General features: G+C 47.5%; 23 non-coding genes across 23 annotated transcripts; all 23 read right to left on the reverse strand.

The window, feature by feature from the left end:
- Positions 1-38,646: 38,646 nt before the first annotated feature.
- On the reverse strand, positions 38,647-38,717 carry Trnag-gcc (transfer RNA glycine (anticodon GCC)). Its single transcript has one exon. It is a non-coding gene; the product is annotated as a tRNA-Gly (tRNA).
- Positions 38,718-38,790: 73 nt separating this feature from the next.
- On the reverse strand, positions 38,791-38,861 carry Trnag-ccc (transfer RNA glycine (anticodon CCC)). The gene has a single exon. It is a non-coding gene; the product is annotated as a tRNA-Gly (tRNA).
- Positions 38,862-38,934: 73 nt separating this feature from the next.
- Positions 38,935-39,005, reverse strand: Trnag-gcc (transfer RNA glycine (anticodon GCC)). Its single transcript has one exon. It is a non-coding gene; the product is annotated as a tRNA-Gly (tRNA).
- A 73-nt stretch (positions 39,006-39,078) lies between these two features.
- Positions 39,079-39,149, reverse strand: Trnag-ccc (transfer RNA glycine (anticodon CCC)). Its single transcript has one exon. It is a non-coding gene; the product is annotated as a tRNA-Gly (tRNA).
- Positions 39,150-39,222: 73 nt separating this feature from the next.
- Trnag-gcc (transfer RNA glycine (anticodon GCC)) lies at positions 39,223-39,293 on the reverse strand. Its single transcript has one exon. It is a non-coding gene; the product is annotated as a tRNA-Gly (tRNA).
- Positions 39,294-39,366: 73 nt separating this feature from the next.
- On the reverse strand, positions 39,367-39,437 carry Trnag-gcc (transfer RNA glycine (anticodon GCC)). The gene has a single exon. It is a non-coding gene; the product is annotated as a tRNA-Gly (tRNA).
- A 73-nt stretch (positions 39,438-39,510) lies between these two features.
- Positions 39,511-39,581, reverse strand: Trnag-ccc (transfer RNA glycine (anticodon CCC)). The gene has a single exon. It is a non-coding gene; the product is annotated as a tRNA-Gly (tRNA).
- Positions 39,582-39,654: 73 nt separating this feature from the next.
- On the reverse strand, positions 39,655-39,725 carry Trnag-gcc (transfer RNA glycine (anticodon GCC)). Its single transcript has one exon. It is a non-coding gene; the product is annotated as a tRNA-Gly (tRNA).
- A 4,920-nt stretch (positions 39,726-44,645) lies between these two features.
- Trnag-ccc (transfer RNA glycine (anticodon CCC)) lies at positions 44,646-44,716 on the reverse strand. Its single transcript has one exon. It is a non-coding gene; the product is annotated as a tRNA-Gly (tRNA).
- A 73-nt stretch (positions 44,717-44,789) lies between these two features.
- On the reverse strand, positions 44,790-44,860 carry Trnag-ccc (transfer RNA glycine (anticodon CCC)). Its single transcript has one exon. It is a non-coding gene; the product is annotated as a tRNA-Gly (tRNA).
- Positions 44,861-44,933: 73 nt separating this feature from the next.
- On the reverse strand, positions 44,934-45,004 carry Trnag-ccc (transfer RNA glycine (anticodon CCC)). The gene has a single exon. It is a non-coding gene; the product is annotated as a tRNA-Gly (tRNA).
- A 73-nt stretch (positions 45,005-45,077) lies between these two features.
- Positions 45,078-45,148, reverse strand: Trnag-ccc (transfer RNA glycine (anticodon CCC)). Its single transcript has one exon. It is a non-coding gene; the product is annotated as a tRNA-Gly (tRNA).
- Positions 45,149-45,221: 73 nt separating this feature from the next.
- Positions 45,222-45,292, reverse strand: Trnag-ccc (transfer RNA glycine (anticodon CCC)). Its single transcript has one exon. It is a non-coding gene; the product is annotated as a tRNA-Gly (tRNA).
- A 73-nt stretch (positions 45,293-45,365) lies between these two features.
- Positions 45,366-45,436, reverse strand: Trnag-ccc (transfer RNA glycine (anticodon CCC)). The gene has a single exon. It is a non-coding gene; the product is annotated as a tRNA-Gly (tRNA).
- A 73-nt stretch (positions 45,437-45,509) lies between these two features.
- Trnag-gcc (transfer RNA glycine (anticodon GCC)) lies at positions 45,510-45,580 on the reverse strand. The gene has a single exon. It is a non-coding gene; the product is annotated as a tRNA-Gly (tRNA).
- Positions 45,581-45,653: 73 nt separating this feature from the next.
- Positions 45,654-45,724, reverse strand: Trnag-ccc (transfer RNA glycine (anticodon CCC)). Its single transcript has one exon. It is a non-coding gene; the product is annotated as a tRNA-Gly (tRNA).
- A 73-nt stretch (positions 45,725-45,797) lies between these two features.
- Trnag-gcc (transfer RNA glycine (anticodon GCC)) lies at positions 45,798-45,868 on the reverse strand. The gene has a single exon. It is a non-coding gene; the product is annotated as a tRNA-Gly (tRNA).
- Positions 45,869-45,941: 73 nt separating this feature from the next.
- On the reverse strand, positions 45,942-46,012 carry Trnag-gcc (transfer RNA glycine (anticodon GCC)). The gene has a single exon. It is a non-coding gene; the product is annotated as a tRNA-Gly (tRNA).
- A 73-nt stretch (positions 46,013-46,085) lies between these two features.
- Positions 46,086-46,156, reverse strand: Trnag-gcc (transfer RNA glycine (anticodon GCC)). Its single transcript has one exon. It is a non-coding gene; the product is annotated as a tRNA-Gly (tRNA).
- A 73-nt stretch (positions 46,157-46,229) lies between these two features.
- On the reverse strand, positions 46,230-46,300 carry Trnag-ccc (transfer RNA glycine (anticodon CCC)). Its single transcript has one exon. It is a non-coding gene; the product is annotated as a tRNA-Gly (tRNA).
- Positions 46,301-46,373: 73 nt separating this feature from the next.
- Trnag-gcc (transfer RNA glycine (anticodon GCC)) lies at positions 46,374-46,444 on the reverse strand. The gene has a single exon. It is a non-coding gene; the product is annotated as a tRNA-Gly (tRNA).
- A 73-nt stretch (positions 46,445-46,517) lies between these two features.
- Positions 46,518-46,588, reverse strand: Trnag-gcc (transfer RNA glycine (anticodon GCC)). The gene has a single exon. It is a non-coding gene; the product is annotated as a tRNA-Gly (tRNA).
- Positions 46,589-52,728: 6,140 nt separating this feature from the next.
- On the reverse strand, positions 52,729-52,799 carry Trnag-gcc (transfer RNA glycine (anticodon GCC)). The gene has a single exon. It is a non-coding gene; the product is annotated as a tRNA-Gly (tRNA).
- Between the last annotated feature and the right edge of the window lie 18,189 nt (positions 52,800-70,988).

A 70,988-nucleotide genomic window follows, 5' to 3' on the forward strand; every position in this document is an offset into this window, starting at 1 on the left:
ATCCGTCCTTCAATCGCGTCAAACGAATCGCTATTGTGAAAGAATTTACAAAACAACAGACCTTCTTGGTGCAGCTTGGTTTCAATCCTATACCTCACGCTCAGAAGTCGAATGTCTTGCCCACTGGGCTAAGCACCAAGACACATGGAACTGTGAATATTACTGAACCAAAGTTGACAGTAATGGAAGCACAGTAATGACATTACATTCATAAAATTATTTTTTGTGTCTACCGAGTCACTTAGGAAAGTGCCTTGGTGGCTTGGCATTTTTTTTATGGGAGAATTACTTCAGGGAAGTAATTTCAACACATTACTCAATTTCATTCGCCAATTACTTTTCGCATAGCATGCTGGCTTCCCTTATAGCATCGAAATATGACCGACAAGGAAAGAAAAGTACAAGAAGACAATCCAATCTGTGCGCAAATCTTCAAGCGTGGAGAATCTGAACAAAGAACGCTGTGTTTTTAATGTATATGTGTCGTGAGGAATGTGTAAATGAGTTGTGCTGGAACGGTAACCTTTTGTATAATGTAATATTGGATGGAACCTGCACATGCGCAACTGTCAAGCACTATCTGAAGATCCACGTTTCAATCTTGGATAGACTCCACTACGGGTTAAAGTAATTCGCCCACCTTTGCTGCACGGTGCGGGGTAGCATGAGGGTGGGACGAGAAGTATCTCGGAGTATCAAAATGTACGCTCCCTTGTCCATGACCTAGTGATGTTCCCAGAGCACTGCCATTGAATCAGAGTTGGTCGTTTGCAGGGCCTGGTGCATGGTTTGGTACTTGTTTCGGAGGCTTTCGATGTGTTTCTTTTGCACAGCGATGGCTAAAATGTACAGCAGGTAGAGTAGAGCCTTGTATAAATTGCACACACCCACGCTGGCCAAGAACCGGGTAGTTTTCAAGAAAAGTCCTAAATTATGTCAGAGCGCCTTCGACCAACGCACGTATTCTTCTTGAATGCACAATTCCTGTGGCACAGACTTCGTTTTCGTTGGACGTGGTAGTGGCGCTTGCCCGATTGCTGTGGCACGTACTCGCTCGTGCGGTAACGCTACCGACGGCGACGCCACTCAACGCTGGGACGGGCGCCTAAGAGCTGCAATCTAAAAGTAATGGTGATGTAATTTTATTATGTTCCGCCAGCTGTAATTCTCGATGTAGTGTCGTTACTCTTTAGGAGTAATTTTACATTCTCAGAAAGGAGGCCATTTTATGTCACGCCGTCGTTGAATTTCGGGATAGTGGAATAAAAGTTCTCCCTAGGGCAAGATGTTAAGGTGGCATGGTGTTCCGTTTTACAAGGAAAACGAGAAAATTCCATGCCAGCACGAATTTTGAAGATCGCGCTATCGGCCTCGATTCGACAAATTGCACGGAACGGGAAACGCTCAAATCGAGTAGGAAGCCGCCGCGCAGAGGCAGCTCGAAATCAAATTTCCAGGCAAGGGCGCCATCGTGGACTTTCCTAGAATAAATATCGACGCTTACGGCTCCCAAGACAAAATTCTGCGCCGATATAAAAAAAATACGTTTCCCACTCTCTCCCGCCTTCAAAGGTGGATGAGAAGGTAATTGAAGCCCCTGAAAGGTAATGCTAACGCATTTTTTGCGCATTTTACACTAGACCACGAGAAAATATTCATTATTTAGCTTGTGTTTTCGTATAATTCCATTATGTTCGAACTGAGTCTCTACTATCTATCTATCTATCTATCTATCTATCTATCTATCTATCTATCTATCTATCTATCTATCTATCTATCTATCTATCTATCTATCTATCTATCTATCTATCTATCTATCTATCTATCTAAAGTAAAATTCCGACTTTGAGACAATTTGATGCCAGACGCGTGTTGCTGTGGTCGCGGGATGCGCCAGCCATGACGCAGCTCCGCATATTGACGAACGCTACAGAGAAGATGAAAGACGCCATGCCGATGCCGCCCAAAAGCATCATTCCAGGGTAAGAAAACACCCACAATGAAAGTGTATCCTGGCGCATTACTTAGACAACGAAGGTCTCAAAGAATAGAGGCCAAAGGCGAATCTGCGCGAATTTCTTTTCATAGGTTCTAAATGACAATATAGTACTGTGTAATCTAGTATCAAAGGTCGGTAATTAATTGTAGGATATGCGTAGTACTACGCACCGTGAGCTACAAGCAGCTGTCCGTAGCATGCAGGAAAACCAAGGAGGATTAAAAAGAAAATTCGGTGGAGCCACGCCTTGTGAGAATAGCTTTTATGCGAAGCAGGCAGCCATTAGTTCTATGTGGCATTTTCTTGGCTTTGAGCTAAGCGTTACGAGTTGGATCGACGTGTTTTTGTCAATGGAAGAGTTTGTGCACATCGTGGGCTTACAAGGCAGGCCGACCACACAGACGTTTAACTGGTAAGTTCCTGTCTCACGTAGTATCAGCGCTCATATTTGAGCAGAGCCGTCTGTATTATCGAAACGAAGTTAACTTTGCGGCACTATATTGTGATCACCTAACTTTCCTTAGGATATTCCTCCGGTGTTGGGCAACGCTTGAATATAGCTTGTTGTATCATAGGGGTACAACTGTAATATTTATTAGGCTGCTATAAAACGGAGCCAACACTGGAACCCCCAATCGACCTTAACCCAATATGACACCTACATCAGAGGAATACATATGCAGTGTTTATTACTTTGCTATGAAGTTAGAAAGCCAGTACTACAACCAGAATTTACGTTGCATCGACATTACGCCTGCATAGGGTCTTTTTTCCAAAAGTTTCTAGGCCTGGCATTGCTCTGTGGTGGAATACCTGACTGCTACGGAGAATGATTGGGTCCGATTCCTGATGGGGTCGTAGTTTTTAGTCTTTGCAATCATCGGGTCAGCAATGCCGGTGGAGCTTTTTTTAACTATCTCGCATTTAAATTACCTAAATGTCTGTTTTCGCAGTTCCTGGGTAGATATGAAACATTCAATCGTCTGTGGCGCATACCCGTATACCACCGCCCGTTGGTATACGGTATGTGCTACACATGTCTGGAGTAAAGGGTTTGACGACGTACGCGACAGGATTTTCAAGTTATTCATGCCATGACCAGACAGTCATATTCGTCGAACCACCTTACTCTCTCATGCCAATTTTGGCCTACACCAATTAGGGCGGCGATCGCGAGAGCATCCAGATGTAGGCGGATAGATAGATAGATAGATAGATAGATAGATAGATAGATAGATAGATAGACAGATAGATAGATAGATAGATAGATAGATAGATAGATAGATAGATAGATAGATAGATAGATAGATAGATAGATAGATAGATAGATAGATAGATAGATAGATAGATAGATATAGATAGATGTCTCGGAAACATGCTCTTTTCGGGTTTTGCCCACATAGAAATCAAGTTGTCATCCTGTGTTAAAATAAACGTTACATTAAATATAAATAGATCGTTGTTCCCGACGCAAGCAACCTAAAGAGATGAGCATTGATGACTTGATATTTAATAAAATCTTTAAGGACATTGAGGCTTCCCAAGGAAACTTCACACACAAGGGCACTTGTCGAGCACTATCTGTCCCAAAATATTACCTACACTAAACTGGTAGGGCCTGTGAGGAAAATGGCTGCTCTTCCCTACATGCTAACGTTTATCTTGCCACTGGCGAAATCGCGGATTCTTGTCTTCACTTCGGAGGCATAAGTTCCACTCCAGCTATTCTTTAATAATCTTCCTCGAGACACTGACCTCCGCACTGTCGATGGACCCAGATGTGTGTACGCGTTGGTAACATAAGCTGTCTTTATCTCCAGCATTATTTCTCTGGGAATAGCGTCGTCTTTCTTTACAGTAGCTAATTAACTTTGCTGGTTCACATAGCGCCAGACAAATTCATCAATACCAGCCTAAGTGAACGCTCACAGCAAACGCGGGTCACAGTGTACGCTGTGAGGCGTTTTTCTGTTCGAGTGTACCCGCCGCCCGTTATATCTGTCGTGCGTCTCTACCGCGTTCCTGCGTGTGTCTTCTGCGCACTGAGCGTCCAACGCTCAACGTGGCTCAGCATGGGACCGAGCGTCTCCCGCTCGGCGATGGTCTCTCTGCTTCTTCCCGGGCGTGATGGGCTAAGAAAAGCGCAAAAAGCGCGTTTCATATGAATAAACAAAATTTGTCTGATGGCCTGCACTGAAGCAAAACTGCTAGCCGGCCTAGTTGGAACGAATTCATTGTAGTACTTGCGCGAGAACAAACGGGGACGAAGAAAGGAGACACACGGACAAGCGCAAATCCGTGTGTCTCCTTTCTTCGTCCCCGTTTGTTCTCGCGCAAGTACTACAATGAATGGCCTGCACGTTGGTTGTGTTCGTCGACTACCTGCGGTCGTTCGGCTGCCAATACGCACACCATGCGGCAATCTTCGCCACTAATCTGCAACCAAAACGCGCTTCTTCGTCTTGACTTTATTTAGCTTTAGGATACTTCGCCCCACCGAGAGCGCGGAAAGGCATGTGAAAGCAATTACAGAATGTATGCGAAAGCTCCGTGTATGCGGAATCTCCGCGGTGCTGCATCAGGGCACTTGAAACTATAAACATAGCGCCACGTGCAGCGTAACGTCGAAAATTCTCACGTTTGCGCACGCATAGCATCCACGTACGTGAAACAAAACTGTCTATTACTCACGGAACACTCATGTAATATGTACACAACAGTAAATTCCGACTTTGATGGCCTGATACTACACCGCGTTTCGGTGGTCGCGAGACGCGCCTCAACGGGGCCCTTCCGCACGCTGACGAACGTTTGGGAGAAATGAATCACTCGTTTCCCGGGAAAACAACGTCTCAGGGAAGGATACAAGCCAGAATAATATACGCTCAAAATTACATAGGGAACTAAACTACCAACGCATAGGTGGCAAGTCAGTTCTGCGTTCATTCGTTTCTGTTAGGTTGTAACCAGGGTGTACGAAAAATATTTGAATGTTTGACACTCCGCTCCACGGCGCGTCCAGATAATGTTCGGCGTTTTCGGTCCCTTCGTCGCAGCGCCCTCCATGAAACTGCGGCCGGCGCATGTACTATGACGACGAGCTGCGTATTAGAGAACGCAGCGTTCGAACCACGGTGTAAAAGCTGACACCATGCCGTGCAGGCAGCTGCGGCGTTCGCCGCACGTGACGTTTTTCGGTTGCGAAAAACGCGCCATGCGTTCTAGCTCTATACTCGGGGACAACATTCTGTGGCAATAAAGGAAAGCTACGAGCCACAATGCACGTATCCTACCGCTAATGAATGTAGTCCCACAATTGCGTCCGTATGTTCTACGTGATAGATATAAAATACTCCTTCCTTTTCTACATGTCGCTTTTTGAGACGGAACGCAGCGCACACAAGCGAGATATTTGTATTTCTTTTACTTTATACGTTGTCACTTCGCGTTTTTTGCGTGCTTGAAAAAGTCCCGCCTTTTACCCTTGCCTTAGAAGCTAGCAGCGTTTGCGTCGAGATGGAACGCTAGCCATCACTTTCCACGACGCGACGCGCGCCAAACCGGACTACTTCGCGTAGCATACATGTGCAGACGCTCCGCCCCCGTAGCTTTGCCTTCATTGCCACAGAAAGTTGTCCCCGAGTATGGACTATTTTACGGACTTTCGGTTCGCCGCCATGCTGGCTGTTAACCTTGCCATGTTTTATCTTGAACAACGAAGCGAACAGTGTTACGGCGGGCGTTACACATGAAAACTGTTGGGTGGGCGCATTAGGCGTTTCCTAACTTTATCAGTTCGCGTCAGGGATACAAAAATAGGAAAACATTCGTTTAACAGCCCATGATGGCGGCGCCCATATGCCTTACGTAACATAGTCTATAGTTTAGCGTGCACGGCGCTTTAAGAAAAAGGAAGGGGAAAACGAAAAGAAAAACAAGCGTCCGCCTCGTCGCGCTCCAATGGATGGATGGATGCTATGAGCGCCCCCTTTATAACGGGGCAGTGACAAGTGTGCCACCTGGCTCGACAAAAAAAATCTCTTTCCTTTTTGTTATGCTGGCCTAATGCCCCTACTCCGATAAATCTATGTTATTACAGGAAAAAAAACATAAATTCTCAGCCCAGTTCTTTACCCTTTACGACAGACTGTCCTTATTTCTTCCCAATATTTATTTTTGTCCTTTCTCTCTAATTTTCTGCCACCAATCTCTAACCGTATCTTACTTATTTCAATCGCGGGTGTGTTCAGCTTTCCATTGTTGTCCTTAAAACCCAAGGCTTCATGTAGGGTCGTGCCCAAACGTACACCTGGGTGGATATCCGACATTCAATCAGAACATGCTCCGCCGTTTCCTTATCTTCTCCGCAGCATGTGCATTGTTCTAAGGCAACACAATCTCGCTTCGAACAGTAAAGCGCTTTCCCTCGAATTATCGTGAATGCCTCCCTCATTTCATTTTTGCCCTTTCGGTAGTTACTCAAAGCCGGTTTTCTCTCCATAGCTGCCGTCCAGTAAATCGTCTCCGCCTCTCTGACTTTTCGCTTAACGCTCTTTGTTGACATATTGCTTACACTACCACCGTATATTTACTAGTGAGCCTCCTAGTTCTTTTTTCTCCACTGTGTGTCTCCACTATACAAATAACGGAACACCTTCTATGCCCATCGAATCTCCTTCATATTTATAGCCTTTCTTCGAATCTTATTTTGCTCTGAGCTTCCCTCGTCTCAAAACCTGCCCATCACATATCTCCCTTTACAGCCTCATTGTCGTCTTCCCGTGAGCACCCAACGCGAGGGGTCCCACAGTCCTTTGTTTTACATTCATTCCCGATTGCACCTCTGCCCTCATGCACACGAAGTTCCCAAAAGTAAGCCCCGGAACGATTACACCTTTCCACAGACCTCGAAGCACCTCGTACCTATTGTATCCCTACAGCGTTTTGTGCTTCATTATTGCAGCATTCCTCTTTCCTTTTGCTGCCGAGGCTTTTCCCTGTACCTCCATGTACCTGTCACCCTCATTTATCCATACTCTCGAGGTACTTGTATTCGCTTACCCTCGGTATTTGTTGGCGTTGTATTGACACCGTCGATCACAGGGATCATTGAATACCATCAGTCCACACTTCGTTACACTAAATCCTAGTCCAAGAGCTTCACCTTCCCTTCCGCATATATCCGCCAGCTGCTGTATATCATCTCGACTGTCGGCAAAATAACGATATCGTCCGCATAAAATAAACCTGGAAGCTTCTGCTCAGTCATCACGCCGCCCTGCTTGTGTGACAGATTAAACCCAATGTTGTTACCTTCTAGCGCTTTTTCCATACTCATCATGTACAGCATGAATAAAACGGGGACAAAGGACATCCCTGTCTCAGCCCCTTGCTAATCTCAACGTTCTCTTTGCTACCCATTCCTTCCCATTCTATGCACACTGTATTTTCTCGGTATATCTCCCTCAAAAGCTGTATACAGTGGTCCCCTATGTCCATTACTTACATATATCCAACAAAAGTTCCTGATTAACGTTGTCGTGTGCCCCTAATGTCTAGAAAAGCCACGTACTAGGGCCTATTTTTATTTTAGATATTTCTATACACTGAGTGAGAACAAACAGGTTATCCTCTAACCGCCTGTCGACTCGAAATCCGTTCTGAAGTTGTCCCAAAATTCTTTATGTTCTGCTTATATTTCTATTTTCATTTTTACTGCTTGCATCGCCAACCTGTATAGTACAGATGCAATGGTTAGTGGTTATACACTCTTAATCTTGTTCCACATAGGTTTCACTTAACACAGTGTTCGAGATGAGTTAACCGTAACAGACCTGGGTCTTATGTGGAACTGGGTTGATTCACGCGCTTTATCCGGAACATTAGCTGTTTTTTCTTTTATTTTTTGCTTAGTTAAGTGGAACAGGTCATATTTACCCTAAAGCAATGATTCATTTCAGTTACCGAATGCCGTGCTTTGCCACTTGTTTCACTTAAGACGCTGAGGCAACGTCGTATCTGGATCGTGTGTTTCATTCATATACTTAATGCGCGTATGTAGCTTTAATCAAGGACGTGACGAGTCGGCGAGTGTGGTGTGCCCCGAGACCGCATGCGCAATTCCTCATGTTACACCTAACGTATACTTCAGGTATAACCAGATAATACGAATATGTATACGTGTGGTAAATCCCCACCCAAGCACTCAGCACCGATGAATAACCACCGAACCGTACACGTGCGGCCCGATGTTTATTACGGGGTTAATCCCGTCGACTCGTTAAAGCCTTTCTTTATTATTAGTTACGTCTGTCCATAAAATTTAATTGGCGTTTGACACCCGTGTGTTCCCTTTTTTTGTATTCAGTGGACCAGTAGTGACTATAGCTTGCCCGCTTCTTTGTGGCACAGGGGTACGTTAGTAGTTCTTGCGTGCATATATACACAGGAAGGAACTACCCTTGCTTTCACCTAGCCTATTCAACTTCGAGCAAAACTCACAACTTTAAAAAAAAATATCATTTAAGAACATTGAATAGCTTATAATTCAGCGCTTGGCAGCATCTCCCATGCATAGATGGCAGCTTAGTTTTGAGCGAGCTGAATTTCCATTTCATGAAGGCTACATACGAAGAGCACACGCGGAGACTTACTGCATTGCGAATGCATGCCGGAGCGAACATCTATGGTCATGATCCAAACAGTTTGCTAGCCAACGCGATGACGTATTTAAATTTTCACAATTTCATACTGCCTTTTAGCTGGTAATGCTGATCACATCTACTTCATTAAGATTACAGTTTCCCGTTCTGTAGAATTGTGCAATAATGTGCGCTCACGCTATTTTTTCTTCGTGATTATATCGAAGAAAGAGATTATCTACGCCTTTCGCTTTTTTAAGCTAGACGACTTGTACCCATAAATTAGTGTACAAAAATAAAAAAAACCGCCGTGGATTTCTCATCTCCGCCGACGTAAGTAAATTGTTATACCAGTTCTCACTTTTTTTTTCTCTTTCCTTCATATTACATAGAAGACCGAGGCGCTAAATGCAAAAGCCAGTAAGACACACAGTTTCCAGGTTAATGGGGTCATGAACTACACTTTTGATAATGGCTTATGTCGTATCTGCCTCAAACGGTCCTTCGTGCACGTATTTATACTCAGTTTGAATGTTTAGCCGCGTGGCAATGCAAGCGAATAAAGATGAGAATAAAAAACTGAATTAAACCATGATAGGGTAACCTGCCTTTCGCAGTCGGGCCTTCTACAGAAATGAAACGTGCGCGTCCGTACGAAGATTAAACTATATTCAGCGCACGCGCAAACGTAAGGTAGACGCCTCCATGCTGCGGATCACGTGCCGTCACCTTTGGAGAAGAGATGGATGACAGCGTTATAAAAAAATCCTCAGGAGAAACAGGCGACATCAATGTTCACAAAATTGTGTTATAAGCACTGAAGCAGCACCCAAAACCACTAGTCACCGCCTTCGCGTCTAGCGGAATAAGGCGCCGGGCTACGGCGGTTCCACTGCGCTGCCTCGCCTGGAAATCGTCCTGATTACCACCAGGCAGCGACCAAACTTGAGCGCGAACTTGAGTTAACGCTCCCCGCCTCACTCACTGCAATTCGCGAAGTGCCGGCTCCGCCAGACAGACGGGAGCAAGACTAACAAGACCTTGCTGTTCCTTCTCACTTCCTTTGTTCACTCACTGACCTACTCTGCCTTTGTCAGACGCCCAAGAACACGCCAAGAACCCCTTCTCTGATTACGAAACCACTACAGTGCTGCAACGAAACAAAGCACACCAAGGGCTGGACTGACGCTCGAAAAGAAACTACTGCAGCGCCGCCGTGTCTCTCTGCAGCGCGTTTTGTGAGAAAAGAGCGCGCTATAGCCGACAAGCGTTTACTAGCGGAGCGTTGTGGAGGCTACGGAGTTACGGTGGCAAATGCTTCGCTAGTTCCACTTACTGTGGCACAGAACTATAGAAGCAATAGAAGCTTGCCCGAGCCTGCCGCCCCGCCGTTTTCTGTGCCGGTGAACGTGAGCGCTTCGTCGAAGATTTGATCACGCTTGTCTACATACTTCCGGATATTCTTGGACCATCGTTCACAAGTTTTCTGTTTACGCTCCTGGCGCTTCATTCAGCGGTCACTTCAGGTGAGTGGTGAACGTTTATACTGCTTCTAAATTAGTGACGAGTCGGGGAATAAATGGGGATCCCGGCATGCTTTCCGCCATCCTGCCCGCTGGCTTTCACCTCGTAATGTTTTGTGTGGCTTGAACTTTTCAACGACCGCAGCATGATGAAAGAAGTTTATGCGTGTTGTAGAAGGGGCGTGACACAACAGACAATTGTAAATAGCGTATTTGTAGCCCCATGTAGCTCTTTATGTGCAAAATCAGCTGAGAAATTGCGATCTTTAGAACGCCATTGACGGCAGGGACAATGTTCCGGTTAGGTGTGCGCAGCTGTGAACTCTGGTCACTGAGAGGTTTGCTACATTAAACAGTTCTTTTAGGGAAGTTTCAATGAATGACATCGTTTTGCTTTTATAATAGCGCTCGTAAGCGAGCTAGTAGAACTCGCGCTGGCCTTTCTTGCATTCCTGGCTGACCTCTGCAGTCTTTCCAGCGAAATGGTACGCATCGCGCTCAGAGACTTCATGACTACATTTTATGGTAATGTCTGCTACAAAGTAGTGCTCAGCGTTGTGTTTGATGCGAGGTTCGACTTTTTTATTTGGCGCGATATCGTTTGGTGCAACTGCTGCTGTAATCTCTCCGAAAAGCGCTCGAGCCTAGCGCGAACTTATCTGAGGACAATCACCAAAAATCATTTTTGTAGCGCTACTTCCCACACAACCAAGATACATTTTTAAAGCATTCAGTTTTTTTATGTGAACATGGTATGTGGCCCACTACAGCTAACGTAATAACGAACTTGCTGTGGTGGTACCGACTGGAGCAGGGGTCGGCGAACTTTTGAGGCGAAGGGCCGAGTTGCACGAAGTCGACACGGCGGGGCCGAACGGCATGTCTGAGGCGGGGAGGGAGGGAGGGGGGGTGCCAGAAAAATGGTGCTTTTACAATGATGACACAAAACTGAAGCAAAAATCATGTTTACTTTCAGCACGCATGTCACGAGGTTGCAATTTACAAACATACGCTAACAGCAAAAACCTCATTTGAGGCAAACACTACCATGTCGGCCTCCATAAGAGATGCGACGATGGAGGAGAGGGGGGGTCCTCGCGTCGAGTTGGGGGGTCGTCGCGTCGTACCGGGGGCCGCATTATACTGTCCCGTGTAGACCTTTGTTCGCGCAGGCTTGCCAGTTTCTTCACAAGATTCTGTTGGCCAATCAGTGCAAAAAATAATCTGCGACAATGTTGTTCTTAAAGTGAACGACATCACGATGACTGAGGCAGCTTCTGGAGATGCCGGGTTTTTGAAAACAGTCAATATTGTTCAGTTTTTGAAGCAGGTATTCTTTGTTTGCCGTGTTATGGTCATGGATTTTTTTTACTCTAACACAGGAACAGTCCTTCGGTACGTGGCAAGGGAGTTGTGTGTCAGGTGCCTTTCACGTGCGGTAAATGCTATATAGGACGGACAGGCCGCTGTCTGAATACCCGCCTGCAAGATCACCGTCGATCTTTGAATAGTCAGCCTTCGTCAAATTTGGCCGTGCACTGCCGTGAGTGTAGGTGTACTCCTGGCTTGTCTGATGCCAAAGTGCTCGTACGTCATAGAGACCAGACGGCACGTGAGCTCGTTGAAGCTTTTTTCATTTTGAAAGCTGGAGATGACTGTGTGGCAAAGTTTTCCCATGCGTTAAATAAGGCAAAGATAACGTACCTGGTGCGCGCATCTGAGGGTTTTGGTTCTGTTCGTGGTGAACATGTGGTTTGGGCTTCCTATATATTTTAGTCTTTCTAATAAAGTTCAGTTGTTAGTATGAGCTTGTGTTGTAGCCTTCTTTGTCTTGTCTTACGTTTATTCGCGCTATTTCAATTCATCATGAATTACCAACTCGCCGAACAGTCTATTCTTCTAAGTTCATGATTTATGTGGCCTGTCATAATGTATAAAGTTGCCCTGAATAACAATAAATAAAAACGTAACCCGCTATAAGCTTTTTCTTTCCACATTTCTGTTGTTATTCAGTGTAGATTGCCACATGTGACTGAATATCTTTTATTATTTGAGGAGGTTAATGTTTATCTGCAGCCTTTAAGTGTGGCTCAAAACAGTGCGATGTTATATTTGGTGGAAATGTTATAAACCTGCTATATGATAAGACTTTACATGGGGATGCAATAAACTTTTTTTAGGACCAGCGCGATACCAGCGAGCTTCTTCCAGGGCCGTGTGTTATCATGGAACCTGGATCAGAAAGAATTGTATGCAAGAAAGAAACTGTGCGCCTTGTGGGATGTTCCGTTGAACGTGGACTGATTCTGGTTTGACTTTTTATTTCATACTTGATCTCGTATCCGCATGCGTTTGGACATACATTAGGGTTGTTGCAAACCATGCTAGTGAAGAAAACACAATTGAGCAATGCTTTCTGTCACATCGGCTGAGAGCTTTGTTGAAGCAGCTGAATAGCTGCCTCACGAGGACAAGCCACAAGGCTGACCTGGCTGAAAACTGAATATGCAGGTTTCGTGTTCATTCCAAGTGTGCTGATGTTCATCATACTGACTTGTGTACTATAGTTTACTCATGAGTTTCTAGTCTGTCCTTGCATTGCCTGTATGTGCTGTACTTGTCTCCATCTCACCATGCTGCAGAAGGTTTTCTGCAAAATAAAGGAGTCAAAAGTGTTTTCCACACGTCTTACTGATGTTGTACTGCCAGCCGGAATAGCAGGCCTTGTCAGCGTTACTGGTGCGCTGCGAGTAGTATTTCATAGGGTTGAGTGCCTTCAGCAATAGGCTTCAGCTTTCAGAGCGTGCCCATGTGAAGCATGGGCGAAAGCTATCACAATTGTAGCCTCACATAGATTTTGTAACATTGCGATTTCTTTTAATATATATAATATATATATATATATATATAGAAAGTTCATTTGTCAGTATGCGCTTGTGCTGTAGCCTTCTCGTCTTGTCTTACGTTTATTCGCGCTATTTTTCATCATACACTATAAAACTTAACGGACTGCAAAGGACCATTTATTTAAGTTGTTTTTATGTATGTTTAAGCTGTTCTGAATATCAAACTTATCTGTAGCAAAGCCCCGTTGGTGTGCTCTCTGGCATTATTTTTATTAGTCATTGTTCCTAGAAAGGATTAAGCGCCTCAGTGCAATGAATTAATGCTACCTTATTTATGTTTCCTCCCAGGTGGTCACCATAGATATTAAAGCAAATTCTGATTTTTTTAGGACGTAGATAGCTGTCAATATGAACAGAGCTGCTCAAGCTGACCTTTTCCAGCATTCTACGAAGTTCACTTTCCATAGTGTGCAATGATGCCCCAAACCTAATCGCAACCTCCATGCCAACTGAAAAGACAGTACACACACCACTCATATGCCACATTCATTAGGCACATAGCTTTTCGTAAAATAAATGTCTTAAGAAACACTCAGTGTATAAGTAAAGTTTGAGTTGAAGTGGTTTCTTCTTGGGCACATTGAAAACTTCCATGAGCTCTTTTTAAATTGGTGAAGCTTACATATTTTTAACAGAAGCCCCATTTTTCCACAATCTATATTTCGCGAAAAACGGTTACATTCAATCTATGTTTTTTTGCTCTCTTGCTTACAGGATAACTGTACGAATCTCTGGGATTTGGCCTGTTCTAGTGATGTTTCCCGCCTTTTGCTTTTCATGCACCGTGCTTTGCAAAAGTACTATGCACTAAGCACGTATACTCAGGAGCCTGTGCATTGAAAAAAGCATGCGGACAAAGGTGTGAACGCTACTGTTTTTCGGTAGTGAAATGAAAATTTAATGGAAGAACATTTCGTTCAGTATCAGCTTAAGAAAAAGACAATTCACAATGTGAAGCCATACATGCATAATGATACATGTTTATGGAGATATGCTTACCATAGCTCCATTCAAAAGGTGTACAGGGAGCTCCTCAACTGGATTTTGCTGCCGTACTTGAATGGTTGCACGCAGCAACATGTTCATTCTTGAAAAATCAATTCGATCTGAGTCTGTGACAGTTTCTGAAATTGCCTGTGAATCAGTAGAAATATTACGTAAGTGCTATGCCACAAATACCCGTGAATTAGGTCACAATATTATTCAAACAATGGCATCTAAGATGCATGCCATTAATGCATCTGCGAAACAATGGTATACGTGCAGTGCTGACTTAATATGAAACCAAAAATTTTTTCTCAGAGAAAATGAAAATGACCGGCAGGACTGGCTAAAATTGTTGCCCTCACCCTTAGCTCACGCTGTGCTTCAGCGCACGAGATATCAGTTGTTAGTTCAGAAGTGTTAGAGTTCAGTGCAAAACGTGGTTTAATTCGCAATTTCCGGGTTTTTCTTGAGCTACTGACTGAACGCATGAAACTCAACTGCAAAAGAACATATATTAAATACTAACATAAAAAAAACCTGCTATTTTACAACTTTTGAAACCAATAACCAAAATACTCATCGTTACATGCCAGATAGCACTTTCAAATATATTCGGTGTTCACTATATATTGAAGCTGTGGCCAATTTTCGGCAGCAGAACACCCCGTTGAACAAGATATAGCTGCAACATTAAATTGATTTTCACTGTGCTTCATGACAGCTGTTGTGATCACGCAGCCACTTCATTAAAAAAAAACGAAGCAACTAACGGTTTTTGATAACAACGGCCAGGAATGCTTCAAACAAGCTCACCCACCCAAGCTGCCGAAGTTCCTTTTCTTTCCATACCATTCGTGGATAAGCTTCATGTAGAGTTTCTGCAAAGCCACGTACAGTAGTTCCACCTTCTGGCGGCAGGGTTAGAGCTTTCAGTCAAGTTGTTCTACCTGAAACAGAATTGTGTAATGCTCAAGAAGTGCCTAACTATGACTACGCCTCCAGGACAAGTTATACAATTTTTACTCACTCCAGCAATTCAGTGACTTCATCTCTTAGGTGTGCTGTCATGCGGCGGCGTGCCATAGTAAGCATTTCTTGGCATGAAGCAGTGGATTGAAGCACGTAGAGAAAGAGGGAAGTTTTTATCCCACTTCCGACAAGGTTCCCTGGTGGTTCCTATGCATGGAATAATAAAAACAATAAGTAACACAAAATATTAAATAATAGTTCATAGTCATTTTATTTTAAAACAAGACATCTGAAAAATGTTAACAGTAACGTTTGTCAACAGAAGTATTTTCACAAGCAATGATATATGGATGAATACTACGGGGACAGCTTTTCACTGGTCAAGTTTTACTTAGGCTCCAAATGTTTGACTTAAACTAAGAAAGATAAATACAGCTGAGAGTATGATGAAACACTTTCTCAAATTATTAATAACCAAACACACTTTTTGTGCCCGGAACTTACATAAATCCACTCAACAAAATAATGAATACTTGCCACATGCAGCCGTTAATAAAAGAGCCTAACAATAGCCAAGTACAATGCTGGTTAAGAAATTGTAGGACAATTGTTACGGCAAGGAAGCATAACAGCGCGAGAAACAATAAAAAATACAGCCATGCTTGCATACATACACATGCCAAAGCAGTCAAAACTTTTTTTAGATGTGACTGTTTCATGGCTTGTCTCCCTCAAAACAAAACAGTTCAAATTTGAGTTAAAAATTCCATGACCATAATATGGCAAACAAAGAATACCTGCTTCAAAAACTGAATATTGACTATTTTCAAAAAACCCGGCATCTCCAGAAGCTGCCTCAGTCGTTCACTTTAGGAACAACATTGTCGCACATTATTTTTGCACTGATCGGCCAACAGAATTTGTGAAGAAACTGGCAAGCCTTCGTGAACAAAGGTCTAGACGGGACAGTGTGATGCGGCCCCCGGTACGACGCGACGACCCCCCAACTCGACGCGAGAACCACCCCTCTCGACGCGAGGACCCCCCCCCCACTCCTACATCGTCACTTCTTTATGGAGGTTAACATGGTAGTGTTGGCCTTAAATAAGGTTTTTGCTGTTAGCGTATGTTGGTAAACTGCACCTCGTGACATGCGTGCTGAAAATAAACATGATTTTTACTTCAATTTTTTACATTATTGTAAATTCACCAGTTTTCTGGCACCCCCCCCCCCTCCCCCCTCCCCGCCTTAGACATGCCGTCCGGACCGCCGTGTCGACTTCGTGTAACTCGGTCCTTTGCCTCAAAAGTTCGCCGACCCCTGCTCTAGTCGGTACCGCCACAGCGAGTTCCTTATTACGTTAGCTGTAGTGGGCCATATTCACATGTTCACATAACAAAACTGAATGCTTTAAAAACATATCTTAGTTGTGTGGAAGTAGCGCTACAAAAAATGATTTTCGGTTATTCTCAGATAAGTTCGCGCTAGGCTCGAGCGCTTTTTGAAGAGATTGCAGCAGCAGTTGCACCAAACGATACCACACCAAAATAAAAAAGTCGAACTCGCATCAAACACTACGCTGAGCACTACGTTGTAGCATTTGCCACCGTAACTCAAGCCTCCACAACGCTCCGCTAGTAAACGCTTGTCGGCTATAGCACGCTCTTTTCTCACAAAAAAATGTAGTCATGAAGTCTCTGAGCGCGATGCGTACCATTTCGCTGGAAAGACTGCAGAGGTCAGCCAGGAATGCAAGAAAGGCCAGCGCGAATTCTGCTAGCTCGCTTACGAGCGCTATTATGGAAGCAAACAATGTCATTTACTGAAACTCCCGTACAAGAAACTGTTTATTATAGCAAACCTCTCAGTGACCCGAGTTCACAGCTGCGCACACCTAACCGGAACACTGTCCCCTGCCGTCAATGGCATTCTAAAGTTCGCAATTTCTCTGCTGATTTTGCACATAAAAGAGCTACATAGACGTCAGACTCTGCCCAGGTGGCGCTGCGAAAAACACCGCCACCAGCGCTCTCATCGTAGCCCTGGCACTAACTGGGTAGTGCAAAGAGAGCCGCCCGCAAGCGAATGTGCATAGGCCGCAATATAACCCTCCTCTTTCGTTGGTTGTCGAGGCGCGGTTTCCTGAAAATCAAGGACCTGGAAAGCTTTTTTCCGCCAATCCACGCTTCAGAAACAAAGGAAGCTGATCAAGCGAACTGCGAGTACAATGCAAAATAAGTTTTAGTTATTCCCGCGCGCTGCAACTCGCAAGTACAAGCGAGCATCACACGACACCGAGTTCGAGGGCAAGCCCTCCGACATCCGTTCTCTAGAGCCTAAATGCGTTAAAATCGGGTATATACGTATGCCCACAGCGATAAAGTACCTACATACACGATCAATTACTTAGCTATGCATCTTACGATCAGTGGTGCAAACTCTTCCTGTGCATTGGAGTGTTTTATTACGCATCCTCAAATGGTCTCTTTATGGTCGTCTTCCGTTGTATGTACTGTAAATGAGAATACGTGCGTGTCCACTTTCGCGGGGTACAACCAAAGGCAAAACCGTGGCCTCCGAGATAGCTACGGCAACCGCGGAGGACACGGGCGGAACAAACCTGAAGGGGGTCACGACCAACATTCTGTGATTTACTTGTATGACGAACGTGGTGTTAGCTAGTTAGAACCAGAACTCTGAGCCTTCAAAACGTACAGTACATACGTCCGCGATGCTGTGTTGTGACGACCAACTCGTCGCGGTGTGCGTATCACGCGTCTCCAGTCTGCCTCTAGCTGCTCACTTCGTGTTACACGACAAGCACCGCGGTCAGAGCCTCTGCTGAGCTTCATAGTCAAGGTTACCACGGTTTTGCATCAGGGCTACGCAAAACCAACAGCAGAGCCACACCTTCATGCCACCGGCTGTGGGAGAACGCGGGTACTTCACTTACCCAACACGCTCGCAACGGCCCGTATCCAGCGCTCTCGCCTTTCTTCTTCGTACGACAACTATGGAAATCGGTAAAACTGACGTTGTTATTCAGAATTTTACGTCCGTGGCAATTCACAACGCAAACAGTGGCGTCTTTTGCGGAGTTTCTTCGTAGCGTGCGGAGGGCTCTCGCCTGCTGCTGTTTTCGCCGTCTTCAGGCGAGTGATCCAGCAAGCACTTCACGACGGCTCGGTGGCGCGTCCGACTAGCGGAGAGCAATTCACAGCACTCGTTCTGAGTGCTAAATGCGCAAACACACGCGATATTAAGCTCAATCGTTGTTTCGCACTCGCTAGTTGCACCTGGTCCCATAGCAAACTGTGCGAGAGAGTCTGTCTATGCACTACTCAATACTTCTCCGACAGGGGCGCCACACATCTTGGAAACTCCAGAGTCTGACGTCTATGGGGCCAGAAATACGCTGTTTACAATTGTCTGTGCGTTCACGCAGCCTTCTACAACACGCATAACTTCTTTTCATCATGCTGCGGTCGTTGAAAAGTTCAAGCCACACAAACATTACGAGCTGAAGCCAGCGGGCAGAATGGCGGAAAGCATGCCGGGGATCCCCATTTATTCCCCGACTCGTCACTAATTTAGAAGCAGTATAACGTTCACCACTCACCTGAAGTGACCGCTGAATAAACGCCAGGAGCGTAAACAGAAAAACTTGTGAACGATGGTCCAAGAATATCCGGAACTATGTAGACAAGCGTGATCAAATCTTCGACAAAGTACGCACGTTCACCGGCACAAGAAACGGCGGGGTGGCAGGCTCGGGCAAGCTTCTATTGCTTCTATAGTGCTGTGTCTCAGTAAGTGGAACTAGCGAAGCATTTGCCACCGTAACTCCGTAGCCTCCACAACGCTCCTCTAGTAAACGCTTGTCGGCTATAGCGCGCTCTTTTCTCACAAAATGCGCTGCAGAGAGACACGGCGGCGCTGCAGTCGTTTCTTTCCCGGCATCAGTCCAGATCTTGGTGAGCTTTGTTTCGTTGGAGCACTGTAGTGGTTTCGTAATCGGAGAAAGGGGTGCGCTGAATGTAGTTTAATCTTCGTACGGATGCGCACGTTGCATTTTTTGTAGAAGGCACGACTGCGAAAGGCAGGTTACCCTATCACGGTTTAATTAGGTTTTTTTTGTTTTATTCGCTTGCATTGCCACGCGGCGAAACATTCAAACTGAGTATAAATACATGCACGAAGGACCGTTTGAGGCAGATACGACATAAGCCATTTATCAAAAGTGTAGTTCATGTCCCCATTAACCTGGAAACGGTGTGCCGTATTGGCTTTTGTATTTAGAGCTTCTGTTTTCTATATAATGTGAAGGAAAGAGGAAAAAGGTGAGAACTGCTATAACAACTTACTTACGTCGGCGGAGATGAGAAATCCACGGCGGTTTTTTTTTCTTTTTGTATACTATAATTTTATGTGTACAAGTCGTCTAGCTTAAAAAGGCGAAAGGCGTAGATAATCTGTTTTTCTTCGATATAATCTCGAAGAAAAAAATAGAGCGTGAGCGCACATTATTCCCACAATTCTAGCGAACGGGAAAGTAATCCTAATGAAGTAAGATGTGATCAGCAATACCAGCTGAAAAGGCAGTATGAAACTGTCAAAATTTAAATACGTCATCGCGTTGGCTAGCAAACTGTTTGGCATCCATGACCATAGATGTTCGCTCCGGCATGCATTCGCAATGCAGTAACGTCTCCGCGTGTTGCTATTCTTATGTAGCCTTCATGAAATGGAAAATTCAGCGCTCAGAAATATAAGCTGCACGGCTATGCATGGGAGATGCTGCCAAGCGCTCAAATTATTAAGCCTATTCACTTGTTCCTAAATTGATGATTTTCCCCTTAAATTTATGAGTTTTTCTGCGAAGTTGAATGTGGCTAGGTGAAACCAAAAGTAGTCCTTCCTGTGTATATATGTACGCAAGAACTGCTAACGTTTATGTGCCACAGAAAGTGGGCAAGCTATAGTCACCATTGGCCCACTGAATATAAAAAAGGGAACACACGGGCGTCAAACGCCAATTAAAATTTCTGAACAGACGTTACTAATAATGAAGAAAGGCTTTAACGAGTCGACGGGATTAACCCCGTAATAAACATCGGGGCCGCTCGTGTAAGGTTCGGTGGTTATTCATCTGTGCTGAGTGCTTGGGTGGCGATCTTACCACATGTTTCGCATTATATCTGATTATACCTGAGGTATACGTTAGGTGTAACATGAGGAATTGCGCATGCGGTCTCGGGCACACCACACTGGCCGACTCGTCACGTCCTTGATTAAAGTCTACACATATGCGCATTAAGTATATGAATGGAACACACGATCCAGACACGACGTTGCCTCAGCGTCTTAAGTGGAACAAGTGGCAAAGCACGCCATTCGGTAACTGGAACCAATCGTTGCTTTAGGTTAAATATGACCTGTTCCACTTAACTAAGCAAAAACTAAAAGAAAAAACAGCCAATGTTCCGGATAAAGCACGTGAATCAACCCAGTTCCACATAAGACCCATGTCTGTTACGGTTAACTCACCTCGAACACTGCGTTAAGTGGAACCTATGTGGAACAAGATTAAGAGTGTATAAAGATAATGTTCACTTGATGGAAGCCTTTAGATTGTCAAAATCAAACTTTAAAGGGCGCTTGAAGACGGATGCTGCGCCGATAGTGTTCGACGAGGCGAGCCAGCGTCACAGGAAACGCAGTAAAAAGGAAAGCGAAGGTACGTGAAGGAATATCTCAAACGTCTTTGTGCACTCGACCACAATAGAATACGGACCACGCAAGCACATGGCGAAATTGCAGTCTGCGCCGTCTGCTGTAGAGATCTCTGGCGATTGTTAGGCCAGAGCAATGCTCTGGACTGCAGACAAGTCGCCATTAGACGGCGCAGACGTAATTTCGCCACTACTCACGCGGTCCTTATTATTTTATGGCCGACTGTACATATCTAGTCGTAGCAGATCGTCTAGGAAAGTGTAGCTATCGTGCACAAATAATGCTAGAGGGACGTACGAGTATATGGTGTCATTTTACAACTGGCTCTAGTGTGACGCATTGAGATGGTTGACCTTACCAAAATTTTGCATTGTGAAGCATGATCGCTATTCAGTAGAGCCGGCTACAACGAAATCTGGCTTTAATGTAGACGTATGGCAAAGGTATATATTCTAGACGCCGAGAAGTTGACGTAAACGAGGACGTTCACAGTTGTCGGCGCCTAAGTGGCTTAAGTGGCCATACTATTTCGAAACACTGCCTACGTAGGCAACTGGTACTCGCAGCATCAATTGGGACGCTATATTTGCTCCAGATAAAAATAGGATGTTTAACAATATGCTGCACCGTGAGTGGAGCACTCTCAAACATGCTGTATGATTCAGAATATTACACACGTTTCTCATTTCTTGCCACATTGCCCAGTTGTAATATTTTGATGTTGCTGTTCTGTAGTCTTACTTTATGAAATCCAGGTGTCATAAATCTTTATATTTCGCTTACCGCGCACATATAATATTATCTCAGTGTTTACCTGCCCAAAATGTCCTGATTGGTTCCAAGGGGTATACTTGGTTACCTAAGTTTTTGCCTAGAATCCATGAATTCTGTGGTCTTGCGTGCACGCGCTTGTGTGTACGTGTCGTTTACCTTGCGGGTGTCCGTTGGCGCTGGTGCTTCCTTCCTCCATGATGAACCAACTAGCCCAAAAGGAAGCATTGATGGCATTGTCTTCTATCAGCCTTCTATCAAATCACCACCCAAAGATAGAAGAGGACAGAGCCCGTGAAGAGGATAGAACCTGTGCCATTTCCGACCACTCGAGTGACTAGGTCCCGAACGGCCGAGATCTGGCGGCAGCATAATGTTCGTCCCTTATAAAAGGCCGGCATTTGGCACAAGTGCATTCGCCACAAGTGAACGCAAGGGGTCCTAATCGTGTAAACACGTTAGCCGAATTACATGTTAGCTAGAAATATGCTAGAGCCTACCTACGAGTGACACTTGCAAAACTAAATTTGCCAACACAACTTTTTACCATAAGCTGCTCAGTGCTGTCATGTTAAACCCCCGTATTAGGCGCCGGGGCTGTCAGTCATGCTGATAAGGCACGTGTGCAAGGCACGTGTGCATCGTAAGGAACGTTTGCAAGCTTAGATCGGCATCCTCTTTCAGGCTTGGCGTCTATTCCGGCATCTGCCTCCCCACGGTCCAGAATCCCAGAACCGAAAAGTCATCGACGTGGTAGCAGCGGTACTCCTGTACACGCACACGTCCTGCCGCCAGTACTTGAAAGAAGACGAGAGCGCTGTCAGGATCATCTTGGTGATGCCGACTTCTTCCTGAGGAGCGGAGCGATCGTTCAGCGCCCTGAGAAGAGCGAAGACATAGTTGCGTAGTACGGTGGGGAGAAACTGCATGGCTCTGGCACATGTTCAGCAAGATGTTGTAGACCTCGTAGCATTGTAAGAGTTGATGAAAAAATGCCAGGCCTGCGCTGAAACCGCAGCACAGTCACAGCGAAAGCTGGAAGAGCGGCGTTTCTAGAGCCCGTTAAGCTCTCTTGGGGCTACAATACAAGTACACTAGAAAGGTACCCACTACGCCATAAATCACAATTTTTGTGAAGTTGGGAGGCACTTACTAAGCCATTATTCGTCATTCTGCGGAGAAACGAGGCACCAGCTACACGTCTGTAACGCATTATGTGCACTTTGTTGACGCGACGACTGCTGACGATGAAGAATTATGGCTCAGCCCTTTGAAATGGGTTGGAATCGTTAAACGGCCCACCAGTTATGTAATTTGCATTGGGTGACGCCCAATCGCTATTTCCCTCTCCCGTCATGCTGTATAACATACGTTGACGTGGGAGAGAGACAGGGGGGGGGCGAAGAACTTTACTGAGACCCCGAGAAAATGGATCATGCACTTATGGGCTTCCTTGGCAACCAATACAAGTGCACTTGCGAGGAACCCACTACGCTATAAATCATTGTAATTTTACTGACACCCCGAGGAAGTGGATCATGCGCTTATGGGCTTCCTTGGCAACCAATACAAGTGCACTTGCGAGGAACCCACTACGCTATAAATCATTGTAATTTTTGAGAAGTAGAGCAGCAGGCACTGTGCCATTTTTCGTCATTCTACGGAGAGCGTTGGTACCTGCTAAACGCATGTAAGGCATTATGCGCACTTTGTTGATGCTGTGCCTGATGACGATGAAGAATTATGGCAGAGCCCTTTGTAATGGGTTGGAAGCATTCAACAACCTACTCGTTGCGCAATTCGCATTGTGTGACGCCTGGTTACAGAATTCGCGTTGTGCGACGCTTGGCGCTTATTTCACTCTTCTACCACGCTATATTGCATATGCTAATGTGGTTCCTTCCCGACATGAATCCTGTATAGGACCTTTTTGCAAAGCAATTTCAAGCACCGGCATGGCTCAGAGGTTGAATACTGAGCTCCCACGCAGAGGGCCCAGGTTCGAACCTCGTTCCATCCTGCAATTTTTTTCTTATATAGTTTTTTTCTTATTTCGAGCGATACTGGTTACGGACACCGGCGGCGGCGGCGGCGGACAACTACGGCGCCAAAAACGGCCGGTGAAATGATCTCATAACAGCTTTCGCTGTAAAACGGTCTTTAAGAAAGGTGCTCTCGTTTTTGGACTATGTGAAAATGTGAAAAGCTACGGCACCTAAGGACTATCCCACTCGAGTTTTATCTCATAGTTGGCGATTACTCATGTTGTAGAGAATGCTTCTTATTCAAGTTTTGTAACGCCTGTTTATATTGTAGGGCGTGCACCTGTGTTCAATACCCCTCAGCTGTATTATTTATTTTTTTTATTTTTTTATTTAGTACATACTGCAGTCCGTAGACCAAGCAGGAGGGGCGAAAAAGAGAGCATAGCGAAAAAAATCGAACAAATTATACAGCAAGTTAGAATAATGCACAATACTACTGAAAAACAAGTCATACTAACTAGGATGCTTAGTTATACATCTCTAGAAGAAAAGTGAACAAACTTCTATAAACAGTTTCAACAACAAAAGGTAAAGCTACACAGCTATAATGTAGCATTGCAATATCAACAGTTTAGATTACACAAAAAGATGCATGTATTTTTCAAAGTCGGGAATGCCACGTTCAGGAAAAACATTTGAAGGCAGTGTATTCCATTCGCTAATGGTTCTCGGAAAGAAGGAGTGTTTGAAAAGGTTAGTACGTGCAAAGTATGGCATCAGATCATGATTGAGAGCATGTCTGGTTTTCCTAGAAGAGGGAGAGATGTATTTACTGGGATCGATATTAAACTGCCGATTACGAAGCAGGAAAAGAAACTTGAGTCTGGGGATAGCTCTACGCTGTTTCAGGAGTAGAATGTTGTTAGTAGCCATAAGTGATGAAGGTGAATCAAGATTCTGATAGGCATTATAGATGAATCTTACCGCTCTCCTCTGGACCATTTCAAGTTTATGAACATCCTTTTTAAAATACGGGTCCCAGGCTACGCATGCGTACTCTAGACGGGGTCGAATAAATGTATTATATGCAAGAAGTTTGATCTGCGATGAGGGTTGCCAATGGTGGCTACTTTTCGCCAAATTGGCGAATTTGAGAGGCCCGTGGCGACCTAAAATTATGAATGGCGACATGGCGAATTTTTGGCGATTTTCAGCTTAGGTCTCCACTGAGTTATGCATCCTAAGCTCAGTGCCTTCCCAACGAATGAGCGGCACTATTCTCTGTATTTTTCTGGGTTTTGAGGTGCACATTGCGCGCCGTTCTGTATGTCCGTCCTGTAACTCGTGTGTATCTCCTCCATTCATCTAGATTCATCTAGATGCTTCAGAGCTTCGCTAAAGTTTCGCTTCTGAAGGCGCTAGATGACGGGTTGGTCGTGTGTTCCGGCCATTTGTTCCGCCAAAGTTCCAACTATTCTGAATAGCTTGGCGACCTATTCACCGCTGAAGTATCCCCTAATCGAGCTCGTATAGCAAAGATGGGCGGATACGCGGGTGTTCGTGCAATAAAAAAATGATTTATTCAGGCATTTTCTACTGTTCTTGGTGGACGTGTGCAATGAAAACAATTGCTATATAACATTTTACAATGTCTACCTGTTCAATTAAAACGCACTGGATTGACGCGGGTAGATATAAGTGATTATATATGAAAGGGACAGTGGCGTCCGGTATCACATTAGTTCGCACTGAAAGGCATAAGACTCACTAATGAATGATGCCTGTGAGAATTCTGTCTTACTACTTTCAATAAACCTGTTAATCCTTTTTTTCATATGAGGGGATGTAAAGCTGTCTACAAACAACGCCTTCGCGGCTTTCGCGTAAGGTTTACCACACTTTTACCTTTGAAACGAGCGGACAGAGATGGAAGGATATCATGAGCGTTTTATCCTTTCAGACTTGCGCCTCCGCGCACATCTTGCGGCTAGTCGGAGAACCCGGTGCACCAAGCACTCCCATGGTGAAGGGACGATGCGCCTGGCATTGAGAAATGTCAATATACTTTAAGGGCTTTGAATGGCACTGTATTCTACGGGGCTATACATCAGTGGAAATTCTTATTACTAGGATATGCCGCACATATCTAGAATGGCGACTTTTTTGGCGAAATTCGTAACAAAATGGCGACTTTTGGCGACTTTCTGCTCGCTGTTTGGCGACATTTACTCGAAAGTCACTGGCAACCCTGTCTGCGATGGCGCGTTTTTTAGTTTGTGTCTAAGAAAACCTAGTTTTCAAGAGTATTGCATTGGAAGTATTGGAGTATTGTATTGTATTGGAACTGTATTGGAACTGCAACTGCCGTTGTACCGGTTTCTGAGAAGACTCAGTAGCATAATGCAGTTACGTGAGGTGTGACCCCCATGCTCGTTTTTTTTTAACTTCTGTTTGAAAGCATAATGGTGCTCTTATATGATTGAAAATAAAACGTACACTTATCGAAACAAAATGTCCCCCATGACAAGTTGCCCCCCCCCCTTGTAATTTTTCTGGATTTACGCCACGACAGCGAAATATTGCGCGATAGTAAAGAGGGAATCTCGTAGATTAAGAAAAACGAGATTGCGACATTTTCTTTATTGTGATTTAAACAGCTTCTTTTCTAAGTGACGCCAGTAATACTTGTTCCAACTACCTAAATAAACATACGTCAACATTCATAGAGTAAGTGGAGAGTTTTGCGAATAAACTAGATACGTTTATGCAAAATGTGGATCTTTACGAAACCTCACGTTCGAAGCAATTTGGTCAAATGGCTATGATAATTATTGCTCTATTTATTAGCAATAAACAACAACAACAACAACAACAACAATAATAAATAATAATCAATCAATCAATCAATCAATCAATCAATCATTTATTTAACGTGCCCAGGAACAACCGTAAGGTCTTTGTGCAGGCGCACGCAAAAAAAACAATAAAAATAAACTATACAATACAGACAGTCTTCAGAAATAAAAAGAGCAAATACACGTAGACAAAGAGAAATGAACACAAAAGGGGAGGAGTAAAATAAGACAACACGAGAAATATTGAAGGGGAATGAAAAATTAGATTGCATATATACAACTATGCGGAAAGGCGGAGAAGGGAAGACTTTGTACATTGTGCCATACTATGTCAAAACAGTACAAAGCTCGGATAAAAACAATGATTGTGGACTATGAAAAATGTGAAGATCAAGAAAATTAACATTATAGAGACTTTGTATTCTGTGAACGGTAGAGTGTTGGAAGAAGCAGACGGGTACATGAAACGGTCCGTTCTCTCTGGTTAACTTACGCGGAATTCGAAAATTAACACAATTGAGAAGTACAGGGCAGGATATGATACCGTGGACTAGCTTGTAAAGAAACAAGAGATCAGAACGATTTCGTCGGCAGTGAAGTGATGGCAATGATAATAATTCAGCAGTATTTGAACGAGATTTTTTAGCAAAGCGATGATTATATATGCTAAGGAATTTTTTCTGGACTCGTTCAATGGTGTTACCGCTGGATTGAGCAATGCCATTCCATATCACGGACGCATACTCCAGTTGAGGAAGACATAGCGCGGTGTACAATTTTCGGAAGGGCATAGGAGAACGGAATTCTCTAGACAATCTGCAAACACAGCCTAGGGTGCGAAGACCCCGCAAAGCAACACGCTTAGCGTGAGCAGAAAAGTTTAACGTGCTATCAACAACAACACCAAGATCACTGATTTCATAAACCTTGCATAAGGACACAGAATTGACAGAGTATTGAAATGACACGCTAGATGTTTTGCGAGTGATAGACATGAATTTTGTCTTCGAGGCATTCAGAGAAAGGTTATTAGCGTTGCACCATTCGGAAAAAGAGCGCAAATCTGACTGCAGCAAGCGACAGTCGTTAACTGAATGAATTTCCTTAAAAATCTTGATGTCATCGGCATACAAGAGGAAAGAAGAATTACGAATGGCAAAAGAAACATCACTAACGTAAATTAAAAATAGGAGTGGGCCTAATACTGACCCTTGAGGGACCCCACTAGTCCTTTATACAAAGAAGACGTTTGGCCATTTACCGCTACATAACAATATCTATTGAGCAGATAGCTCTGCAGGAGATTCACAACCGACAAGTCAACATCAAATTGCGCAAGTTTAACCATAATCAGTGTGTGGCTGACTACGTCAAAAGCCTTGCTCAGGTCACAGTAGAGTACGTCAACCTGTCCTCTCTGAGAAATAGGTGTGGAGATCTGCGTCATGAAACTAGCAAGATTTGTGGTAGTTGAGCGGCCAGCGAGAAAACCATGTTGATTAGGAATCAATGAGCTTTTAACACTAAAAGACAATATTTTGTGAAGAGCCAGCTCGAAGATCTTCGATGTGGCACATAGTAGAGAAATCGGGCGATAATTAGAAACATCTGTTTTAGAGCCCGACTTAAATACTGGGAAAACACGAGCAGTTTTCCACATGCTAGGAAATGTGGAAGTGTCCAGGCAGTTATTAAATATCGTAGTCAGTACTGGGACAAATATACTACTATAAGCTTTTAGTATGGCGGAGGGGATGCCATCTGGGCCACATGATAAGGATGGTTTTAAGCACTTAATGCATTCGCAGATAAGATTTTCATCCAGCGACAAAGCACTGGGTGAGCGAACTGCCTTAGGCTGTCTGATATCAGTGCTAGAGTCTGAGGCCTTATAAACGGATGAGAAATGTGCGGCAAAACAGTCAGCGACGGCATGCACTTCTACCCCATTTGAGTCTAGTAGTCTGAAAGACTCTCCGCTTTTGCTGGACCGTTTACGTACATACTTCCAAAACTCAGCTGGCCTGTCAGAAGCGCTTTTTTCTAAGAATTCAATATACGAACTATGATCCCGTTTATATAGGCGTTTAGCGAGAGTTCGAAAAAAGCTGAACTCTTCCTTCCACTCGCTCGATGGAGAACATTTAGATTTCTTGTGTGCGCGATCTTTATGCTTCAGTGCACTGATAAGTTCAGATGAGAACCAGTGGGGATATTTACGTTGTTTATGTGTGTATTGGGGAATAAAATTACGCATGCTGCTCAGTACAAGCTCCGCAAACTGATCAACCTGGTCATCAACATTCGGTTTGTCAGTAACCTGTGACCAGTCAACGGTGGACAAGTGATGATAGAGGCCCGTGTAATCACCTCGCTTGAACGCAAATCTTGGAGATTTGTTTACGTAACTGCTGTAGCTCGTTGTTTCGGCTGATGCAGATAATCTTACGTTAAGTGGTGGGTGGAATTTGTCTGGACGTACAAGAGAGATGTTGGAGCGGGAAACTTCAAGGGGTTGATCGTTTGACACACACAGGTCTAAGACGTTGCCACTGGAATTGACGACTGAATTATGTTGCACTAGGGAATTAAACGCCAGAAAGTCCAAGAGCAGGCTGCACTTTTTCTCTGTGAAATGATTGTAATGAGAAAAGGTAAGCGTGCTCCAGTCAATTCCAGGTGCATTGAAATCCCCAAGAACAATAATTCTGTGCCCACTATGAGAAGATATCCCAAGTTCAATAGAAGACATGACATCGTGAAACGAGGCAGGGGAAATGCTGGGCGGTAAATAGAAGCATCCAATCAACAATTTTTCACGGCGCTCAAGGTTGATTTCTAGCCAGATCGATTCTTCGATAGTTTCTAGGTCTTTCCGTCCAACGGATTTCAGTGAATTGTCAATGGCAATCAGCACGCCACCGCCTTTCTGTTTGGTTTCACTGAAATCTCGGTCACGGCGGAAGGTGGTGTAGGTCGGGGGAAAAAAGTCCGATGAGGGAATTTCAGTGCCGAGCCAGGTTTCAGAGATAGCAATAATAGGAAAAGCAGACGAAAGAACATTAGAGAAAAACTCGAGTGTCTTGGTACGCAGACCCCGAGCATTTTGGTAGAATATGTCTACGTCACACGGCACTTTGGATTCCACTTTGGATGCACTTTGGAGTCACTATCTCAGAGGGATGAAGCATGTCATCGCGCAGCTCCCCACGAAATGGCTTGAAGAGGCATCCGAGGGGCCACATCGAAGGGTCATTCAGGCGTTGTAGTGTTTCCTCGTCAACTTCAATATAGAATGAAGAATATGACTGGAACTTTGTTTGAAGTCGCCGGCAGGAGATGGGAGACAGAATCCAATGAAGCAATATGTTTCTTAATGTCAGCAGTAGTGGTGTCCGGGCTCAGCTTCGTAACAAAAATGGCCTTTGTGGCCGTTGAGCTACAGATATAGTGGATGTTTTCATAACTCCAAACGAGGCGGGTTTCTTCTTTCTTTCACCCTCAGTCACCGCTGCAGAAGAGGCTGTCACAGGCATCACACTGACACGCTCCGACGTGTCTACGTCAGCTGGCGGCGAAGTCGAAGTTGAAAGAATTTTGGAGAGGGGTTGTTCGGAGAACGCAGGTTGCTTGGAGGTCACAGACGGGTCAACGGTCACATGCGCTGGGGGTTTCACAGGTGCCTTCACTGCCACGGCGGCCGTGCGGCGCGTCAGCTCCTCACGCAGGAAGCGGACCTCTGCACGAAGGGAGGCGACCACGCGAGCTTGTTGTTCAACACCGCGGGAATGATCCTTACGGAGCCGCTCGTTGTCTTCGCGTAGTTGGGATACCTCGTCGCTGAGGAACGAGATTCCCTCCAATGCGTCGAGGAGGAGGCGGCGCAGCCCGGCGAGTTCGTCACCCGGAGGGGTACATGTGGAGAGGGAACCGGTTTGAGAACTGCAATGCTCACCGCTGCACCCCGACGAGTTGCTTTCGCTAGGCTTACCAGAAGCACGGCTCAGATCACATAAATTGCAGCAAAATGAGCGCGATCCAGACTTCAGGAGTTGCAGCTCTTCATCAGGCCAGGTTACACATTTCGCATGAACGCGTTTAGAGCAACTTTCACAGCGGAAAAACTGCTGCTTACCGAAAAACGGGCAGGAGCATAGCAAGCATGCATCCCGACTGGGAGCCATGGTGCGGGACTAATAATAATAATAATAATAATAATAATAATAATAATAATAATAATAATAATCAATCAATCAATCAATCAATCAATCAATGATTTATTTAACGTGCCCAGGAACAACCGTAAGGTCTTTGTGCTGGCGTACGCAAAAAAAACAATAAAAATAAACAATACAATACAGACAGTTTTCAGAAATAAAAAGAGCAAAAACACGTAGACAAGGAGAAATGAACACAAAAGGGGAGGAGTAAAATAAGACAACACGAGAAATATTGACGGGGCACAAAAAATTAGATTGCATATATACAACTATGTGGAAAGACTGAGAAGGGAAGACTTTGTACATTGTGCCACACTATGTCAAAACAGTGCAAAGGTCGGATAAAAACAATGATTGTGGGCTATGAAAAACGTCAAGATCAAGAAAATTAACATTATAGAAACTTTGTATTCTGTGAACGGTAGAGTGTTGGAAGAAGCAGGCGGGTACATGAAACGGTCTGTTCTCTCTGGTTAACTTACGCGGAATTCGAAAATTTACACAATTGAGAAGTACAGGGCAGGATATGATAATAATAATAATAATAATAATAATAATAATAATAATAATAATAATAATAATAATAATAATAATAATAATTTATTTCCCATCAATACCCTTAAAGCTGGATGGAAGTTGTGAGACTAGAAACGAGGAACGCTTGACTATGGTCTCACATCTTTTACAGTAGACAGCAGCAGGGAGCATCACGTATATTGGATTTGTAATCACAAGAAAGCAAAACAAAAAGAGAGGGAGAGAAAAGAAAGGCACACCTATTGAGAATGAGAACAATGAGTGAAATGCATTTCCACGCGTTTCCTTTTGCGGCATGTGCATTGCACACATCTGTGGAGAACGAAAACGTACAAACACGTACAGATCACGTTGGCAAACATTTAGCGCAATATAAAGAAAGAATCACATTAAAATTTGTACTATTGTAACATATATTATTCGACTGCCATTATATTTTCACGCTTGCTTTTGTTTACTTTGCGTGTTGGTCGCTGCGGGCAGTGTGAGTATTTCGAGCATTTCTGCTGGAGCAGTCACGTTCTCCCCTCATCGATCAGTAACACAACGCCAAACAACATTCCTGACGAGAGTAAGCCACGCATTTCGGAATGGCTTTCATGTTTAGGGTCTGTTTACCCCTTCTCTTCAATTCAGTGTTATTTCCGTCATTATTTAAGCCATTGGTGAAGGCACAGTTTCTCTGTAGACTTCATTCACTTCAAAGTTGATGAGTCATACTGAATGTACCATCTGCGATCATAACCACAATCACAAAGTGTCACATACAAGATTTTAGCAATGTCACATTGCGCTAGATTTGCAATGCCGCCACGTAGGGAACTTGTAGGTTGTGAATTTTGTGAGCTGCTGTGTTTATCGCGTGCTATTTACGCTGCGACGTCGCCTATTGGCACTCGCGTTGCCAACGCTTTCGCGGTTGTTTCCCACTACCAACCTTATTCTCAATCTATTGTAGGTACGTATCGTCATTGTTATTGCGGTCTTGGCTGTTTAGACAAGTGCAACTAAGAATTACACACAAACACACGACCATATTACTAACAAGAATTACTTACGATGCATATAATGCCATATTTGTCCTGTGTAAGCCTCCTGCCCGAGAGTTTTCAAAGACGTGAGGCGACAACTGCCGGCGCAGGGGGCTAAAATTGAGCAGTGCAATGTCTGACTCCCTATTGATGTCGGCAGTGCGGCTATCCAGCGCGAAGCAGGTATTTAATTCGACTACGGCACGTGTTACAAGTTTTCTGATCTTTTAGAACTAAGAAAACTAGACGCACATTTGCGCGCTGACACATGGTTAGCTTTTTAGAATAACTAATGCATATGCTTTGAGAAACGCTCTGTTTCTATTTTTCTTAAATTTGAAATATCTGTTTACAGCCTCATTGGGACTGACGTAATGTTCTCATCTGATGTGTCCCGTTGTGTGTGTATATATATAGTAAATCGTCACGTGGTCGTGACGTTGAAGTAGGCGGCAGTTGGCGCGTTCAAAACGAAACCCTTTATTCGGGCGAACTTGTGCCCAGGGAATGAAAAGTTAAAAGAGAAGCAATACACGCTGTACAGTAATAGCGGCAAGCACTGTCGACCGGTTGTCGGTAATCTCATCACCGGTAAGGCGCTTCGGCATTCATGCACGTTGCACAGAAGATTCCTGCTTCCTGAAGATATATATATATATATATATATATATATATATATATATATATATATATATATATATATATATATATATATATATATATATATATATTGTAAAGGCGTTTATTGACGGCTGGATTGACGGCGACGATGCGCAACAGTCACGACGGAGCGCAGACTCTCACGAGCACGAGGGGCGTGCTCTCCGAGAAGAGGCGAAGAGGGCGACCCACTAGAAGGCGCTGAAGAGGACGGCCCATTACAACGTTCCAATGCTTCTCTACAATTACCCCGGGTACGAAAAGGGAGCCGTCTGGTGACCTAGCAGCTGGTCACTATGAGCGGGTCATGGTAGGGCTTGAGGCGCTCCACGTTGACAATGTCCCGCCCTCGACGGCGCATGTCGGAAGATGGGTCGATGGGTTCAATCAGGTAGTTGACCGGGGATGTGCATTCGATGACACGGTAGGGGCCTTCGTATTTGGGCAGCAGTTTGGAAGAGAGGCCAGATGCAGTGGTAGGGACCGAGAGCCATACGAGTGCTCCAGGTAGGAACGTGGGTGCAGAAGTGTTGGTCTCACCGCGGATGCTTTTCTGCCGCTCTTGGTCCTGCGTAGTAAAGGTCTTCGCAAGCTCGCGACACTCCTCAGCAAGTCTGGCTGTGGCAGAAATAGGCGCACACTCAGATCGATCCGGCTCGTATGGAAGGATTGTGTCGATTGTGTGCGACGGGTGCCTGCCGTACAATAGGAAAAATGGTGAAAAACCAGTGGTGCTTTGAGGGGCGGTATTGTAGGCGTAGGTGACGAAAGGTAGAATGGAATCCCAATTTGTGTGATCGGCGGCGACATACATCGAGAGCATGTCGCCGAGCGTGCGGTTAAAGCGTTCCGTGAGCCCATTCGTCTGCGGGTGGTAAGCAGTAGTTTTGCAGTGAACAACGTTGCACTCTTTGAGGATGGCTTCGACGACTTCCGACAGGAAGACACGGCCTCGATCGCTGAGCAGCTTATAGGGTGGACCGTGGCGCAGCATGAACCGGCGGAGCAGAAAGGATGCTACATCGCGCGCTGTAGCCGCTGGGAGGGCGGCAGTTTCGGCGTATCGCGTAAGGTGGTCAACAGCGACGATGGCCCAGCGGTTACCAGCGGACGTCAGGGGAAGTGGCCCATATAAATCGATGCCAACGCGCCCAAACGGTCGGTCAGGGCAAGGTAGAGGTTGCAGACCTGCTGGCGACAGGTGCGTTGAAGTTTGGCGGCGCTGACAATCGATGCAGGAGCGAACGAACTTCTGCACGTAGCGGTACATGCCTCGCCAAAAGTACCGTTGGCGAATGCGGTGGTATGTTTTCGATACCCCAGAGTGCGCACGCTGCGGATCAGCGTGGAACGATTTGCATATTTCAGCACGCAGACTGCGGGGTATTACTAGTAGCCACTGGCGGCCGTCGGCGTTGTAATTGCGTCGGTGGAGGAGGTCGTCGCGAATGGCGAAATGGTGGACTTGACGACGCAACGCGCGAGTGGATGGTGTTGCCGAAGGATCAGTGAGCAAGTCTAGCAGTGAAGCGATCCATTGATCCTTGCGCTGTTCGGTAGCGACAGTGTGAACGTCGATGGAACAAACGGCATTGTGAGACATTGAGCTGTGGGTATTGTCGTCAGGCAAGGGGGAGCGCGAGAGTGCGTCGGCGTCAGCATGCTGGCGTCCGTTGCGGTCTGTAGTCCTGTAGGCGAAGTGCCCAGCGGCCTGATGGATCCTTCAATGATGACAACCAGCAGAGTGCATGGTGGTCGGTGATGACATCAAATGGGCGACCATACAAATAAGGTCGGAACTTCGTAAGGGCCCAGATGATCGCCAGGCATTCCTTTTCGGTGACGGTGTAATTGGTCTCGGCTTTGGTGAGCGTACGACTTGCACATGCAACGACATATTCAGGTAACCCTGGTTTGCGCTGCGCAAGGACAGCGCCAAGGCCAACACCGCTGGCGTCTGTATGTACCTCTGTAGGGGCCGTAGGATCGTAGTGGCGTAGTATGGGAGGCGACGTCAACAGACGACGGAGCTTCACGAAAGCGTCGTCGCACTCTGACGACCATGAATTGAGGGACCCGTTACTTCCGAGGAGCTTCGTCAGCGGCGATATGACGGTCGCGAAGTTTCGAATGAAGCGCCGAAAGTAGGAACACAGTCCTACGAAACTGCGCAGTTCTTTGACGGACGTAGGTTTGGGGAGCTCGGTCACGGCCCGAAGCTTGGCTGGATCGGGAAGAATACCGTCCTTGGACACGACGTAACCGAGTATTGTCAGCTGCCGTGCTGCAAATCGGCACTTCTTTAGATTCAGTTGTAGACCGGCGTCGCTCAAACGCGTCAAATCATGCCGCAGGCGTTGAAGATGCGTGGAGAAGTCCGGAGCGAAAACAACGACGTCGTCGTGGTAGCACAAGCAGGTGTGCCATTTCAGGTTGCGCAGAACGGTATCCATCATGCGCTCAAAGGTGGCGGCCGCATTACAGAGCCCAAACGGCATGACGTTGAATTCGTACAAGCCGTCGGGCGTGACAAAGGCGGTCTTCGGTCGAGCGTCATCAGCCATGGGTACTTGCCAGTACCCTGAGCGCAAATCGAGAGATGAAAAGAATTCTGCTCCTTGCAGGCTGTCAATCGCGTCGTCTATTCGCGGTAGTGGATACACGTCCTTACGAGTGATCTTGTTGAGTCGTCGGTAGTCCACACAGAACCGCACAGAACCGTCCTTTTTCGCAACAAGAACGACAGGAGACGCCCAGGGGCTGTTAGAAGGTCGAATAACATCTCGTCGAAGCATGTCGTCGACTTGCTCGTTGATTACATGGCGTTCTGTGGCAGATAAGCGATATGAACGTTGCCGCAGTGGCGGCTGGGCGCCAGTGTCGATGCGATGCGTAACGGCGGAAGTGCGGTCGAGAGAAGTTTGAGCGACATCGAAAGAAGAGCGAAATTCGTCCAACAGGCCCAGAAGCTGGGAACGCTGGACCGGTGTAAGGTCGTCAGCAATGGAGGAACCAAAGACATCAGCGGGTGATGAACCAGACGTCGAAACAGCGCCGAGCGTACTGGAACTGTGGCAGTGTATTTCATCTGGTTCGTCCATAACTTGTGCGTCTTCGAGGGGTTCCACGCTGCCGAGACACTCCCCTCGGACCAACATAACACTGTACGGAGATGGGTTGATAACAAAAATTGACGTACTGCCCTGAGTGACTTGCACGGTCGCGAAAGGCACCAGCATGCCTTTCCTCGTGCAAACCTGGTCAGATGACGAGAGAAGTGCAACGGTGTCGGAGAGACTGGCGCAGTACACTGACACCACCGTCGACGAGTTTGCAGGCACCTTGGTGTCGTCTTTGACAAGTACCCTGCCCGCAGCCGATGGACTGTCTGCCGGCGCCAATTCAGAGAATGGTGAGAGCTCTATTTCGGCTGGTGCGCAATGAATGACGGCGTCGTGGCGGGAGAGAAAATCCCATCCTAGGATGACGTCGTGAGAGCAGGCAGGAATTATGATCAATTCGACGAGGTACAGAGCATCCTGAATAATGACGCGAGCTGTGCATACCGGTGTTGGGTGAATACTTTGGGCGCTGGCTGTACGGAGGGAGAGCCCGGAAAGCGGCGTCGTCACTTTTCGCAGTAGTCGGCTAAACTTGGCGTCCATAACGGATACGGCGGCTGCAGTGTCAATAAGGGCAGATGCGCGAACACTGTCCACAAACACGTCAATCACGTTCGAGGGGCTTCGCTGAGGGCTTTCGTAGTTCGATAGCGTCGCAGCCCTTGCCTCGTGGACTGCGACGACTAGTTTTCCTGGTCGCGTGAGCCCGGACGTGGCCGCATCGGCGACAGTGAGCGACGTCGTGGAGACGGTGAACGGCGGGTAGATGGTGCGGGGGACGTCGGTGACATAGGCGGCGCTTGGTCATAATAAGGGCTGCTTGATGAGCTGGTCAGGGTTGATGCGTCCCGAGGCGGCTGCACGCGATTGCAGTAGCGTGCGACGTGACCGGCGCAACCGCACGCAAAGCAAATGGGGCGGTTGTCGGAAGTGCGCCAGCGGTTCGCGGGTCCCATCCATGTTGCAGAACGGGATGGACGAGGCGGCTGCTGATATGAGTGCATTGTGGGCAGCAGTCGGGGCCTGGGGACGACGTCGACGTATGTAGGCGGCAAAGCCGCGTCGAAGGCCTGTGGTCCGACGACGGCTTCGGCGTAACTCCGCGGGCCAGCCACAGGAATCGCTGGGGGCGGCCTGGCTACAGCTTGCGCGTAGCTTAGTGGTGCAGGCACTAGAGGCGGCTAGTGGTATTCGGGAATGACCTCCGCGATTTCTTGCTGAATCGCTCGGCGGAGAGGAGGCAGAAGTGTAGCTGGCGGCTGGTCAACATGCTGCGGTGGAGTGAAAGCCAGTAGAGAGACCTGGCGGGCAATTTCCTCACGCACGAACGACTTGATTTCGGCGAGCAACGTGGAGTGGTCAGGAATTGTCGACAAGCCTGCGAGATCAGCATCGCGTGATGGCGGTCGACGGGTCATCAAGCGCTGCCGGCGCAGCTCCTCGTAGCTTTGGCACAGAGTAATGACCTCTGCCACTGTGCGAGGGTTTCTGGCCAGCAGCATGGTGAAGGCATCGTCGTCGATGCCTTTCAGAACATTCCTGATTCTGTCAGACTCCGACATGCTCGCGTCGGCTTTCTTGCACAGGTCAAGAATGTCTTCGATGTAGCTCGTGAACGATTCCCCTGCCTGCTGAGCTCGTTCACGTAAGCGCTGTTCGGCTTGAAGCTTACGAACGGCAGGACGGCCTAACACGTTGACGATGGCGGTCTTGAAATCGGACCAAGTCGGGAAATGGGATGCATGGTTGTTGTACCACATGCCTGCCACACCCGCGAGGTAGAAAACCAAGTTGTTCAGCTTGCCTGCTTCGTCCCATTTATTGGGAACACTCAACCGTTCGTAAATCGCGAGCCAGTCCTCCACGTCAGTGCCATCCGCGCCGGTGAAAACAGGAGGGTCGCGGATACGGGGGACACCGGGACAAGCGGTCGGGGCAGGAGGCGGCGTTTGCAGAGCGGCGTCTTGCGGCATGGTAGATGGCACGGTATGGGATCGGAGCTCCAGGGGCATCGAATGGAGACCGAAGTTGTGGTGACGGTACAGCACTTTCCACCACTTTGTAAAGGCGTTTATTGACGGCGGGATAGACGGCGACGACGCGCAACAGTAACGACGGAGCGCAGACTCTCACGAGCACGAGCACGAGGGGCGGGCGTGCTCTCCGAGAAGAGGCGAAGAGGGCGACCCACTAGAAGGCGCTGAAGAGGACGGCCCATTACAACGTTCCAATGCTGCTCTACAATATATATATATATATATATATATATATATATATATATATATATATATATATATATATATATATATATATATATATATATTCACTCAACACCGAGGCTGCCACGGCGGCGCTAGCTGTCGCTTTTTTCTAAAAGCCGTTGTGGAGCACCAAGTCTTGCAATTATTATCCAGCACTGTTAATTTGTGACAGCTCTGTAGTTGGCACACATTATTCGCAATTTCAAATGAATAATTTTGGTATTTAATGAATAATAATGAAGAGACACGCGCCAGACCATATAGGCATGACGCCGAGCTGCACTTAAATGAAATGCGCACCTTCAGAAAGGTGACCATTGCGTGTACGTTACTGTTCGTTTGCTTTAACCTATTCTCGCTTGTGCTAAGCATCTTCTTCGATGCCGCTGTAAAAAAAGAGGCGATTAATGATTTCATGTCGAGCCTCCTAAAATTAAAAATATATTGCGTCGGCGGGGAATCGAACCCGGGCCACCCGCGTGGCAGGCGAGTATTCTACCACTGAACCACCGACGCCGTGTGTTCAGCACTGTGTTCGTGGCATGTTTTATTGCGTAATAATCCATAGCTTTCGTAAAGAAAAAGTAATTGCGTCGGCCGGGAATCGAACCCGGGCCACCCGCGTGGGAGGCGAGTACTCTACCACTGAACCACCGACGCCGTGTGTCCAGCACTGTGTTCGTGGCGTGTTTTATTGCGTAATAATCCATGGCTTTCGTAAAGAAAAAGTAATTGCGTCGGCCGGGAATCGAACCCCGGCCACCCGCGTGGCAGGCGAGTGTTCTACCACTGAACCACCGACGCCGTGTGTTCAGCACTGTGTTCGTGGCGTGTTTTATTGCGTAATAATCCATGGCTTTCGTAAAGAAAAATTAATTGCGTCGGCCGGGAATCGAACCCGGGCCACCCGCGTGGGAGGCGAGTATTCTACCACTGAACCGCCGACGCCGTGTGTCCAGCACTGTGTTCGTGGCGTGTTTTATTGCGTAATAATCCATAGCTTTCGTAAAGAAAAAGTAATTGCGTCGGCCGGGAATCGAACCCGGGCCACCCGCGTGGCAGGCGAGTATTCTACCACTGAACCACCGACGCCGTGTGTTCAGCACTGTGTTCGTGGCGTGTTTTATTGCGTAATAATCCATGGCGTTCGTAAAGAAAAATTAATTGCGTCGGCCGGGAATCGAACCCGGGCCACCCGCGTGGCAGGCGAGTATTCTACCACTGAACCACCAACGCCGCGTGTTCAGCGCTGTGTTCGTGGCGTGTTTTATTGCGTAATAAACCATGGCGTTCGTAAAGAAAAATTAATTGCGTCGGCCGGGAATCGAACCCGGGCCACCCGCGTGGGAGGCGAGTATTCTACCACTGAACGACCGACGCCGTGTGTCCAGCACTGTGTTCGTGGCATGTTTTATTGCGTAATAATCCATAGCTTTCGTAAAGAAAAAGTAATTGCGTCGGCCGGGAATCGAACCCGGGCCACCCGCGTGGCAGGCGAGTATTCTACCACTGAACCACCGACGCCTTTTTTTTTATTGCCTGTCTTTGGCCCACATAAACAATATACATATTTACAGATATTTACACAAAACAATCATAAACATCGTTAAAAACGACCGCTCAAATGTTGTGGCCGCACATGCGTTAAAATGTTGTAATCGTCGATAATAATTCGACGCGTGCCAACCACTCTGGAGTAAATTCCTGCAACTTTTGTTCCTCCACAAAATTCCTTATGCTTTCTTTGAAGTACTGCGTAGGCGATCGTGCATCTACATCAACGTGACTGACTGCCATTCTGGATTTCTAGATGCTATGAAGAGCCATAAGCATTATCAGGTCGAATGGGGTACCGTCGTCACTTTGTATTGGCAAATAGCGGATCCCATGTGCATCAAGGGGAAAATCTTTTTTGATTGTGCGCTGGAGCACATCCCAAAAAAAGACAGCATCCCAACAGTCCAGGAATACATGCTCAATTGTCTCATCCTTCCTGCATATTATGCAATGCGTGCCCCAAGGAACATAAAACCCCTTTTCAGCCATCCATGATTTTACAGTCAGCGTACCGGTGTGTAATTTAAAAAAGAAATTCTTCACACCTGGCGGTATTAGCATCGCCTTGACGCGCTTTAGTACAGTGTGCCCATGGCCTACATTGTAAAGGGACCGATATAAAGGCACTGGTAGAAACACATCACATAGGTCCTTGTACAGTTTTTTACGCTTGACTTCACTCAAGTACTCAAGTGAAAACCGCGCTGACAAAAGCCTACAGGAAAGCACAACTTCGCGAAGAAAACCATAAACACCACCGGGCACACTGCCGGTTGAGACAACCATGTTGGGCAAGTGTTGCCCCAGGCGAAGTTGACAGACAGTGCGAAGGAATGGGTTGCTAACGTCCCGAAAGAAATAAAACCGACTGACTACCTGTCTCAAAAACAAATGCGACAAGCCCAGTCCTCCATTTCGCACTCGAAGAAATAAATTGGTTCGACTTGATCTTTCCCAAGACGAAGCCCACACGAACACTGCGAACACACGGTGAAATCTTTGGATGTTTACCCTCGAACAATGCAAGACTTGTAGGGTATACCAAATTTAACTCATTAAGAAGATGTTGCAAATTGTGGCTTTAGAAAACATAGACCAATTCCAGCCATTCCACTTATTTACTCTGTCCCGCAGTTTATCCACTTCGCTCCTCCAGTGCGAATCGCTGTCTTTGTAGCACTCGAGGGGGGCACCCAAGTATTTCACCGGTGTCTTAACAAAACTCATGCTGGCAAAACTGTCTGGGGTTTCTGGCCAGTCACCGTGCCAAAAGCCCAGGCATTTGCCCCAGTTTACCGCGCTGCCGCTCGCAGCACAGAAGCTTTTAACACATTTGACAGCTTGTGTTATGCTGTCTGAATCAGCGCAAAAGATGGCAATATCGTCCGCATAAGCCAACAGCCGGACTTCAACCTCATGCAGCTTAAACCCGCGAACACAGTCATTCTCTATGACATTCAAACAAAAGGACTCTATGTACAGACAGAACAACAGTGGCGAGAGAGGGCAAGCTTGACGGACCGAACGCTTGACTGGGATGCGCTGCCCCACCGCCTTGTTAACGATCAGCCGCGTTGAGCAGTCTCGGTACGCCATGGCAACTCCCTCTCTAATTATTTTACCTAAGTTCACATGTTCTAAAATGCACAGAAGAATTTCATGAGGCACCCTGTCGAAAGCTTTCTCCAGGTCGATTTGGAGCATTGCCACTCGTGCTCCAATAGCGTCGCAGCATTCGAGGATACTCCGTGCTGCGTGTATATTAGTGAAGATAGTTCGGCCTTTAATGCCACACGTCTGGTGCGGCCCCACGAGCTCCGTAATGACTGTTTGCAACCTCTTAGCTAGGATTTTCATAAATATCTTATAATCTCCATTAGTGAGGCAGATTGGGCGGTAAGAAGTTACTCTGCGTAATGCAACAGGGTCTTCCGATTTCGGTATAAGAACAGTGTGGGAGGATGAAAAGGACGGGGGTAATACATTCAGCTCGAATGCCTCATTGTATACGTCGGTTAGGACTGGTGATATTGCTAAATTGAAACATTTATAAAACGAGGAAGTCAGACCATCAGGGCCAGGGGACTTCCCCGGATGCATACTTTCAATGGCACTTTTTACTTCCTCTTCTGAAATGGGTTCCTCCAATATTTCTTTCGTATTGTTGTCTAGCTTTGGCATCAGCGTTAAAAACTCTTTCTTAAAACGGTCGACGTCGACTGAGCAGGCGGCGAATAAGCTGTTGAAGTGCTCAAAGAAAGCGCGCTCGATATCGTCTGCTGCATCGCTGACTTTACCATCGTGTTCAATTTCTGTTATCTGATTACGTCGCGCGTGCCACTTTTCTGAGCCCAACGCCCTTTTTGACGGTGCTTCTCCCATTATCAGTCTCTCGGCCCTTGCCCGCACCATAGCACCACGGTACCTTTCGATATCGAACTGTTCTATTTTGCGTTTCAATGCGCGAATATCGTCAATAAACATGCCGGGCATCCTATATTCTTCGCTGATCAATTTTTGCAGCTTTCTGCGCATCTGCTTTTCTTCTGCCCCTTTTTCTCTGCTTATAACACTCGAGCGCTCCAAAGCCTTCATTTTGACCGCCTGCTTGAAGTTCTCCCATTTTTCTCTGAACGTCTTCTTACCCACAACTTTCATTTCTTCGACTTCCGTCATTACTTCCGCCATAAACTTTTCATCGCTCAACAGGTTCGAATTCAATTTCCATAGTTGCCACTCGAAGCCCCTTTTCCTTTCTTTCGTGCTAGCTACTAGAAAGCTCACCAAGCAGTGATCACTAAATGAAACGGCGCTAACACGGTATTCCTTGCAAAATGGCACCAAATCAAGACTCACGTACGCCCTATCTAGTCGGGCGTGGCTGGCTGCCTGAAAGTGGGTGTACTGCTTAGTCCTCCCACCACCGAGACATTCAGCCACATCCTCCAAGCCATGGTCACTTATTATATCGCTTAGTACAACGGTACTTGCATCTTTGTACTGTCGAGCGCTAGTTTTGTCATTGGCTGAAAGAACGCAGTTGAAGTCCCCAATAATGATAAGGAGCCGGTTACACTGAGTATACTGTTTTAGCTGTTCAAAGAATACGCGTCTTTCATCGGCAACAGTCGGTGCGTACAAACAAATTACACGCCATTCCAAAGATGAAAACAAGAGATCACACACAATGAGCCGGCCAGACGGACATGACGTTACGGCCTCTATTTTAGCATGCAGACTCTGTCGGACGAAGAGCACACAGCCGGAAGAAGTCCCTACGGCATGGCTAACTATAGCAGAGTACCGCGACAAGAATTGGCGCACTATGCCCCAGTTTCCTCGTCGCCATCGACTTTAGTCTCCTGCACTGCCAGAATGTCAAGATCGAGGTCGCTTACTAGTCGGTACAGTTGGCATTGCTTTCTCCTTGAGGCAAGGCCACGCACACTTAGGGTGGCCACACGGATTGAACTTTCTATTTGCATCATTTTAAGGCTGTGAAAAACCCAGGGGCATGGCGCTTACCTCACAACTGCACTTCCTTCCTGAACGCCTTGCCCCAGTACAGTCCTCACGGTGGCAAAGGCGGCGTTTCCGCCGTCTTGCGCTCCGTTGGAATGTTCGGCCGTGGCCGAAGGAGAGCCCGCCGCGCGGGAGTCGTTTTGGCGGGTGGCTCGTCCGTCGCGGCCGCACTGGGCCCTTTCTCGTTTTTCCCTGCGTCGTGGGGACGCTTCCCCGTCGCGCTGGCACTGTCGGTGTCGATCACAGTCATCGGTTCTGGCTCGGAAGGTGTCTCGACGGTTCCGCCGAAAAAGGTGTCGCCGGTGCTGCTCACATCAACCTTTTCACTCCTTCCTTGTGCACCTTCGTGCGGAAGCCCGGCTTCGGGCTTACCTGGTGCTTCACGCAGGCCATCTTCTTGTGAGCTTGACGAACCATCTTGGACAGCCGAGTTTGGGCTCCCTCCTGCTGTTTCCTCCGAGTCTGCCTCGTCCATGAGGTGCTCCAGTACGTCGTTTGCCTGCGCTGGTCCGGTAACGCTGGCGTATGTCCTTGCGCAATCCGCGTCTTCGTGGCCGAAGCGGCGACAACGATTGCAGCGGGGTACTCGGCAGTCTGGACGTATGTGCCCAGTACTCTTGCACCGTAGGCACAACGGAGCACGGCCCGGGACAACAACAAGAGTCAAATCTCCGGCAATCTTGAGCTGGTGCGGAATGTCATCGACCTTGACGTCGGAATGTAACTTCAACCCCACAGACCGTGTCGTCGAGCCCTTTTCAGTGACGCCTTGCGCTCTCCACTTCTCCCGCGTCACTTCTAATACTTTCCCATAGGGCGTCAAGGCCACACGCACGTCTTCATCGGTCACGCCGTGCAGCAACCAATGTAGCTTCATGCGAACCTCGCGGTTATTTGGGTCGATAAGCAAACATGGGCGATCCTTTACCTTCACGTCGACGGCGGAGAGCAATTTCCGAGCAGCGTCAGCACTCGTCATTGTCACGGCCCACACGTGGTTCATTTGATACGCCCCCAACGCCAAAACGTCGGCGAGCGCACCAAGCTTGGCCAGAGTGTCCCGGTAATCTTCGACGCGGTAGGGCCGGGCTCTTGGATCGCCATGCATAAAAACTGTGTTCGCAACGATGCGTCCGGAAGGCAGATTGGGCAGAATCACCTGATAATCCTCAGAACTAGGAACAAGAACCCTGTTACCGCGGCCCACTCGGGCCGCTGAACCCGCTCCGTCGGAGCCAAACATCCCGCGACCGTTTCGATCGAAAGCCGGAAGTGGAATGAACCACCGACGCCGTGTGTCGAGCACTGTGTTCGTGGCGTGTTTTATTGCGTAATAATCCATGGCTTTCGTAAAGAAAAAGTAATTGCGTCGGCCGGGAATCCAACCCGGGCCACCCGCGTGGGAGGCGAGTATTCTACCACTGAACCACCGACGCCGTGTGTCCAGCACTGTGTTCGTGGCGTGTTTTATTGCGTAATAATCCATGGCTTTCGTAAAGAAAGAGTAATTGCGTCGGCCGGGAATCGAACCCGGGCCACCCGCGTGGGAGGCGAGTATTCTACCACTGAACCACCGACGCCGTGTGTCCAGCACTGTGTTCGTGGCTTGTTTTATTGCGTAATAATCCATGGCTTTCGTAAAGAAAAAGTAAGTGCGTCGGCCGGGAATCCAACCCGGGCCACCCGCGTGGGAGGCGAGTATTCTACCACTGAACGACCGACGCCGTGTGTCCAGCACTGTGTTCGTGGCGTGTTTTATTGCGTAATAATCCATAGCTTTCGTAAAGAAAAGGTAATTGCGTCGGCCGGGAATCGAACCCGGGCCACCCGCGTGGGAGGCGAGTATTCTACCACTGAACCACCGACGCCGTGTGTCCAGCACTGTGTTCGTGGCGTGTTTTATTGCGTAATAATCCATGGCTTTCGTAAAGAAAAAGTAATTGCGTCGGCCGGGAATCCAACCCGGGCCACCCGCGTGGGAGGCGAGTATTCTACCACTGAACGACCGACGCCGTGTGTCCAGCACTGTGTTCGTGGCGTGTTTTATTGCGTAATAATCCATAGCTTTCGTAAAGAAAAAGTAATTGCGTCGGCCGGGAATCGAACCCGGGCCACCCGCGTGGGAGGCGAGTATTCTACCACTGAACCACCGACGCCGTGTGTCCAGCACTGTGTTCGTGGCGTGTTTTATTGCGTAATAATCCATGGCTTTCGTAAAGAAAAAGTAATTGCGTCGGCCGGGAATCGAACCCGGGCCACCCGCGTGGCAGGCGAGTATTCTACCACTGAACCACCGACGCCGTGTGTTCAGCACTGTGTTCGTGGCGTGTTTTATTGCGTAATAATCCATTGCTTTCGTAAAGAAAAAGTAATTGCGTCGGCCGGGAATCGAACCCGGGCCACCCGCGTGGGAGGCGAGTATTCTACCACTGAACCACCGACGCCGTGTGTCCAGCACTGTGTTCGTGGCGTGTTTTATTGCGTAATAATCCATGGCTTTCGTAAAGAAAAAGTAATTGCGTCGGCCGGGAATCGAACCCGGGCCACCCGCGTGGCAGGCGAGTATTCTACCACTGAACCACCGACGCCGTGTGTTCAGCACTGTGTTCGTGGCGTGTTTTATTGCGTAATAATCCACTGCTTTCGTAAAGAAAAAGTAATTGCGTCGGCCGGGAATCGAACCAGGGCCACCCGCGTGGCAGGCGAGTATTCTACCACTGAACCACCGACGCCGTGTGTTCAGCACTGTGTTCGTGGCGTGTTTTATTGCGTAATAATCCATGGCTTTCGTAAAGAAAAAGTAATTGCGTCGGCCGGGAATCGAACCCGGGCCACCCGCGTGGCAGGCGAGTATTCTACCACTGAACCACCGACGCCGTGTGTTCAGCACTGTGTTCGTGGCATGTTTTATTGCGTAATAATCCATAGCTTTCGTAAAGAAAAAGTAATTGCGTCGGCCGGGAATCGAACCCGGGCCACCCGCGTGGGAGGCGAGTATTCTACCACTGAACCACCGACGCCGTGTGTCCAGCACTGTGTTCGTGGCGTGTTTTATTGCGTAATAATCCATGGCTTTCGTAAAGAAAAAGTAATTGCGTCGGCCGGGAATCGAACCCGGGCCACCCGCGTGGCAGGCGAGTATTCTACCACTGAACCACCGACGCCGTGTGTTCAGCACTGTGTTCGTGGCGTGTTTTATTGCGTAATAATCCATTGCTTTCGTAAAGAAAAAGTAATTGCGTCGGCCGGGAATCGAACCCGGGCCACCCGCGTGGCAGGCGAGTTATCTACCACTGAACCACCGACGCCGTTTTTTTTTATTGCCTGGCTTGGACATTGTACAGGGCAGTCATATCACACTCACATAATACAATACAAAGGAAAAGGAACAAGCATTGCCATCAGTCCCATTTGGACTGATGTTGTCCTCTTAAAAATACTTAAGGGTTGCCAGAGGTTCAAACCTTGACAACCATTCTGGCTCGATATCCTGTATTTTACTACACTCAATGAATGCAGACATGCTTTGCCTGAAATAAATTGCTGCTGGTTTTGCATCCGGGTCGAAGTGGTATCCGGCCATTCGCGCACGCCATATGCAGTGGAGACCGGTCAACATCACTACATCAAATGGGACCCCCTCATCATTCTTTACTGCGAGATACCTTATCCCGTGGGGATCCAGTGGAAAATCCTTCTTTATTGTCCTCTGCAAAATGTCCCAAAAGTGTACCCCTTCCCAACAATGCAAGAAAACATGGTCTATTGTTTCTGGTTTCTTACATATCAAGCAGTGTGACCCCCATGGTGTAAAAAAGCCCCGTTCCTCTGTGAAAGTCTTTACTGATAGTGTTCCTGTGTGTAACTTAAAGAAAAATGTTTTCACCCCTGTAGGTACCTGCATGTTTCTCACCCGCTTCAGTATATTTTGTCCCGGTCTTCCACTGTATATGGCCCTGTACAATGGTGCTGGCAAAACCATATCACATACATCTTTGTACAATTCTTTTCTTCTAACACTTGCTAGATAATCCAAAGAAAAACGAACAGATAAAAAAAAAACCCGCATTTCCCCGAAGGGGAGTATGAGGAAGTGCGAAGCACGGGGTGATGCTATGAGGGGGCGCGCGCGACTAAACTGCAGAGCCGAGCGAAGGAGACGGCAGCGAGAGAGCACGCGCCAGCCGACCCACGGAGGTCTGGCCGTTTTTAAGTGCAAAGCACTTTTACTGATGATGATGATCTGTCTTCCGAACTCGTTCCAAAGAACCCGCAACGCGTTCAACTTGTTGGCGGCGTTGCGCACGCCCGAGATGGGGCTCAGGTTGTTGTCGAACCACAGTCGATCGCACACCGCGCAGCTATATCCGAAGCTGCGGTCCAGGAAGTCTCGCTGGAAGCGCGCGTCCGGCCGATCGAATTCGAGGGCCCGCGCTCGCTCACGCATCGCGCGTCCCCGCGCCAGATCGGCTTCGGGGTGCTCGGCTCGCTTCGCACGCTTTCGTTCGGCGTCTCGCCGCCGGCCTTCATCACCACAGGCAATGCGCGGGGCGCGCGCAGTCACGGAGCGGAGGGCGGAGCGCGCGCAGTCACGTGGGGTGTGACGTCGCTGCGCCGTTGCTACTGACACTCCTCCTCCCCTCCGCTCTACGCGGCGTTGCTATGGGACGGCGGATTCAGGGTCGCTTATAAAGTGCATTCGCACTTAAAACGTACACTGTCTACCACTTCCTTGAGATAGCCACGCAACGTCACGGGCCGGCTATCCGTAGTGACAACAAGATCTGGTAAGGCACTGCCTAACCTGAGCTGGCATACCGTACGCAAAAACGGATCCCTGACGTCACGGAAAAACAAAAATCTATTTACTAATTGTCTCACAAATAGGTGCGCCAAACCGAGACCCCCGTCCTTCACGCGCCTGAACAAATTGGTCCGTCTGCACCTTTCCCATTCCGAGCCCCATATAAACACTGCGAACACTCTGTGCAGCCTTTGCACGTTGATCCTTGAACAATGTAGCACCTGCATTACATACCACAGTTTAGTGATAATAAACATGTTGCACGCAGTAGCCCTAGCAAAAACAGACAGGTTCATGCCTTTCCACCTGTCTGCTTTTTCCTTCGTCTCTTTTGTTTGACGCGACCAATACTCCTCGCTGCCGTTATAACATTCCAGGGGAACACCGAGGTACTTTGTCGGTGTTTCCGTCCAGTGCACATTCGCAAAATGGTCCGGCTTTGAAGGCCACCTTCCGTGCCAAAGCCCAAGGGATTTCCCCCAGTTTACGCGACTCCCTGTGACGCTACAAAAATGTTTCACAACACTTATCGTTTCCTCTACACTTTCTTTGTTCGTACAACACACCGCAATGTCATCTGCATATGCCAGCAGCTTAACTTCCACTGCCGCCAAGCTGAAGCCACGTATTTTTTCGTTTTCCGTTATCGCTAAGCACATCGCTTCGATGTAAATACAAAACAAAAGTGGACTGAGGGGGCAGCCTTGACGCACAGAACGCATTACGTGAATGGGGGCCCCCAAAGACTTATTAACAATTAAACGTGTTGTGCAGTTCTGGTACGCCAAGGCCACTCCCTCCTTGATGATGGAACCAACATTAATATGATCTAAGATGACAAACAAAATATCATGCGCAACACAATCAAAAGCTTTCTCCAGGTCTATCTGGAGCACAGCAACGCCAAGTAACTCCTCGTCACAACACTCTAGCACACACCGCATCTTGTGAATGTTTGAGCTAATAGTTCTGCCTTTGATTCCACAAGTTTGGTGCTCTCCAACAATTTCTTTAATGACACCTTGAAGTCGCGCTGCCAGAACCTTCATAAAAATCTTGTAGTCGACATTGGTCAGCGATATGGGCCTATACGATGTCACCAGTTTAAGTTTTTCCCCTTCGTCCGTTTTAGGAATTAATATCGTATGTGCTTTGCTAAAGGAGGGCGGCAGAGTTTTGCGTTCGTACGCCTCATTGAACAGCTCAGCTAACCCCGGGGACAGTTCTGTTCTAAACGTCTTATACCACGCAGCGGTTAGGCCATCGGGTCCCGGTGACTTTCCAGGGTTCAGATGACCAATCGCGCGTTCCACTTCGCCTTCCGTTATTTTGCCTTCTAAAAGCTTTTTTGTGTCGTCACTAAGCCGCGGCATGCGCTTAAGAAACTCTTCTTTAAAACCCTGTACATTCGCTTTTCGAACTGCAAATAGTGACTGATAATACGCAAAAAAGGCCCGTTCGATGGTTTCATTGTCGCTCGCGAGAGTCCCGTTGCAATAGACCTTATCGATATGGTTTCGGCGTCCTTGCGCTTTTTCGAGACCAAGCGCCCTTTTAGTGGGCGTCTCACCCGCGGCAAGATCACTTGCTCGAGCGCGAACACAGGCGCCTTGGTAACGCTCTCTGTCATACTGTTCTAATTTTTCCTTGACACTGCGCACCTCGTCTTTACAAGTCCCAGGCTCCCGACTTTCTAGGGCTATCAGCTGCTGCAGTGTTTTCTTCAGACTTCTTTCTTTTTTCTGCGCTTCGAATTTCAGCGTGCTTGATCTGTCTATCGCTTTCATTTTCACCTTTTGCTTTAAACACTCCCATTTCTCTGCTACAGTTTCCGTTTTTTCCATAAGCACTTCATTAATGGTCTCGTGCACTGCTTCTAAAAATGGTTCATCTTTTAATAACATTGCGTTCAGTTTCCATAAATCCCAGTTAAAAGCCTTACTCTGTTTCTTCATACCTAAGCGACATACAACCAAGCAATGATCCGAGAAAGACACTGGCACAACCGTGTAACCGCGACACAATGGTATAATGTCTAGCGATAAGTACAGTCAACCACAAAAGTTTGCGGACCACGCGAGCGCGTGCCAAACTGCCTGTCCGCGCCACCTAGCAGTACGCCACCTACATTAGACCTCAGCGCTGGGCCGGAAACGGGTCTTCTTCTTATTCACAGGTATATCAGTATTGTACTGCCGCGCAGAACACTGTTAGTGTGTTGTTTTCCCGCAGTGCGCTTATCTGCACTACGAGCGTCACACTTCTACTTTGATAGCAGAATCAAAGCAACCACGGCGTGCATCGAACGGTGGACCGTTGGGTGCCTATCACTTTGTGAGAAAGATTGCGACAGATAACCGTTAGTCTGATAGACTGCTCTCCAGACAGAAGCACGTAGCCACGGCTGCCGAAGAGCGCGTCGCGTTAGGAAGTGAAAGGTGTCAAATATTCATACCCAGTGGGCAAATAGCCAGGCCATCGATTAAGGGAGGGATGCGCCTTGGGCGTAGCGCTGCTGTCGATCGCCGCTTACGTAGCGGAAATGTCGCGAAGAGGCTTTTGGCCATGCGCTCGCGTGGTCCGTAAACTTTTGTGGCTGACTGTACATGCGGTCTAACCGCGCATGGCTAGTCCCTTGAAATCTCGTGTACACCACTTCGCGGTCCGCTTCAACACATTCGTACACATCGTCCAGGTCATTCTCGCTAATTAACTTATACAACACGTCACTGCTTTTGTCGCGAATGCCCATATTGTTAACTCTATCCCGTGCACTTAAAACACAATTGAAATCCCCTAACAACACAACCCGCTTATCACATTTCGTCCACTGGAAAAGATTCGAAAAAAAAAGGGTACGCTCTTCTACACCATTCGGCGCGTATATGCCAATTACTCGGAATTCAGTTTCACAAAACACAAAATCACAATACACAACTCTTCTTGACTGACATGAATATACACTTTGAACAAGAAGGCCTTGCAATTTTTTTACAAAAAGAACACATCCCGCGGACGTCCCTAACGCATGGCTCACGACTGCATAGTATCTGTCAGTGAAACGACGCACCATGCTCCCGGTCTCCTCCTCCCCGTCAACCTTAGTTTCCTGGACGGCTAGGACGTCGATATCTTGGTCGGTGACCAACCGTAGGAGCTGACTTTGCCTACGCCTAGCCGCCAACCCTCTCACGTTCAGCGTTGCTATGCTGAGTGATGGAAACGATGCCATTGTGACTTCTACGCTCTAAGGAGTAGGCCCGGAGCATGGCGCTTACCTTTCACGTCTAGCCTACGGCTAGCCGCCTCCAGGACCATCCTGCTTGCCGGCGTTCTTTTGCTTTGTCTTGTCCGCCGGTCTCTTGTCAGTTGGGATTTTCGGTTCGGGTCTCAGCGTGAACCGCCTCCCTTGAGGAGTCTTTGCAGGCGGCTCCTCGCTGGTTGTAGTCGACGTCTTGTCCATTTCCTCGGTCTCGTCGCGCGCACGCTTTAGTGTGGCCGTGGTGACACTCATGTCGTCCCCGCTTCCGGACGTCTCTCCTTGGATCTCTGCTGCCTCGTCCGCTTCGACTGGCCGCGCTTCCTGCTCGACCCGCACCGGTTCAGCTGCTGACGGGGTGATGACAGGTGCGGTTGAATGCTGAGGAACCTCCGACAACTTGTGTGTGTCTGTCGCCGCCGACCCCCCGGCTGTCGCCAGGACCACTGTGCTGCCGGCACCTTCAGCGGCCTCCTCCGTCTCGGCCGCGTCCATGACGTGCTCGGCAACCACCTCGCTCTTCGCTGGTCCTGTCGCAGAGGCATATGTCCTAACACAGTCGGCTTCGACGTGCCCGAAGCGTCTACAGCGGGAGCAACGTGGCACCTTGCACTCACGACGGACATGCCCTGTGCCTTGGCAGCGCAAGCACTGCATCGGCCGTCCTGGCACAACAACCAGGGCCAGCTCCCCGTCCACGCGGATCTGGTGTGGAAGGTCCTCAACCATGAGACCACTCTTCAACTTCAGTAGCACTGTCCTTGTGGTTGAGCACTTGTCTGCCATGCCCGGGACCCGCCACCGCTCACGGCTCACTTCCACCACCTTTCCAAATTCTGCCAGTGAAGCCCGCACATCTTCGTCGCTCACCCCGTGCAGCAGCCAGTGCAGCCTAAGCTTCACCTGCTGGTCCTGCGGGTCGACGACGACGCAACGCCTCCCCTTCACCTGGAGCTCCTTCAGGGCAAGTAGGCGTTTCATGGGAGCACCGTCGTTGAAGGTCACCGCCCACAAGTGGTTTATCTGATACGCGCCGAGGCTCACCACATCGGGCAGCAGGCCCGTCGGCGTCAGCGCATCCCGAAAATCTTCAACCTTATAAGGCCTGGCCCTGACGTCTCCGTGTAAAAACACGGTGTTATTAATGATTTTTCCTTGTGGCAGCTGAGGCAAAATAAACTGATAATCCTTGTCATCCGTATTCCTGTTTCCGCGGCCCATAGTGGCCGCTATCGCCGCTCCGCCGGAGCCCATGACACTGCGATCCGATCAGCTCGGCTGCCGGAAGCAGAATCCACTGAACCACCGACGCCGTGTGTTCAGCACAGTGTTCGTGGCATGTTTTATTGCGTAATAATTCATAGCTTTCGTAAAGAAAAAGTAACTGCGTCGGCCGGGAATCGAACCCGGGCCACCCGCGTGGCAGGCGAGTATTCTACCACTGAACCACCGACGCTTTTTTTTTAATTACCAGTTTCAGTACATACAGATTGGTTAACAATACATAATATAACAAACGGTGAATAGTTAAAAACGTTTTCTGGTCTTAGAGAACGTGGTACTAAAAATAGCGCTGAATCAACAACAATTCTACTTTCGGCAACCATTCCGGTACGTTGGGTTGAGACTTCTGCTCTTCCACAAATCTGTGAAGGCTATCCTTAAAGTATTCACTTGCCGATCTTGCTCCAACATCCACATTTCGCACTGCCACACGACATCTCCAGACATTGTGCAGTACAAAGAGCATAATCAAGTCATAGGGTACGCCACCATCACTGTCTTTGGCCAAAAACCTGATTGCTTGGGGGTGCAGGGGAAAATCTTTCTTAAGTGTTCTCTGCAGTATATCCCACAGAAACACTGCATCCCAACATTCTAAAAACACGTGATCAATTGTTTCATCTCTTTTAAATATTTCACACTGTACGCCCCAGGGTAGGAAAAATCCCCTTTCGGCCATCCATGTCTTCACTGTCAGCGTGCCAGTGTGTAAGCGAAAGAAGAAAGTTTTCACACCTGCTGGCACAGACATTCTTTTTACACGCTTGAGAACATCTTTTCCCTTTGTTGTACTGTACTGAGTTCTGTATAGTGGCATAGGCAGCACCATATCACGCAGGTCTCTGCATAACTTTTTCCTACTTACATCACTTAAATAGCTCAACGAAAAGCGAGTAAACAAAAAGCGCGCAGACATAACTACTTCTTTGAGGAAACCGCGAATGCTTCCGTGCATGTGTTCTGTCGAAACAACGAAGTCAGGTAAGGCCTGACTTAATCGCAGCTGGCACATTGTCCGCAGGAAGGGGTGTTCCACATCCCTTAAGAACATAAAACGATTGACTACTTGGCGCAAGTGCAAATGGCTTAAACTAATCCCACCATTACGGACTCGCATAAACAGATTTGTTCTGCTACCTCGTTCCCACGTGGAGCCCCAAATAAACACTGCGAATATGCGGTGGAGCTTTTGGACATTCATTCTCGAAGAATGAATCACTTGCATGACATACCACAGTTTACTTATGAAGAATAAGTTACATACTGTAGCTTTAGCGAAGACTGACAGGTTCCATCCGTTCCAGTTATTGGCTTTTTCTCGTAGTTTATCGATCTCATCATGCCACTGTGGTTCACGGTCAATATAATTGCTCAGCGGCACACCCAAATACTTAACGGGAGTGGTAACAAACCTTACGTTGGCGAACGTGTCTGGGGTAGACGGCCATTGACCGTGCCAGAACCCGAGACACTTCCCCCAGTTCACAGCATTTCCACTTGCAATACAAAAGGACTTGACCATTTTAGCAACATGCAGAATACATGCAGAATTCAACACTTCACAACATGTTCAAATATACATTTTAAAAACGGGACTGACATCTTGTCCCTTGTAACTAATTTAATAATATTTCACTGTGAGCAGTTTTTCTATCATGGGTAGCCAGTCAGGTGGCTCAGGAAGTTCGTATAACACATCTCTAATGTACAACAAGTATTCATGAAGGTATACCTTGGCGGCTTTTGGTGCTTCATTTTCATGGCTGATATCCATTCTGGTTTTCCAGACACTGTGCATGGTTACTAGCATTATCATATCACATGGCACATCCCCTGTTTGTTCCCAAGGCAAAAAGCGTATTCCGAATGGCGTAAGTGGAAAATCTTTTTTTAAAGTTCTCTGGAGGATGTCCCACATGAACACAGAATCAAAGCAATCTAAGAAAATGTGTTCGATTGTTTCCGGCTTATTGCATATCAAGCAATTTACACCCCATGGTAGATAGAATCCCTTATCTTTTAGCCATGGTTTAACGGGGAGCGTGCCAGTGTGTAGCAAAAAGAAAAAGGTTTTAGTTGACGCTCTTACAGGCATTCTGTTAATACGTTTAAAACATCTTTCTCAGATCCTAATACATACCTATTACGGTATACAGGCACTGGGCACATGATATTCACTAAATCCTTACACAGTTGTTTTTTGGTTACCGATGACAAATACTCTAACGAAAAGTGCACTTGGAGGAACTGAAAGGCATAAACAACTTCTTTTAAAAAACCTCTCACCGCTACCTGCGTTGGAGAATACGATGATACAATGTACTGTGGTAGCTTATCACGTAGTCTCACTTGCATCACCGCAAGCAAGAATCCATCATTTTGATCCCTTAAGTAAAGAAATCTTAGAATAACCTGCTTGAGGAACAAATGCGACAATCCCACTCCCCCTTTCTTAAGCTTGTGAAAAAGATTAATTCGGCCAGTTCGTTCCCAAGTAGACTTCCAAATAAACACTGCAAATATTCTGTGCAATCTTTGTACACATATTCGAGACATACATAATACCTGTAGCATGTAAAAAACTTTTGCTACAAGAAACACGTTGCACACTGTTGCGCGCTTAAAGATCGAAAGGTCACATCCTCCCCACTTGGTTGCCTTTGCCCGAATGTTTTCAGTTTCATCAGCCCATTGTTCAGTGGTTTCTTGATAATATTTTAAAGGCACTCCAAGATACTTGGACGGCGTGGTGGTGAATGTGATCCCTTCAAAGTACTCTGGTTTGGAATTCCACTCACCATGCCAAAAACCCAAACACTTTTGCCAGCTGATGGCGCTTCCAGTATAGGCACAAAATGTTCTGGCTTCTTTTATCGCCTCCTGTATGCTGTTCTTATTTTCACAAAATATCGCGATATCATCTGCGTACGCTAAAACTTTTACCTCATGTGTCATGAACTGGTATCCTGTTATTTTTGTGTTGCTCACCAATTTTAAACAAAAGGGTTCTAAGTACATGGCAAATAACAGAGCGGAACAAGGGCATCCTTGCCGCACACTAGATGTCACAGCTATGCTAGCGCTAAGTTTTTTGTTAATCACGAGTTTAGCTTAGCAGTTCTCATATGCCATTCTCACACCCTCTCGTATTACTCCACCAACATTAGTGTGATCCAATAGCGCAAATAATATTTCATGACTCACTTTGTCGAAGGCTTTCTGCAGATCTAATTGTATCATCGCTATGTGGCCATTAGTTGCATCACAACATTCTAAAATGGTTCTCGCCGTGTGAATATTGTTAAAAATGGTTCGTCCTTTTATACCGCACGTCTGGTGCGCACCAACAATACTCGTAATTACTGATTGTAGTCTCTTTGCCAGAACTTTCATGTAAACTTTATGGTCAACATTCGTAAGACTTATGGGTCTATAGTTTTCCACACACTGCAACTTTTCTGCGTCTTCAGTTTTTGGTATGAGTATGACGTGACTCGCCCTACAGGACAGAGGCAGTTGCTTAACTTCATATGCTTCAGTAATAACGTGATAAAGCATTACCGTAGTTTCACTTTTGAAAGTTTTATAAAACCCTGCCCTTATGCCATCAGGTCCTGGCGACTTGCCTTTACTGAGGTCATCGATTGCTTGCCCAACTTCTTCTATCTTTATGGGCGTTTCCAGCGCATCTCTGACGTCATCTTCCAATTTCGGCATAAGTGACAAAAATACTTCTATGAATTCGTCTTTCACTTCCGTTTTACCGCCCAACAGTCTTCGGTACGTTTCAAGGAAAGCTTTTTCGATAACTTGCTGCTCCGAAGAAAGCTCAGCTTCGTAGCGTATTTCTTTAATCTCTTTTTTTGTTGCATATCGTTTTTCTTCCGCAAGAACTCGTTTTGTGGGCACTTCGCCCATTGTGAAACGTTCAGCACGTGCCCTTATTACTGCCCCTTTATATCGTTCTTCCGTAATGCATTCCATCTGTCTTTTAACTTCCTTTATTTCTTTGCTAAACAATCCGGGAATAGTGCTATCTGCATTAAGTAGATATTCCAGTGTGCTCTGCAGCTCTTTTTCTTTTTGCTTTTCCTTGTATCTTATGACACTTGACCTTTCAATTGCGTACATTTTAACTTCATTTTTAAACTGCTCCCAGACGCTTATGTAACTTGTGCTTCCGTTACGAAGTGCATCTTCAGCTTTCTTGCCTACTACTTTCACAAACATTTCGTCCTCCAAGAGTTTTTCATTCAACTTCCATAAATCCCAGTTAAACTTCGTAGTTTTTCTTTTCTTGCCAATTTCGATCGTTACGAGAGAGTGATCAGTGAAACTAAGGTTTTTCACGGCATAGTTTGTGCACAGAGGTACAATACATCCAGATATATACATTCTATCCAGTCTGGCGTGACTTTGCTGCTGGTAATGTGTAAACTGCACATGACTGCCACGGAATACATACCCTACATCTACCAAGCCATATTCATCAGTTATTGCAGCAAGCTGTAATGCGCTTTTGTCGCGTACTGGAACATTTTTCACACTGTCTTCGGGCATGCACACACAGTTGAAATCACCGAGCAACACAACAACACGATCGCATCTTAGAAAAGGGTCTACGTAGTCAAAAAAAATCCGGCAGATCCCACGCACTGTGGGAATCGATGTAATGCGAAGCAGCCAGCAAAGAGCTGCATACATCGCTTTGTTTATTTTTGAGCCAAATGAAATCATTCATGCCATGGCATCTAGTTCACCATATATCGCATGTTTGCCATGCACGCGTGCATGCACAATATGGTATATACCATGCCAATGAAACGTATATTCTGGTATGTACACTGCATGACCGGTCATTTCTGTTCATCACGCGCTCCTGTCATACCATACCAGTTTTGGTATATATCCAGTTATGTAAACGACCGGAAGCGCACCATAACAGTGTCATGTAAACCATACGCTATATGGCATGCATAACATAATTCGCATGTTGGGACCTGTCATTTATGTTCGTCATACAGTCACATCGCACAATACCAATTTTGGTGTATGTTAAACGAGCGAAATGGCCGCGGGCCCACCATTAGCGTGGCATGTAAATCATACCATACATGACATGCATGTCATGGTTTTCATGTTAACACCTGCCATTTATGTTCGTCATACATTCGCGTCACGCAATGCCAATTTTGGTGTATATCAAGCTAGCGAAGTGGCCGCGATCGGAGTGGCCGCGATCGGACAATGAGCGTGGCATGTAAATCATGCCGTAAATGATATGCATATCATAATTTTCAAGTTACCACCTGTCATATATGTTTGTCATACAGTCACGTTGCGCAATACCAATTTTGGTGTATATCAAGCGAGCGAAATGGCCACGAGCGCACCATGAGCGTGCCATGTAAATCAAGTCGTACATGACACGCATGTCACGATTGTCATGTTACCACCTCTAATTTACGTTCGCCATACAGTCGCGTCGTGCAATACCAATTTTGGTGTATATCAATCTAGCGAAACGGCCGCGAATGCACCATGAGCATGGAATGTAAATCATGACATACATGACATGCATGTCATGGTTTTCATGTTACCACCTGTTATTCATGTTCTTCATACAGTCACATCGCGCAATACCAATTTTGGTGTATATCAACCTAGCAGCGAAACGGCCGCGAGGGCGTCATGAGCGTGGCATGTAAATCATGTCGTGCATGACACGCGTGTCACGATTTTCATGTTACCACCTCTAATTTACGTTCTTCATACAGTCGCGTCGCGCAATGCCAATTCTCGTGTATATCAAGCCAGCGAAACGGCCGCGAATGCACCATGAGCGTGGCATGTAAATCATGACATGCATGTCATGGTTTTCATGTTACCACCTGTTATTCATGTTCTTGATACAGTCACATCGCGCAATACCAATTTTGGTGCATATCAATCTAGCGAAACGGCAGCGAGCGCACCTTGAGCGTGCCATGTAAATCATGTCGTACATGACACGCATGTCATGATTTTCATGTTACCACCTCTAATTTACGTTCGTCATACAGTCGCGTCGTGCAATACCAACTTTGGCGTATATCAAGACCGCGAAACGGCCGCGAATACACCATGAGCCTGGCATGTGAATCATGACATACATGACATGCATGTCATGGTTTTCATGTTACCACCTGTTATTCATGTTCTTCATACAGTCACATCGCGCAATACCAATTTTGGTGTATATCAACCTAGCGAAACGGCCGCGAGTGCGTCATGAGCGTGGCATGTAAATCATGCCGTGCATGACACGCGTGTCATGATTTTCATGTTACCACCTCTAATTTACGTTCTTCATACAGTCGCGTCGCGCAATGCCAGTTTTCGTGTATATCAAGCCAGCGAAATGGCCGCGAATCCACCATGAGCGTGGCATGTAAATCATGTCGTGCATGCACGCGTGTCATGATTTTCATGTTACCACCTCTAATTTACGTTCATCATACAGTGGTGTCGCGCAATAGCAGTTTTGGTTTATATCAAGCCAGCGAAACGGCCGCGAATGCACCATGAGCCTGGCATGTGAATCATGACATACATGACATGCACGTCATGGTTTTCATGTTACCACCTGTTATTCATGTTCTTCATACAGTCACATCGCGCAATACCAATTTTGGTGCATATCAATCTAGCGAAACGGCAGCGAGCGCACCTTGAGCGTGCCATGTAAATCATGTCGTACATGACACGCATGTCATGATTTTCATGTTACCACCTCTAATTTACGTTCGTCATACAGTCGCGTCGTGCAATACCAACTTTGGCGTATATCAAGACCGCGAAACGGCCGCGAATGCACCATGAGCCTGGCATGTGAATCATGACATACATGACATGCATGTCATGGTTTACATGTTACCACCTGTTATTCATGTTCTTCATACAGTCACATCGCGCAATACCAATTTTGGTGTATATCAACCTAGCGAAACGGCCGCGAGTGCGTCATGAGCGTGGCATGTAAATCATGCCGTGCATGACACGCGTGTCATGATTTTCATGTTACCACCTCTAATTTACGTTCTTCATACAGTCGCGTCGCGCAATGCCAATTTTCGTGTATATCAAGCCAGCGAAATGGCCGCGAATGCACCATGAGCGTGGCATGTAAATCATGTCGTGCATGACACGCGTGTCATGATTTTCATGTTACCACCTCTAATTTACGTTCATCATACAGTGGTGTCGCGCAATAGCAGTTTTGGTTTATATCAAGCCAGCGAAACAGCCGCGAATGCACCATGAGCCTGGCATGTGAATCATGACATACATGACATGCACGTCATGGTTTTCATGTTACCACCTGTTATTCATGTTCTTCATACAGTCACATCGCGCAATACCAATTTTGGTGCATATCAATCTAGCGAAACGGCAGCGAGCGCACCTTGAGCGTGCCATGTAAATCATGTCGTACATGACACGCATGCCATGATTTTCATGTTACCACCTCTAATTTACGTTCGTCATACAGTCGCGTCGTGCAATACCAACTTTGGCGTATATCAAGACCGCGAAACGGCCGCGAATGCACCATGAGCCTGGCATGTGAATCATGACATACATGACATGCATGTCATGGTTTTCATGTTACCACCTGTTATTCATGTTCTTCATACAGTCACATCGCGCAATACCAATTTTGGTGTATATCAACCTAGCGAAACGGCCGCGAGTGCGTCATGAGCGTGGCATGTAAATCATGCCGTGCATGACACGCGTGTCATGATTTTCATGTTACCACCTCTAATTTACGTTCTTCATACAGTCGCGTCGCGCAATGCCAATTTTCGTGTATATCAATCCAGCGAAATGGCCGCGAATGCACCATGAGCGTGGCATGTAAATCATGTCGTGCATGACACGCGTGTCATGATTTTCATGTTACCACCTCTAATTTACGTTCATCATACAGTGGTGTCGCGCAATAGCAGTTTTGGTTTATATCAAGCCAGCGAAACGGCCGCGAATGCACCATGAGCCTGGCATGTGAATCATGACATACATGACATGCACGTCATGGTTTTCATGTTACCACCTGTTATTCATGTTCTTCATACAGTCACATCGCGCAATACCAATTTTGGTGCATATCAATCTAGCGAAACGGCAGCGAGCGCACCTTGAGCGTGCCATGTAAATCATGTCGTACATGACACGCATGTCATGATTTTCATGTTACCACCTCTAATTTACGTTCGTCATACAGTCGCGTCGTGCAATACCAACTTTGGCGTATATCAAGACCGCGAAACGGCCGCGAATGCACCATGAGCCTGGCATGTGAATCATGACATACATGACATGCATGTCATGGTTTACATGTTACCACCTGTTATTCATGTTCTTCATACAGTCACATCGCGCAATACCAATTTTGGTGTATATCAACCTAGCGAAACGGCCGCGAGTGCGTCATGAGCGTGGCATGTAAATCATGCCGTGCATGACACGCGTGTCATGATTTTCATGTTACCACCTCTAATTTACGTTCTTCATACAGTCGCGTCGCGCAATGCCAATTTTCGTGTATATCAAGCCAGCGAAATGGCCGCGAATGCACCATGAGCGTGGCATGTAAATCATGTCGTGCATGACACGCGTGTCATGATTTTCATGTTACCACCTCTAATTTACGTTCATCATACAGTCGTGTCGCGCAATAGCAGTTTTGGTTTATATCAAGCCAGCGAAACGGCCGCGAATGCACCATGAGCCTGCCATGTGAATCATGACATACATGACATGCACGTCATGGTTTTCATGTTACCACCTGTTATTCATGTTCTTCATACAGTCACATCGCGCAATACCAATTTTGGTGCATATCAATCTAGCGAAACGGCAGCGAGCGCACCTTGAGCGTGCCATGTAAATCATGTCGTACATGACACGCATGTCATGATTTTCATGTTACCACCTCTAATTTACGTTCGTCATACAGTCGCGTCGTGCAATACCAACTTTGGCGTATATCAAGACCGCGAAACGGCCGCGAATGCACCATGAGCCTGGCATGTGAATCATGACATACATGACATGCATGTCATGGTTTACATGTTACCACCTGTTATTCATGTTCTTCATACAGTCACATCGCGCAATACCAATTTTGGTGTATATCAACCTAGCGAAACGGCCGCGAGTGCGTCATGAGCGTGGCATGTAAATCATGTCGTGCATGACACGCGTGTCATGATTTTCATGTTACCACCTCTAATTTACGTTCTTCATACAGTCGCGTCGCGCTATGCCAATTTTCGTGTATATCAAGCCAGCGAAACGGCCGCGAATGCACCATGAGCGTGGCATGTAAATCATGTCGTGCATGACACGCGTGTCATGATTTTCATGTTACCACCTCTCATTTACGTTCATCATACAGTCGTGTCGCGCAATACCAGTTTTGGTTTATATCAAGCCAGCGAAACGGCCGCGAATGCACCATGAGCGTGGCATGTAAATCATGACATACATGACATGCACGTCATGGTTTTCATGTTACCACCTGTTATTCATGTTCTTCATACAGTCACATCGCGCAATACCAATTTTGGTGCATATCAATCTAGCGAAACGGCAGCGAGCGCTCCTTGAGCGTGCCATGTAAATCATGTCGTACATGACACGCATGTCATGATTTTCATGTTACCACCTCTAATTTACGTTCGTCATACAGTCGCGTCGTGCAATACCAACTTTGGCGTATATCAAGACCGCGAAACGGCCGCGAATGCACCATGAGCATGGCATGTGAATCATGACATACATGACATGCATGTCATGGTTTACATGTTACCACCTGTTATTCATGTTCTTCATACAGTCACATCGCGCAATACCAATTTTGGTGTATATCAACCTAGCGAAACGGCCGCGAGTGCGTCATGAGCGTGGCATGTAAATCATGTCGTGCATGACACGCGTGTCATGATTTTCATGTTACCACCTCTAATTTACGTTCATCATACAGTCGTGTCGCGCAATACCAGTTTTGGTTTATATCAAGCCAGCGAAACGGCCGCGAATGCACCATGAGCCTGGCATGTGAATCATGACATACATGACATGCATGTCATGGTTTACATGTTACCACCTGTTATTCATGTTCTTCATACAGTCACATCGCGCAATACCAATTTTGGTGTATATCAACCTAGCGAAACGGCCGCGAGTGCGTCATGAGCGTGGCATGTAAATCACGTCGTGCATGACACGCGTGTCATGATTTTCATGTTACCACCTCTAATTTACGTTCATCATACAGTCGTGTCGCGCAATACCAGTTTTGGTTTATATCAAGCCAGCGAAACGGCCGCGAATGCACCATGAGCGTGGCATGTAAATCATGACATACATGACATGCACGTCATGGTTTTCATGTTACCACCTGTTATTCATGTTCTTCATACAGTCACATCGCGCAATGCCAATTTTGGTGTATATCAACCTAGCGAAACGGCCGCGAGTGCGTCATGAGCGTGGCATGTAAATCATGACGTGCAAAACACGCGTGTCACGATTTTCATGTTACCACCTCTAATTTACGTTCTTCATACAGTCGCGTCGCGCAATGCCAATTCTCGTGTATATCAAGCCAGCGAAACGGCCGCGAATGCACCATGAGCGTGGCATGTAAATCATGACATGCATGTCATGGTTTTCATGTTACCACCTGTTATTCATGTTCTTGATACAGTCACATCGCGCAATACCAATTTTGGTGCATATCAATCTAGCGAAACGGCAGCGAGCGCACCTTGAGCGTGCCATGTAAATCATGTCGTACATGACACGCATGTCATGATTTTCATGTTACCACCTCTAATTTACGTTCGTCATACAGTCGCGTCGTGCAATACCAACTTTGGCGTATATCAAGACCGCGAAACGGCCGCGAATGCACCATGAGCCTGGCATGTGAATCATGACATACATGACATGCATGTCATGGTTTTCATGTTACCACCTGTTATTCATGTTCTTCATACAGTCACATCGCGCAATACCAATTTTGGTGTATATCAACCTAGCGAAACGGCCGCGAGTGCGTCATGAGCGTGGCATGTAAATCATGCCGTGCATGACACGCGTGTCATGATTTTCATGTTACCACCTCTAATTTACGTTCTTCATACAGTCGCGTCGCGCAATGCCAATTTTCGTGCATATCAAGCCAGCGAAATGGCCGCGAATGCACCATGAGCGTGGCATGTAAATCATGTCGTGCATGACACGCGTGTCATGATTTTCATGTTACCACCTCTAATTTACGTTCATCATACAGTGGTGTCGCGCAATAGCAGTTTTGGTTTATATCAAGCCAGCGAAACGGCCGCGAATGCACCATGAGCCTGGCATGTGAATCATGACATACATGACATGCACGTCATGGTTTTCATGTTACCACCTGTTATTCATGTTCTTCATACAGTCACATCTCGCAATACCAATTTTGGTGCATATCAATCTAGCGAAACGGCAGCGAGCGCACCTTGAGCGTGCCATGTAAATCATGTCGTACATGACACGCATGTCATGATTTTCATGTTACCACCTCTAATTTACGTTCGTCATACAGTCGCGTCGTGCAATACCAACTTTGGCGTATATCAAGACCGCGAAACGGCCGCGAATGCACCATGAGCCTGGCATGTGAATCATGACATACATGACATGCATGTCATGGTTTACATGTTACCACCTGTTATTCATGTTCTTCATACAGTCACATCGCGCAATACCAATTTTGGTGTATATCAACCTAGCGAAACGGCCGCGAGTGCGTCATGAGCGTGGCATGTAAATCATGCCGTGCATGACACGCGTGTCATGATTTTCATGTTACCACCTCTAATTTACGTTCTTCATACAGTCGCGTCGCGCAATGCCAATTTTCGTGTATATCAAGCCAGCGAAATGGCCGCGAATGCACCATGAGCGTGGCATGTAAATCATGTCGTGCATGACACGCGTGTCATGATTTTCATGTTACCACCTCTAATTTACGTTCATCATACAGTCGTGTCGCGCAATAGCAGTTTTGGTTTATATTGCTACATGTAGGCTGCCGGAATTCATATGGTCGACGCGCGTGTGCGCCCGACGAAGAGGACGAAGGTCGCTAGCTGCTCGAGCTCGGAGCCGGTCTGGTCAGCGCTGCAGCCGCTCTTGCAAATATATCGTGTGAATAACGACTTGTAAAAGCGACTCGTCACTCACGTAACATATTTGGTGGAGGTGGAACGTTCCCCGTCCTCACCACGCAGCTCCGCAGTGGCCGCGTCATTCAGCGTCTCGCCATGGCTTCCAATGACAACCCGACCCCATCTCCATCTGCGGCTCCTACGACAACCTTTGTCGCGGTCCCCACCCCCCGCGACCCCGGGACATTCTCCGCGCAACCTGGCCTCGACGTTGACTACTGGCTTCGCCTGTATGAACGGGTCAGTCAAACTCATCGGTGGGACCCTACCATGATGCTCGCTAATGTTCTCTTCTACTTGGACGGAACCCCGCGCATCTGGTACGAAACACATGAGACCGAGCTCACCAGCTGGGACACATTCAAGGAGAAGCTACGTGACATCTTTGGGAACCCGACCGGTCGCCACGCAGCTGCACGACAAGAGCTCGCTACCCGTGTCCAGTCGCCTACTGAGTCGTATGTCTCCTACATACAAGAAGTGCTTGCTCTTTGCCGGAAAGTGGACGAGGCAATGCCCGAAGCTGACAAAGTGGGTCACGTTTTGAAAGGCATCGCGGACGACGCTTTTCATTTGCTGGTCTACACCAACGTCTCGACTATCGACCGCATCATTCAAGAATGCCGCCGTTTCGAAACGGCCAAAAGCCGTCGTGTGCACCCTCAATTTTCTCGGTTGCCAAACACGGCTGCCACGTCCACCTGCTCCGATTCCGCCGCTACACCGCCCTTTGAGCGGTGTGTAACGCGTATAGTTCGACGGGAACTTGAAGCGGCAAGTCCAGCGTCGTTCCAGCCCTCTCCTTTCGACCATGCCACTATACAACCAACCCCCGCGGTCTCCGTTATTCAGGCGGTCGTACGACAAGAATTCGCCAACCTCGGGTTCCCTGTCGCCTGCCCGGTCTCTCGCCCCTCGTCCCGACCAATGCCCATGAATGCATCTCGAAGTGACCCATTCGTTCCTCCACGATCTCGCAACCCAGCGGAATGGCGAACTCCCGACGACAGACCAATCTGCTTCCGGTGCCACCGCGTTGGTCATGTCTCCCGCTACTGCCGCGCCACTTGGACGCCGCCCTATAGGACCCCACTTTTCTCGCCTTCCCGCCCATATGAAGATCTTCGCCGGTATCCTCCCAGCCGTACGGACCCTACTTGTGACACACCTAACAGCCGCCCTCCTGCTCGTTCACCGTCCCCTCAACGCCGTCGTTCCCCGTCGCCCCAACCACGCCGCCACCCCTCGCCGCCCAACTTTGCATCGTACCCGACGGAAAACTAGATCGTGCAGCTCCTGGAGGTAGTGCTGCATCATCTCCTTCTGAACCAAATCCTCCGTTGACGCTTCCTACGAACAAGAACCTCATCGATGTGCATGTGGACGGTATTTCTTTGACGGCTCTAGTCGATACTGGAGCTCACGTGTCCATAATCAGTGCTCGCCTTTGTCGCCGACTGAAGAAAGTCCTCACGCCTGCTACTACAAAAGCTGTACGCGTCGCCGATGGCGGAACTGTTCCTGTCACTGGAATGTGTACAGCTCGCATAAGCATCGCCGACCGTTACGTTCCTGTCCTATTCACGGTGCTCCATAATTGTCCTCATGACCTCATCCTAGGGATGGACTTCCTATCGACCCATTCTGCCCTGATAGACTGTTCCGCTGGTACTCTTTGCTTGGACCTTCCTCTTCAGCCAGATATTCACCCCGACCTTCCACACAGCCTCTGCACCACGGATTTCATCCGCCTACCGCCTAAAGCCCTAACATTCGCCGAATTCACAACGACTTCATCCGTGTTGGATGGGCACTACGTCGTCACGCCGATTACTGATGTACTCCTGGCACGTGACATCACTGTGCCTCACTGCGTCATTACTGTAGCCGCTAACCGGGTACATCTCCCCGTCATAAATTTCGGCTTCACGAAGCAAGTCCTCCCTCAAGGCATCTTAATCGCCACGTTGCGGTCCTTAGCCGATGACTACGTCACCTCTTTTGCAGCAGACGTATGCTCCAATCTTCCTTGTCGCCCACCCGATGCCACAAGCCTCGACATGGCATTACGCCCCATGATTGCCCCAGACCTCCCCCCAGCGCAATCAGCTGCCCTCATCCGCCTTTTGGCTTCTTACCGCGAGATCTTCGACCTTGACAATCGACCACTCGGCCAAACTTCTCTTGTGCAGCACCGTATCAACACAGGTGATGCTGTTCCCATTCACCGTCGACCGTATCGGGTGTCCGTATCGGAGCGCCAGATTATTCAAGAAGAAGTAAACAAGATGTTAGCTAAAGGCATTATTGAGCCCTCATCAAGCCCTTGGGCGTCACCCGTCGTCCTGGTTAAAAAGAAAGACAACACGTGGCGTTTTTGCATCGATTACCGGCATCTAAATCGAATCACCAAAAAGGACGTGTATCCTTTACCACGTATTGATGACGCCCTCGATTGTCTCCACGGCGCACGCTACTTTTCATCCATCGACCTTCGTTCTGGTTATTGGCAGATTGCCGTAGACGAGAAAGACCAAGAAAAGACCGCCTTCGTCACTCCCGATGGCCTGTACCAATTCAAGGTTATGCCCTTCGGTCTATGCAACGCCCCAGCCACGTTCGAACGCATGATGGACTCTCTGCTACACGGGTTCAAATGGTCAACATGCCTGTGTTACCTAGACGACGTCCTCGTATTTGCACCTACGTTTGAGACCCACCTTGAGCGTCTGTCGGCCATTCTCGACGTCTTCCGCAATGCTGGCCTCCAGTTGAACTCGTCGAAGTGTCACTTCGGCCGCCGACAGATTACCGTGCTGGGCCACCTCGTTGATGCTTCTGGTGTGCGGCCGGACCCTGAGAAAATTCGTGCCGTCACCAGTTTCCCAGTACCCCAATCCGCCAAAGATGTTCGGAGTTTTGTGGGACTCTGTTCATATTTCCGGCGGTTTGTGAAAGACTTTGCAGCAATCGCTCGACCACTTACTGATCTTCTGAAGAAAGACGTCCCATTTTCGTGGGGGTCCACTCAAGCTGCCGCCTTCTCTCACCTCATCACAATTTTGACGACGCCACCTGTATTGGCCCACTTTGACCCATCCGCCCCGACTGAGGTCCGAACTGATGCCAGTGGTCACGGGATCGGAGCCGTCCTCGCCCAACGTCAGCAGGGACACGACCGCGTTATCGCCTACGCTAGTCGCCTCCTTACACCTGCGGAGCGCAACTATTCGATCACCGAACGAGAATGCCTTGCTCTTGTGTGGGCGGTCTCCAAGTTCCGTCCATATTTATATGGCACTCACTTCTCGGTAGTCACCGACCACCACGCGCTCTGCTGGCTTTCATCATTAAGGGATCCCACAGGTCGACTTGGTCGCTGGGCTCTGCGACTGCAAGAGTACACTTTTGCAGTGACGTACAAGTCTGGACGCCTGCATCAGGACGCCGACTGCCTATCTCGCTATCCGGTTGGCGAGTCGCGCACCGTCCCTGACACGGAAGCTTGCGTGTGCACCGTTTCCCAACTGACCCACATAGCCGACGAGCAACGCCGTGATGCATCCTTACGGGCTATCATCGAGTGCCTCGAATCCTCACCTTCGGACCGATCTCATCGCTCGTTCGTACTCCAGAATGGTACACTATACCGCCACAACTTTCATCCAGACGGACCATTTCTGCTGCTTGTTGTACCCAAACACCTCCGCTCGGCTGTACTCCACGAACTTCACGACGTTCCAACTGCCGGTCACCTTGGTGTGTCCCGCACATACGACCGAATCCGCCGTCGCTTCTATTGGCCAGGTCTCGCACGCTCCGTCAGACGATACGTCGCGGCGTGTGAGAAATGCCAACGCCGCAAAACACCGTCGACGCTTCCGGCTGGGTGCCTTCAACCCCTCGACATTTCGTCTGAACCCTTCTTTCGCGTCGGCTTGGACCTACTCGGCCCTTTTCCCCTGTCTTCTGCTGGCAACAGGTGGATAGCTGTGGCCACAGACTACGCCACACGCTACGCCATCACACGAGCTCTTCCAACAAGCTGCGCCACAGATGTCGCCGATTTCCTTCTGCGCGACGTGATCTTGCAACACGGTGCTCCACGCCAGCTGCTCACGGACCGTGGCCGCACATTTCTATCGAGAGTCATAGCGGACATCCTGCGTTCATGTGAAACGCGGCACAAGCTCACTACGTCGTACCATCCGCAAACGAATGGCCTCACGGAGCGTCTGAATCGAACCCTAACCGACATGCTTTCAAAGTATGTCTCCTCAGACCACTCCGACTGGGACCTTGCTCTACCGTACGTGACATTTGCCTACAATTCCTCGCGCCATGACACGGCTGGTTACTCCCCATTTTTCCTGCTGTTCGGCCGCGAACCCACATTGCCCCTCGATACAGCCATTCCGTTGCCAGCAGCTCCGACCACTGAATACGCCCTGGACGCCATCAGCCGGGCCGCTCATGCACGCGAAGCCGCTCGTACTCGCCTTCTGACCTCCCAAGAGAACCAACGCCGTCGGTATGATCAACGACACCGCGACGTACACTTTTCGCCCGGTTCTTTGGTTCTGCTGTGGTCTCCGACCCGGCACGTTGGCCTGTCCGACAAACTGCTCTCTCGGTACACAGGGCCATACCGAGTGCTTCGTGCGGTGACTCCCGTCACCTATGAAATCGCTCCTGCTGCCTCGCCGTCTTCATCCACCCCGCATGCCAGCGACATTGTACACGTCGCACGCCTGAAGCAGTACCACTCGCCCAATGACGTTGACGTCTAGATGCGCCGAGACGGCGCCTTTGCCGCCGGGGGTTATGCTACATGTAGGCTGCCGGAATTCATATGGTCGACGCGCGTGTGCGCCCGACGAAGAGGACGAAGGTCGCTAGCTGCTCGAGCTCGGAGCCGGTCTGGTCAGCGCTGCAGCCGCTCTTGCAAATATATCGTGTGAATAACGACTTGTAAAAGCGACTCGTCACTCACGTAACAATATCAAGCCAGCGAAACGGCCGCGAATACACCATGAGCCTGGCATGTGAATCATGACATACATGACATGCACGTCATGGTTTTCATGTTACCACCTGTTATTCATGTTCTTCATACAGTCACATCGCGCAATACCAATTTTGGTGCATATCAATCTAGCGAAACGGCAGCGAGCGCACCTTGAGCGTGCCATGTAAATCATGTCGTACATGACACGCATGTCATGATTTTCATGTTACCACCTCTAATTTACGTTCGTCATACAGTCGCGTCGTGCAATACCAACTTTGGCGTATATCAAGACCGCGAAACGGCCGCGAATGCACCATGAGCCTGGCATGTGAATCATGACATACATGACATGCATGTCATGGTTTACATGTTACCACCTGTTATTCATGTTCTTCATACAGTCACATCGCGCAATACCAATTTTGGTGTATATCAACCTAGCGAAACGGCCGCGAGTGCGTCATGAGCGTGGCATGTAAATCATGTCGTGCATGACACGCGTGTCATGATTTTCATGTTACCACCTCTAATTTACGTTCTTCATACAGTCGCGTCGCGCTATGCCAATTTTCGTGTATATCAAGCCAGCGAAACGGCCGCGAATGCACCATGAGCGTGGCATGTAAATCATGTCGTGCATGACACGCGTGTCATGATTTTCATGTTACCACCTCTCATTTACGTTCATCATACAGTCGTGTCGCGCAATACCAGTTTTGGTTTATATCAAGCCAGCGAAACGGCCGCGAATGCACCATGAGCGTGGCATGTAAATCATGACATACATGACATGCACGTCATGGTTTTCATGTTACCACCTGTTATTCATGTTCTTCATACAGTCACATCGCGCAATACCAATTTTGGTGCATATCAATCTAGCGAAACGGCAGCGAGCGCTCCTTGAGCGTGCCATGTAAATCATGTCGTACATGACACGCATGTCATGATTTTCATGTTACCACCTCTAATTTACGTTCGTCATACAGTCGCGTCGTGCAATACCAACTTTGGCGTATATCAAGACCGCGAAACGGCCGCGAATGCACCATGAGCATGGCATGTGAATCATGACATACATGACATG

Source organism: Rhipicephalus sanguineus, chromosome 2 (genome assembly GCF_013339695.2).
Source record: "Rhipicephalus sanguineus isolate Rsan-2018 chromosome 2, BIME_Rsan_1.4, whole genome shotgun sequence".
In the NCBI taxonomy this organism is placed as follows: Eukaryota; Metazoa; Arthropoda; class Arachnida; order Ixodida; family Ixodidae; genus Rhipicephalus; species Rhipicephalus sanguineus.